Consider the following 72,089-nt stretch of genomic DNA (forward strand, 5'->3'; position numbering starts at 1 on the left):
TAGTTTTTTTCTTTTTTGAGACAGACACTCGCTCTGTCACCCAGATTGGAATGCAATGGCATGATCTCGACTCACTGAAACCTCTGCCTTCTGGGTTCAAGACATTTTTCTGCCTCAGCCTCCCAAGTAGCAGGGATTACAGTTGTGTGCCACCACACCCAGCTCATTTTTATATTTTTAGTACAGACAAGGTTTCACCATGTTGGCCAGGCTGGTCTCAAACTGCTGACCTCAGGTGATCTGTCTGCCTTGGCCTCCCAAATGCTGGGATTAGAGGCATGAGCCACAACGCCTGGCCACGTTTTTTTTTTTTTTTTTTCTCTAAATGAATAGATCTTTTACAGATACAGAGGTTCACACTTAAATTTGATGCTTAAAAAAGTTTCTACTATGTAGAAATAAAGGGGGTGACTCATCACTACTCTGACGTCTGGCATACAATTATGAACAAAAATGACAAATACGTATCTTAAGGGTCTGCGGGTCCTCACAAAATGGAATCCTTCTTCCTAAGGCCAAGAGAAGAGCATTTCCATCAGCAATTGCCATAGTACCAGGAATTTTATGCTCTTCCTCTTATGGGGCCAGCTGAAGAAAGTTCTGACTCTTTGAATAAAGAAGGCATGCAGTAGCTAAATTGCCCAGAAACTTTGATGGTAAACCATCCACTCAGGGGCTTAGCTTCTCAGGAAATAACCAACCAACTCTTTTAATGCATAAAACTAAAAGCCAGTTCTTCGACTTCAATTTAAACATATTACACATCTGAATTCAAGATGCTAATTATAATTGAGTTTCATTGCTCAGCTTTATTTATAAGGGCTAGAGGCTTTCAATTGTTTCAAGAAAAATCTGTTGGACAAAGGAAGAAAAATCTCTCAGAGTGGCATTTGCTTGGGTAGCATCAGCTCCCATAGAGTGGAATTCTATAAAGAGAAGTTTAGTGCATTAAATACACTGATGAAAAACCAGGAGTATTTTTGAATATAGAGCTATATGTATATTGCAATAGGCAAACTCTGTAATTTTCACAGGGAATGAAACGCTTTTATTCATTGGCTATAAGGAACTGTAGCTTCTCATTCAGGAAAGAAGCCCGTGATAACTCTATGAAGTAGAATGAAGTAGAATATCACTCTTGCTAGCAATGCAGCTTTTATAAAAAGAAAAATATCCTAAAACAAAATTTTAAATAAGAATAAACAACCCTTATAAGTTGGATTCCTAGGTATGTCATTCTCTTTGAAGCAATTGTGAATGGGAGTTCATTCCCGATTTGGCTTTTTGTTTGTCTGTTATTGGTGCATAAGAATGCTTGTGATTTTTTGCACAATGATTTTGTATCCTGAGACTTTGCTAAAGTTGCTTATCAGCTTAAGGAGATTTTGGGCTGAGACGATGAGGTTTTCTAAATATACAATCATGTCATCTGCAAACAGGGACAATTTGACTTCTTATTTTCCTAATTGAATACCCTTTATTTCTTTCTCTTGCTTGATTGCCCTGGCCAGAACTTCCAACACTATGTTGAATAGGGTGGTGAGAGAGGGCATCCCTGTCCTGTGCCAGTTTTCAAAGGGAATGCTTCCAGTTTTTGCCCATTCAGTATGACATTGGCTGTGGGTTTGTCATAAATAGTTCTTATTATTTTGAGATACGTTCCATCAATACAGAATTCATTGAGAGTTTTTAGCATGAAGGGCTGTTGAATTTTGTCGGAGGCCTTTTTTGTGAAGGACCTCTTCAAGGAGAACTACAAACCACTGCTCAGTGAAATAAAAGAGGACACAAACAAATGGAAGAACATATCAGGCTCGTGGATAGGAAGAATCAATATTGTGAAAATGCCATACTGCCCAGGGTAATTTATAGATTGAATGTCATCCTCGTTAAGCTACCAATGACTTTCTTTAGAGAATTGGGAAAAACAGCTTTAAAGTTCATATGGAACCAAAAAAGAGCCCGCATTGCCAAGACAATCCTAAGCCAAAAGAACAAAGCTGGAGGCATCACACTAGCTGACTTCAAACTATACTACAAGGCTACAGTAACCAAAACAGCATGGTACTGGTACCAAAACAGAGATATAGACCAATGGAACAGAACAGAGCCCTCAGAAATAATACCGCACATCTGCAGCCATCTGATCTTTGACAAACCTGACAAAAACAAAAAATGGGGAAAGGATTCCCTATTTAATAAATGGTACTTGCAAAACTGGCTAGCCATAAGTAGAAAGCTGAAACCGGACCCTTTCCTTACTCCTTATACGGAAATTAGTTCAAGATGGATTAGAGACTTAAATGTTAGACCTAAAACCATAAAATCCCTAGAAGAAAACCTAGGTAATACCATTCAGGACATAGGCATGGGCAAGGACTTCATGTCTAAAACACCAAAAGCAATGGCAACAAAAGCCAAAATTGACAAATGGGATCTCGTTAAACTAAAGAGCTTCTGCACAGCAAAAGAAACTACCATCAGCGTGAACAGGCAACCTACAGAATGGGAGAAAATTTTTGCAATCTACTCATCTGACAAAGGGCTAATATCCAGAATCTACGAAGAACTCAAACAAATTTACAAGAAAAAAACAACCCCATCAAAAAGTGGGCAAAGGATATGAACAGACACTTCCAAAAGAAGACATTTATACAGCCAACAGACACATAAAAAAATGCTCATCATCACTCTCCATCAGAGAAATGCAAATCAAAGCCACAATGAGATACCATCTCACACCCGTTAGAATGGCAATCATTAAAAAGTCAGGAAACAACAGGTGCTGGAGAGGATGTGGAGAAATAGGAACACTTTTACACTGTTGGTGGGACTGTAAACTAGTTCAACCATTGTGGAAAACAGTGTGGCAACTCCTCAAAGATCTAGAACTAGAAATACCATTTGACTTAGCCATCCCATTACTGGGTATATACCCAAAGGATTATAAATCATGCTGCTATAAAGACACACGGACACATATGTTTATTGCAGCACTATTCACAATAGCAAAGACTTGGAATCAACCCAAATGTCCATCAGTGACAGACTGGATTAAGAAAATGTGGCACATATACACCATGGAATACTATGCAGCCATAAAAAAGGATGAGTTCGTGTCCTTTGTAGGGACATAGATGCAGCTGGAAACCATCCTGCTCAGCAAACTATCGCAAGAACAGAAAACCAAACACCACGTGTTCTCACTTATAGGTGGGAACTGAATAATGAGATCACTTGGACACAGGAAGGGGAACATCACACATCAGGGCCTATTGTGGGGAGGGGGGGAGGGGTAGCATTAGGAGATATACCTAATGTAAATGATGAGTTAATGGGCACAGCACAGCAATATGGCACATGTATACATATGTAACAAACCTGCATGTTGTGCACATGTACCCTAGAACTTAAAGTATAATTAAAAAAAAGAATAAACAACCCTAATTCTATAGCAATACATATGCAATTATGTTGAAAATAATAATACATTTCCCCTTATTATTAAAGAAAGCATGTTTTCTGAGCAAATTTTGCAAAAGGAGAGATCTAGCTAATCATCATACCGTCCACAGAGAACAAGTCAACTCACAATCATCTACTTTCTCTTCCTCCTGTTTTAAATTTTTGTTTATTTACATTTTATCATTTATAAGTGGATATTTATTGTAAGTTGGCAAATCATCTGTGGGTGTATGCATATAAAAGTAAGTAACTGAATTTATAAGTTATCTAAAATCCAAAAGTAATAACTGTAAGGCTTTGATTTACCAAGATTGCTTAATAGTGTTTTTGATTTTTCCCCTGGTAATAAACAATATGAATTACATAATAAAATATCTTTGTTTAATATTTGGGCCAACTTTTTATTATTCACAGTTACTATCCTAGTTTGTCAAATAGCCAACACTTTATCTATTTATTCTTGTTGCCAGGCTGATGGCCATCTCTGTGTGTGTGTTGTAACATCTTCAGTAGATGGCAAAGGAATAAAGCATAAAAACGATTTAGCCCCAACAGCTATTTACCGGAAGTCTGTGCTCAGTGACAATCGAGATGACTGAAGACTTTTAATTATCTTTACAGTCCTGACATTAAAAATAGAGTAAAAGATTCCCAAAAGGAAGGGGATCCTTTTGACTGCCAGATGTGGGAAGGAAAGAATGAGATTAGAGGATATCCTTCTAAACACATACCCTGACATGGTTTTTTGTCCTGCTCGGGAGTCACAAAGACTTAAATGTGGACAGAATTTCTATAAGCTATTGTTATCATCTGTATTTACTCTGGTGGTTGCCTGTATCCCAGGAGACTCATGATAAGCATCAATAATTGTAGTGTCTTATAGACAAAAGGATCAAATCTCTGTTCTCTGATGACTTTTAAGAAATCCAAATATATATTACAATTTTTTTACTTGCTTCTTATGTGCTCTATAAAATGTCTTGTTTTTTGAAATCCTGGTAGCTCCAATATATGTTTAGAAAACATGGCTTTGTAGATATGGTACAAAGAAAAGGAAGAGGACAATAATAACAACAATTAGCAAGAATTTTTAATTTGCCAAGTATAGTACAGCGTGTTTTACATCTGGCTCTGCTTACCTCAAAGTGCTGCTCTTTCACATGAGGTGATTTAAAATAGGGTCAAATGTTGCTTAAGGAGGGGGATACATTTTGAGAAACGCATCATTAGGCAATTTATTCTCTATGTGAACATCATAGAGTGCTTTTATACAAACCTAGATGGTACAGCCTACTACACACCAAGGCTATACAGTATAGCCTACCTATTGCTCCTACGCTACAAAACTGTACAGCATGTTAATACTGAATACCATAAGCAATTATAACACAACAGTAAGTGTTTGTGCATCTAAACATATTTAAACACAGAAAAGGTACAATATAAATATAGTATAAAAGATAAAAATGACACATCTGCATAAGGCACTTAGCATGAATGGAGCCTATAGTACTGGAAGTTGCTCTAGGTGAGAGGTGAGTGAATATAAAGGCCTAGGACATTACACTACTATAGATTTTATAAACACCGCATGCTTAGGCTACAGTAAATGTATATAAAATATTTTTATTTCTTCAATAATAAACTTAGCTTACTATAACTTTTTGATTTTATAAACTTTTAAGTTTTTTAAACTTTTTAGTTTTTGGATTAGCACTGAGCTTAAAACACAAACACATTGTGCAGCTGTACAAAAATTTCCTTTTAAATATCCTTATGCTATACATTTTAAGAATTTTTTGGACATTATTACTATTTTTTTTTACTTTTAAAACTGTTTTGAAAAACTAAGACACAAACACACACAGTAGCCTAGACCAGGGATTCACAACCCCCAGACCCAGACCGGTACTGCTCTAGTACTTGTCTGTGACCTGTTAGGAAGCAGGTTGCACAGCAGGAGGTGAGCAGCAGATGAGTGAGCATTACTGCCTGAGCTCCACCTCCTGTCAGTTCAGCAGCAGCATTAGATTTTCATAGGAGGGCAAACACTACTGTGAACTGCACATGTGAGGAGTCTAGGTGTGTGCTCCTTAAGAGAATTTAATGCCTGATGATCTGTGGTGGAATAGTTTCATCTTGAAACCAACCCACCCTCTCCCATTGCCCTCAGTCTGTGGAAAAATTGTATTCTACAAAACCAGTCCCTGGTGCCAAAAAGGTTGTGGGCTGCTGACCTAGACCTACACAGGGTCAGTATCACCAATATCTTTGTCTTCCACCTCCACATCTTGTCCCACTGGAGTGTCTTCGGGGGCAATAACACACATGCAGCTGTCACTGTCTATGATAACAATGCCTTCCTCTGGAATAACTCCTGAGGGACTTGCTTGAGGCTCTTTTACAGTTTTTTTTTTTTTTTTTTAATAAGCAAGAGTACACCCTAACTTAATAAAAATACAGGATACTATATAAAAAGTGATGGAAAATTTATAACTGCATTATAATCTTATGGGACAATTGGGGTATATGTGGTCCATCACTGAGTGAAACGTCATTATGTGGCACTTAACCGTAATTTTGTCAAATGATTTTTTATTATTTCCTTTGAGCTATCCTTGCCTTATACTTTGTATCAACGATTTCAGAAATTCAACTAATCAGTTATTAGATAACTGACTCAGTCTCCTTTCCATTAAAGTCTTAAGTGACCGCCTTTGCCCCTAAGGTGAAGGATAAAATTTTATCTGTTCTACTTGCTTCTCTAGGCTCAGTATTGATCATGTGTCTTTTGAAAATGACAGGTTTCCTCCTGCCACATCATCTTTGCTCATGGTGTTTTCCCTGCAAGAAATTCCAGCCCTATCCCACTCACTTCTTGCAAACACTCTATTTACTTAACTCCTGTTGGTTCTTCACATCTTAGATCCATCACTTCCTCTACCGTTCTTTCTTCATAATGCTCAAATTATGATAAATACTCTATTATATACTCTATATATACATCAATAAATTTCAGGCCGTGTAGCACATATATCTGATTGAATTTTGGTTAGAATCTGTTTCCTCCTCAAGACTGAAGGCTCCATAAGTACAGACCAAAAAAAATGTTAATTTTCCTTCACTGAGTTGAGTGGCTGGCATAACGCTCAGTAAATCTTAGTAAGACAGGAAGATAAATTAATGACTGAAGAACTTAACATATACTAGTTTTAGATACGTTTTGACTTCTCAATTAACTGCTTGTGATACAAGGAGAAAAGGTTGCTTATAAGGTACAATTTGCCTATATCTGGTCCACAGCATAACATTACTTTGCTTGCTTCACTCAAATCTTTATGTAATTACATATTCGACCACCAACTGGAGAGGAGGTACGGGTAGAGAAAGGCTCCCAAGGGCTATGGCAAACCAGGGGCATCTTTCTGAGCAAAATTGAGAGGCAAAGAGTCAAAATCAGCATCAGAGAGAGAAATTCATAGCTAGGAGGCAAACAGTATGCATCACATCCAATTGATTAGGCAAGCACAGAAATAAAAGAGTAATGATAAGAATATTACAGAGAATTACAAACAGTACAATGTGGGTTGACTTCCTAAATCAAAACGATTTACATGGTGCCATATACATTTCCTCCTTTGCTTCCTCTCTGCTAGAATAGCTGTAATATCTGAGAGGAGAGACATCTGACCCCACTTGGACCAGTCAGGCGCTCAACCCACTAACCGCCTCAACTGGTCTATGTATGGGCATACAACCCAAGTTAGGGCAAACTGAATCCTCCTCTGAGAATGTAAAAACTCAGGATAAGGTAAACGAGCTAAATAATAAAAGGCCAACTAAAATTTCAAGATGCTAATGGTCCTATGCATTCATGGTATTAGAAAAACTAAAATAAACAAAACACCCTTTCTGTGGCAGAAAATAATGAAAGAAGTATTCATAGAGAGTAAGAAGTGGGTGTGTGCATGTGCAAAAATAAAATAAAGGAAGGGAAGGGGAAGGTAGGCGGCAGGGGCAGGAAGGTGGTGGGGAGAAGAGGGCAGGAAGGTGGCAGAGAGAAAGTGTGTCAGTTGGTAGATTTCAACTTCCCTTATTTCTAGCCACCCTTCAGCCAGTTCCACTCCTGGTCTTCCAAAGATTGGATGTATTATCCCAATGGATATTCTTTCTCGTCTAAATTAGTTGTAGTTGGGTTAAGAGAGTACAGAAAGACTGGGTAGAATTCAAACCTTAATTGAGGTAGTGATTTGAAACTCAGATTCTGACACATTTCTGCTTAGGCATTCCTCTACTTGATTCCCCGTGCATGGTCCTGGGAGCTGAGGGCTTTTGGGAGGGTGAAAAATGTTGCATTAATGTGGTTTCACCAGGTTGAACCATGAGAAGGGGTGAAGGTAGAATATTATAACATAAGAGAACAGAGGAACATAGGCTTATAAAAGGCTATCTTGCCATAATATCTCAGAGTACTGACTACTAATAATGTGTTTAGATCATAATGAAACTTGATTCAATTTATGTAAGCAATTGAGGTATTTTTACATGTACATTTTCATTCAATAATTCTTACAAAAATCAATAAAAAGTAATACTTTTATCCACAATAGGGGCAAGTCAACAATCATCTGAATACTTACTGCTGTATATTTATCTGTACATACATCTTTTTTGGTAGAAATATAGAAACACCTATAGAAATACCAAATTTGTATGGAGTATACATATAGGCACTAGAGTGTGGTTTCACTTTTTAGTCAGGTGTCGTTTTCTATCTCTCTCTCCCTTTGTCTTTCTTTCTTTCAAACTCTAAGGAAAAACAAGTGGTTAAAGATTCAGAGTAGGGGAAACAACTGAATATACTATAGTTTTTATTTTTATACTTAATTTATAATTCAATAAAACCATTTACTGTATGGTGGAGAATGGATTTGTGCACATAAAATATAATAAATTCAACTTTAAAACAGTATGCTCACTGCAAGCTCTGCCTCCCAGGTTCATGCCATTCTCCTGCCTCAGCATCCCAAGTAGCTGGGTCTACAGGCGCCCACCACCACACCGGCTAATTTCTTTCTGTATTTTTAGTAGAGACAGGGTTTCACCGTGTTAGCCCAGATGGCCTCAATCTCCTGACCTTGTGATCCGCCTGCCTTGGCCTCCCAAAGTGCTGGATTACAGGCGCGAGCCACCGCACCTGGCCGGTGTTTCTCATATGTAGTGACTGACGTTCTTCTTCTTCCTCAGCAATACGTGGTCATCATTTGGTTGCTGACTTCCCCTTCATATGGAAGTCAAGGATAATAACATTGCTTATGCAAAGGTCCCAAAGGCCTTTGCTCCTATTCTTGACCCTCTAGACTTAAGAAATCCTCGAAATGGGAGTTGCTGCTGTTTTTCACCTTTAGGAAGCCCAAGACAGTTCTTGGCCCAATATAAACCAAGTGGAAAAAGTGTTAATGGTGATTATTTTTTTCCATCAATTAATTCACACATTTTTTCTATAATTTTCCTCTAAACTGTCATCATTTTGGCCTAGTTAACAAAAAGTGGGTATCAACTTTAGTTCCTCATCAAACACTCCTGTTTATTGAATTACATAATAGTCCAGAAGCTCATCTTTTGTAGCACAGGTCCTGATGATCCACCTGGTTCCTGTTAGCTCCCTTTTGCAGATACTCAGCTTGCTTTCCAAAGTCCCAGGCCGAGAATCTACTGTGTGATGTCACACTTTTGAAGATGGCCTCCTACATGAACTCCCTCTGTCATACTGACCCACCAGAGTGGATATGTACAAGCATCAGGCCCATTTTAACCACTCTCCCTTTCACAGTGGAGCTGAGTTCATCTCCTCAGGTTCTGAGACAGTCCACATCACCTTCTGCCTCCGGCTAGGCCTTTGTGGTGGTGGTACCTGCAGGCCTCATTTTGAAGCTCCCCACTACACTAAGATAATCTTAGGATATATTTATACTAAAAAAATTCTGTTTATCTGAAAGCAACATTTATCCAGGTTCCCTGTGTTATTATGTGTTAATTGTGGAAACTGTAAATGTGACTAGACTGTTACTTAGACCTGATATCATCCCCAGGGAAGTCATGTCCAGAATGTGCATCAGTATCAAATACACAGAATCCCTTGGGCAGTTTCAGAACCTTACCTGGCCCAAGAAAACACAGAGATATAATGTCAAATTCCATAGTCCATAGTCCTGTCCTAATTGTATCCTTTTATCAGTAGCTCACACTCAAGTTTTACAGAAGACTTTTGTGTACTCCAGGTCTCAGGGGTTTTTTTGTCAACAGATACAGAGTTTCCCATAGGTAATCTCAAAAGTGTCTTCCAAGTCAATGTTTTATACATTCCAACTAAGATTTATTTCTCCCTCAAACCTCAGCATTTCTCAATAGAAAACCTGGTTTTATCTTGTGATCCTAAATCCTTAGAAACCATATTTCCATGTCCTCAAGAGTTGAGTTCCTTAAGAATGTCTAAATCTGTAGTCATGCAGTAGTGTGGTAGTGAATGTCACTACAGGGTGATACTTATCCTGATGACATGAGAATATTCTACATTCCTCAAGTTTTTAGTGACAGACAAAGAGCATGCAAGCTCCCATTAACATAATTAACAAAAGGGAGATTGTACTAACACTTGTAAATTTCCTTTTAGGGAAGCATTATTCTGCACATGATTACAAGTCGCTACTAATAGCCTTGTTTGTCCCTTGCCAGCAGTTTAGAATAGAAACTGAAAATATAAGCATGATTTTCTTGCTGCTTTTTCTAATTCTTGTATGGTCAAGGGAATTATATTATTTAGGGCATATATATATATATATATATAGTCATTTTTCTCAATAAACTACAAGCCTTTGTTATTTAAATGAAACTAACTTTTAAAGACTGGATCTAAAAGATCAAAACAACTTGGAGAAAACAAAACAAAACAAAACAAAAACCTAGGGGATCACAGAAACTAGACACATGCTATGAATTTTAGAGTTCACGTGACACACGCTTTTTCCAATGGAAAAAAATGAAATGCTCTATGTCATTTGAAATAATATATGAGTTAAGTATAATCACAAAGTAATATCACAATGACTGGCATTGCTAATGTTATGAACATTTGAAATTGAGCTACCCTGGTGAAGTTAAATTGAAATTAGGGCATTAAAATCAGACATAGATTCAGAGAAAGAAAGATATATTATAACTTCGTAATAATAAAACAATGTAATTGCTCAGTAAAATAATGAGAACAAAGTCAAATAATTTTGTGTGTGTGTGTGTGTATATGTGTGTATGTATATATATATAGAGAGAGAGAGAGTTGGCATTTAATTTGATCCAATCTAAGCTTCTAAGAAACACTGTACTAGTATATTTATATAGTCTCCAGAGAAAACAATGATACAGTATAATTTCTAGCATTTAAAAAATCCAAATTAGTTAATCTAAAATAATTATGCTAATAACACGGTTTAACAGAGTAAGAAAGGAATGGAATCATTCCTTGAACTAGCTCTCTTATAAAAAGTGATAATGGCATAAAGTAATACTAAATATATAGGAGCAAGAAAACTGAATTATTTCTATACCAGGTATCAAAGTAGATGGGAAGCCTTAAGGTATACTAGTCTGCTGGGAATAAAGAAACAAGCTCTACCTTCTAGAATACGGTAAATTTGGCAGCCACTCTTAGATTTTTTGGAGGCTAAACATATAGATTTAGGGAATTAATCTATCCAACAAATAATGTCTCCCCTAGAATATGCCCCCATATCAAACAGAGAAGATAATCAAAGGCCAAAGATGCTACTTAATATGACAAGGCCACCTATTATATGCATATTAAACCATTTAATTGACAAATGAGGCTGTGAAGATTAAGACTGAAATTATTTAAAAATCAGTGGTCTAAAAAGGTGAAAATAAAATAAAAATTTTAAATAATTTGTGCTTTTCAAGTAAAGGTGAAAATATTAAAGAATAAACAATATTTTGATACAAAGAAGGGACTGTAAACGATGAAATAGGATAATTACGCTAATGCTATTTACCATTTTTAGCATATATGCTAGTTTGGTACTATCACAATACCTTACAGAGTGCATCTCATTTACTCATCGGGCATGTTTATGAGGTAAGCTCTGTCATCTGTATGTGACAGGGGAGAAATACATTCAGAAGATTTGAGCCATTTGTTTAAAATCGCCTAAGAAATAGTGAAGCCATGATTAAAATTGAGGTCTGAAATCCAAGTTCATGTTGTTAACTACTGTCCTATACCATCCGTGTAGGCTACATAATTGTTCACTGATGATAAGCTCAAGTGTACTGACAAATAGCAAAAGCAGAGACATTGCTACTGCAAAGCAGGAGATTCTGGGTCAAATATAGGCTTAGATGCTGACTAGTTATATGAGCAGGAATAAGTCACTTTACTTCTCTGGGACTCATTTTTCTTATCGGTAAAATTAGGAAGCCAACTATGATAGACTTTTGCAGTGATAGCCCACAGTTTGTTTATGCCTCCCTGTGTCCACACCTTTGCATAGACCCTTTGCACACTGATGCTTGATATGTGATATGGCTTGGCTGTCTCCTCACCAAATCTCATCTTGAATCATAGCTCCCATAATTCCCACATGTTGTGGGAGGAACCTGAGGGGAGATAATTGAATAAAGGGGGCGGTTTCCCAAGTACTGTTCTCGTGGTAGTGAATAAGTCTCAAGAGATCTGATGGTTTTATAAGGGGTTTCTCCTTTCACTTGGCTCTCATGCTCTCTTGCCTGCCACCATGTAAGATGTGTCTTTTACCTTCCACCATGATTGTGAGGCCTCCCCAGCCATGTGAAACTGTGAGTCCACAAAACCTATTTTTCTTTATAAATTACTCAGTCTCAGGTATGTCTTTATCAGCAGCATAGTAACAAACCAATACAGTAAATTGATACCAGTAGAGTGGGGTGCTGCTGTAAAGTTACCAGAAAATGTGGAAGTGACTTTGGAACTGAATAACAGGCAGAGATTGAAACAGTTCAGAAGGTTCAGAAGAAGATAGGAAAATGTGGGAAACTTTGGAACTTCCTAGAGACTTGGAGGGCTCAGAAGACAGGAAGATGTGGCAAAGTTTGGAAATTTCTAGAGACTAGTTGAATGGCTTTGACCAAAATCCTGATAGTAATATGGAAAATGAGGTCCAGGCTGAGGTGGTCTCAGATGGAGATAAGGAACTTGTTGGGAACTGGAGTAAAGGTCACTCTTGCTAGGCAAAAAGACTGGTGACATTTTGTTCCTGCCCTAGAAATCTGTGGAATTTTCAGCTTGACAGAGATGATTTAAGGTATCTGGCGGAAGAAATTTCTAGGCAACAAAGTGTTCAAGAGGAAGCAAAAAAATAAGAGTTTGGAAAATTTACAGCCTGACAATGCAATAGAAAAGCAAAACACATTTTCTGGGAAGAAATTCAAGCCTGCTGTAGAAATGTGCAGAAATAACAAGGAGCCCAATGTTAATCACCAAGACAATGTTGAAAATGACCCGAGGGCATGTCAGAGATTTTGCAGCAGCCCCTCTCATCACAGGCCTGGAGACATAGGAGGAAAAATGGTTTTGTGGGCCAGGCCCAGGACCTTCCTGCTGTTTGATGCCTAGGGACTTAGTGTCCTGCATCTCAGAGGCTCCATCCATGGCTAAATGGGCCAAGGTACAGCTCAGGGCGTGGCTTCAGAGGGGGCAATCCCCAAGGCTTGGCAGCTTCCACAGGGTGCTGAGCCTGCAGGTGCACAGAAGTCAAGAATTGAGGTTTGGGAACTTCCGTCTAGTTTTCAGAGGATGTATGGAAACATCTGGAAGTCCAGGCAGAAGTTTGCTGCAGGAGTGGAGTCCTCATGGAGAACCTCTGCTAGGGCAGTGCAGAGGAGAAATGTGGGGTTGGAACCCCCACACAGAGTCCCCACTGGGGCGCTGCCAAGTGGAGTTGTAAGAAGAGGGCCGTCATCATCCGGAACCCAGAATTGTAGATACACTGACAGCTTGTCCCATGTGCCTGGAAAAGTCACAGACACTCAGTGGCAGTTCATGAAGGCAGCTAGGACAGGGGCTGTGCCCTGCACAGTCACAGGGTTGGAGCTGCCCAAGACCATGGGAATCCACCTCTTGCATCAGTGTTACTTGGATGTGAGATACAGAATCAAAGGAGATCATTTTGGAGCTTTAAGATTTGACCACCCTGCTGGATTTTGGACTTGCATGGGGCCTTTAGCCCCTTTGTTTTGGCCATTTTCTCCCATTTAGAATGGCTATTTACCCATTGCCTGTACCCCCATCATATCTAGGAAGTAGCTAAATTGCTTTTGATTTTACAGCCTCATAGGCAGAAGGGACTTGCCTTGTTTCAGATGAGACGTTGGACTGTGGATTTTTGAGTTAATGCTGAAATGAGTTAAGACTTAGGGGGTCTGTTGGGAAGGCGTGATTGATTTTTGAAATCTGAGGACATGAGATTTGGGAGGGACCAGGGGTGGAATGAAATGGTTTGGCTGTGTTCCCACCCAAGTCTCATCTTGAATTATAGCTCCCATAATTCCCACGTGTTGTGGGAGGGACCCGGGGGAGATAATTGAATAATGGGGGCAGTTTCCCCCATACTGTTCTCATGGTACTGAGTAAGTCTCACGAGATATGATCGTTTTATAAGGGGTTTCCCCTTTCACTTAGCTCTGATTCTCTCATTCTCTCTTGCCTGACACCATGTTTGACATGGCCTTCACTTTCCACCATGATTGTGAGGCCTTCCCAGTTATGTGGAACTGAGTCCATGATGCCTATTTTTCTTTATAAATTACTCAGCCTTGGGTATGTCTTTATCAGTCGCATGAAAACAGACTTATACACTGTGACACTGTGACTCGCTTTAGCCAATGAGAAAATAGCAAATACGATACAATCAAAGGCTTGAAAACTTCCTGCCTCCTGCAGCTTACTCTCCCTTGCTGATTTTGGAAGTCCTACAACAGCATCTATATGAATAAGTCTGGGCTAACCTATACAAAACGTATGACTCAGTCTCCCTGACCAACTGAACTGACAGCCAGCAACAACCATCGGACACGTAAATGAGGCCCTCTATGACCAACAGCCGTGGCCAACCCGCCAGCTGACCGTGGCCACATGAGTGAGTCCAGAAAAAGCCATTACAGAATAACTGCTCTGTTGAGTTGAGTCCTAATTGCTGACAGAATTATGAGCTAACAAATGCTTGTTGTTTTAAGCCAGGGATGCACAAACTTATTCTGTAAAGGGCCTGATAGTAAACATTTTAAGCTTTGTGGGTCATGTGGTCTCTATCACAACTACCCAACTCTGTCATTGTAGCACAATGGCAGCCATAGACAACAAGTAGATACATGAGCAAGGCTGTGTTCCAATAAAATGTCATTTACAGAAACAGGCAGCAAAAAATAAATAAGAAAACAAATAGGCAGCATCTGGACCTGGTCCATAGGCAATAGTTTGCTGACACTTGTTTTGAGTCAATAGGTTCTGGGAGTGTTTGTTATAAACCTAACTGATACTTTGATCAAGATGAGCTTATTAAAATTCTGTCATTAGAAGTTGCATTATAAGTGAAATCAGCATTACAGTAATCCAGTTTATGTCCCACGAAAATATAAAGCTTCCGTCACTACACAGAATAAGAAATGCTTGCTTTTCTCCAAATTTATTTTTAATGCAAGTGATCATGCAAAACTTTGAATATATTACTAAATTTATATTAACTAGAAAAAATATAAATACAACTAAAACTTCACGCAATACCCTTTTCATGGCCCTACGAGACCAACACCGTCACACATGCACACACGTGCTCACGCATGTGGACAGATACACACACACACACACAGACCCAAGTTAGAACAAAATTTTAAAAAGCACTAGTTAAATGTGCCTTAAAATGCATTACAGTTGCTAAGCAAAATTATAAACCAAGCAATCTAAGGAGTGTTACGAATTAAAATAGCCCTTGAAAATGAAACAAAAATTTGCAAGTATCTTAGTATGTGTACTGTATTATTAATACAAATTTTTAAATGTAGTCCTTCATAAGATATGCCAGATGTCAATGTAGTTCTAATATGTAAGAGGGAAGAGAAAGCAATAAGAGAATGGATTAGGCTAAGGAACATGGTAGCTCTAAAGACCTGGATGTCACTGGATGCTGAATGCGAGTAATTTTGATTCAAATATGTCACTTATAATTTATGCAGAATATATCTTGAAAGAAATCTGGTTAATATTATTAATTGATGGCATTATTTTTACTGTGAAAGTGAATTGATAACATCAAGTGTATGTGGGTGGGGTGAGGTATGGAAAGTGGATAGGAGAGAGTGGAAAGAGAGAATACTTGGCAAAGACTACAGTTTGATTTGAGCTTGAGAGGAAACTATACTTTCAGGACAAGCGAGAATAGCACTGCATTGGCAGGTTAATTTTAGAAAGAAAAAAAAAATCTCTAACCTAGATAAGTTACTGTTGCAACCTACCTGGGTTAAAAAATTTAGCATGTAAAGCCCATTAAGAACATTCTGGAAGCTGTCAAACTATTGTCAGAAAACTTCATGAAGAAACCAGGGAATAATTTCTGCCTTTAAAAGTAGTCCAGGACAGGGGAGCGGGGGACGGGCACAGTGGCTCATGCCTGTAATCCCAGCACTTTGGGAGGCCTAGGCAGGTGGATCACGAGGTCAGGAGATCGAGACCATCCTTGCAAACATAGTGAAACCCTGTCTCTACTAAAAATACAAAAAAACAACCCGGGCGTGGTGGTGGGAGTCTGTAGTTCCAGCTAGTTTGGAGGCTGAGGCAGGAGAATGGTGTGAACCCGGGAGGCGGAGCTTGCACTGAGCCGAGATGGCAACACTGCACTCCAGCCTGGGCGACAGAGCCAGACTCCATCTCAAAAACAAAAACAAAAAACAAAAAAAAAGTAGTCAGGTTGGGCATGGTGGCTCACGTATGTAATCCCAGCACTTTGGGAGGCCAAGGCGGGAGAATCACGAGGTCAGGAATTCCAGACCAGCCTGGCTAACATGGTGAAACCCCGTCTCTACTAAAAACGCAAAAAATTAGCTGTGCGTAGTGGCAGTCGCCTGTAATCCAGTTACTCCGGAGGCTGGGGCAGAAGAATCGCTTGAACCCAGAGGGCAGAGGTTGCAGCGAGCGGACATCGCACTACTTCGCTCCAACCCAGGCGACAGAGTAAGACACCATCTCAAAAAAAAGAAAAAAAAAAAAAGTTGGGATGGTGCAGATGGATTTACACCAACACTTTTGGAAGTAGGTTGAATGTCAATAAAAAATAAATATACAAATGATAGGCACTTAGCATCTCAGGAACACTAGCGTCATAACATTAAGTGTTAAGAACAAATTTATATAGGAAGCAACGAAAAAATTGCACGTTAACGTTTTATTAGAGTCGTGGTTTATGAACAAAAAGATGAATTCATAATTTTTTTATGGTTAAGTTTTTCAGTCACAGATAGCAAATGATTGACACCTACTAGCAAGATATAAGAAAGAAAATTCTTGCCCAAGGCATTTCTTGGTTAAGAATTACCTTACATTTTAAGAATAACTAGAGTTTATTTTTGGACTGGAATATAAATTGGTACAATCTTTCTTAAAACATTTTGGCATTTCTTACCAGGAGTCTTAAATGCTTATGCATTTGATCAGACTCTCTTCATAATAGTAAATATAAATGTTATGCACAAAAATGTTCACTAAAGTCTTATTTTTTTAACCGATAACAACAGGAAGGCCAACAATAAGAAAATGCTGTATACATTTAATAAACTATCTGGCCATTAAAAATTTGGAATAGTTTCTGTCCTCTGAGAAACGTATTATTAGGTGAACACAGTAAAATGAAATAAAAATCACACATATCTAATGATCTTGAGTATGTAAAATATTTACTAGTAGAGAAAATTTTGTCAAAAAATATGCTAAAAAAATAGTGATGAATGGCCAGGTGTGGTAGCTCATCCCTATAATCCCAGTACTTTTTGGGATGCTGTGGCAGAATTGTTGGAGGCTAGGAGTTCAAGACAAACCTGAGCAACATAGCAAACCGCCGTCTCTATCTTTTTATTTATTTATTTATTTATTTTAATAATTGGCTGAGTGGTAGAATGCTTGTCTAGTCCTAGCTACTCAGGAGGCTGATGATGGAGAATCACTTGAACCTAGGAGTTGGAGGCTGCAGTGAGCTACGATCATGCCAATGCACATCAGCCTGGGCAGCAGAGTGAGTCTCTGTTGCTATAAATAATAATAATAATAATAATAATAATAAGAAGAAGAAGAAGAAGAAGAAGAAGAAGAAGAATGATAGTGATTACAACAGAGTGGTAGCATTTTCTATTTGTTATTTTTAAATGTTCTAAATTTGTAACTCTGTATTATACTAATAGTTTTCTTAGGGATTTAAAAATATAGTTTCGGAGAATATGATTCTTTCAAACTCAAAAACTCTAAAGTGCTCCTTAGTTTGGCATTCAAGGCTAACAATCTGCTATCAAGTAACTTTTGATCCTGCTCCCACTCTTCCTTTCCACCTAACGCAGATAGATTGCTCTTTCTTTTTTCATCGTAAGTTTGTATTTCGCCAGTCCAGGGCTTTTGCTGAGTTCCATTTGTATAAAACACCTCATCTGTTACTCCCATTGTCTCCTTCCTGTTTTTAAATCTCCTTCCTGGTATTATACCCTCTCATCCCAGAATCCCTATTTAACCATAATATTGAACAACTCTCTTAATGCCTACCATCTGTTTTATGCTACCTTTTCAACTCTAAGTGATAGAAACAAACATAAACTGACCTTTACAAAAAGAGAAAACAAAGAAGGGGTGAAGAGGGTTGGTTAAATATATTTGCCCATCTAGGGCAGGGATTTTCAATCTCGCAACATTGACATTATTTGTTGTCCTGTGCGTTGTAGAATGCCTGGCAGTATCCTTGGCCTGTAGCCATCGAATATCAGTAGCGCCCTCCAGTGTCACAATCAAAAATATCTCCAGCCACTGCCAAATATCCCCTGGGACAAAATCTACTCTAGCTGAGAACCACTGCTTTAAGAGGAAAGTAAATGTTCACATTCTCAAATCTTTTGTTCCTCCATCCAAAAGGTTTTCACTCCACAAGCTGACTGCTGCCAGCCCCATTCCTTGAACATACCAGATTAAACACTCCAGGAAAAAAAAAAAAATACATTGTTCAAAATAGCAATTCTTGTAAGAAGTCTAATGCAATCTCTAATTACCCCAACCATGAATTAATGTATTTGATCCAGGTAAGAGGACAAGGGAGGGCTTGTGTATGTGTATATGTTACAATGGCACTAAATACTTCCATGATAATGAGATAAAAATTTTATTCCTATTGAGTAGTATTTTTGTTTGTATGCATGTATATACATGCATGTGTAAGTTTTAAACCGTAAGAAATGTCAACAAATATACATATTTACCCTGTTCTGAGGGTTGTTTTCATCATCATACAACCACCTGAGGAAAGAAAACCCTTTGATTTCTAAGAAAACACAGGGTGCTCTACCATTACTTACACGTTTTTCTCTGCCTAGTAAGACTGTAAGCTACTTAAAGGCAAGCAATGTGTTTTCAACATCTTTTATTCACCCACCTTCCAGAGTGTTGTCTTGTAGAAAGTTCAAGATGTAGTCCTTTATTAACTGTAACTTTTAAAAGTACAACATAATTTACTGAAACTTTTTAAATCACTGAGAATAAAATGTTCTCATAATTTGTGTTTTACAAAAATATCTTTACAATTCTATAAAAATCTTCTGCAAAAGAAAAATTATGTTCTGTAAAACATAATTCTAAAAAGTAAACTGTTAAAAATCAAAAACTGCTTACTTCTATTATTTTTTTCTTAGTAAATGTTAAATTTGACAGCTAAACCGAAGTATGTATAGTATGACAGAAATTATAAGATCCAAACAAGGAAATATACAATAAAATACTAAATGTAAACTTTTTAAGAGGAGGAAATATATGTTACAATGACGCTAAATACTTAGCAGATAATGAGATAAAAATTTGATTCCTAATGAGTGGTATTTTTTTTGTATGCATGTATATATATGCATTTGTAAGTTTTAAACAGTAAGAAGTGTCAATAGGTGTACATAAACTTAAGGAAATATATTTTTAAATCTTTAAATTTTAAAGTCTTTAATTCATTTTCCTTAATCAAATTATTGAAAAAGATTATTATGTCATAAATGCTTTTAAAAGAATGGTTGCAATAGCTTTTTTGAAAATAAAAGTTTATTATGCTGATACTGCATTCATATTACAACATATTTGTAAAATAGGATGTGATGAGGCAATGCATTTCTAGTTAAAGGCGTTAGTCTCAAGTCAAGAAAATATAATTTCAAGTTGGATTTTAAAGAGTTTGAAAGCAAACTACATGAGCCTTGTTGTATACATTTTTGCTTCCTATAATTTTACAAAGCAATTTTTATCTGCCAGAGAGGGCTGTGCCAGATATTGAGAAAGCCTAATCTGAATAAGATGTAAAATGCAGAACTGCCATACAAAAACCAAAATAAAAACCTGACTTCCATACCAGATTTTTTGATCTTCAACTCCTTGGAAAACATTTCAGGCTCAATAATGACAATTAAATTTAAATGGAAGTTTTCTTCGGCATAAAAAATTGTGGTATTGAATGCATATGGAATGTATATTGACATGAATGTATTTTTTCTTTCAAATATACAACTAGAATATAGGCTATTTTCTGATCCTGTAGGGAAATGATCTGAAATATATATTGTATGGTTTTTCTTGACATTATGTAAATTCTTTGTCATATATTTTATTTTACTTATTTTATTTATTGATGTTTCTTTTGTAGTATGGAGTGCAGTGGTACTATCATAGCTCACTGTAGCCTTGAACTCCTGAGCTCACGTGATCCTCCTACCTCAGCCTCCCAGGACTAGAAGAGTGCTCCACTATGTGAAGCTAACAAAAAAAAAAAAAATGTAGAGATGGGGTCTTGCTATGTTGCCCAGGTTGGCCTTCAACTCCTGGTCTCAAGTGATCTTTTGTTTCGGCCTCCCAAAGTACTGAAATTACAGACCTGAGCCATGGTGCCTGGCCTGGACCTAACATTTTAATAGATAAAACTAAGTGTAGAGATACATGAGCCATATTTTTCCATACTTACATTTAAAATATTTTAATATTTACTATTTTAAATTCCTTAAAATGATATTTTATAATCAATAAGTTTTTGGAACAGAAAACAATGTATGTATATTTGCATTTTTAGGTGTTACAAATACTATTTAACACCAACAGATACATTAAATCTACTGCTTATTTTTGAGTAATTAAAATTTAAAGAGTAACTCACTCAGAGTCTCTTTATGACTTCTTAGAATCTAATGGTTCAAAGAATACTGAACTTCACAAAAATAGCAATGAAAAAATATTCTTAATTATCTCAAGTGCTTTCTTATAAACTAATAAGCATCACTAACCACTACTGAAAAATTCAATTATTTCTTTATTTCTTTTCTTTTTTTTTTTTTTTTTTTTTAGATAGAATCTTGCTCTGTCACCCAGACTGGAGTGCAGTGGCACAATCTTGGCTCACTGCAACCTCTGCCTCCCAGGTTCAAGAATCCTCCTGCCTCAGCCTCCTGAGTAGCTGGCATTACAAGCGCCTGCTGTGATGCCCGGCTAATTTTTGTGTTTTTAGTAGAGATGAGGTTTCACCATGTTGTCCAGGCTGGTCTCAAACTCCTGACCTCAGGTGATCCGCCCACCTCGGCCTCCCAAATTTCTGGGATTACAGGCGTGAGACACTGCATCTGGCCCTCCATTGTTTCTTATACAATTGGAATTCTTCTTTGATTTTTTTTTTATTTTGTCTGTCTCTGTGTGAATTCTCTTCCAGTCTATTTTCTAAGCATTGTTCGATAACAACTTCACGAAGATGAAATTTTTGTACCATATCATTCATCCATTTAAAATATGCAATTCTATATCTTTTGTTATATTCACAGACTTTTGAAATTATAGAACATTTTCATCCCTTAGAAAGAAACCCCATACTCTTTGACAGTCACCCAGCATTTCCCTCAATCCCTTCCCAGCAGTAACCAATCATAAACCTGCTTTCTGTCTATATCTCTCTAGATCTATTAGCCTATTTTGCATATTTCACATAAACGGAATCATATAATGTGTGGTCTCTTTTGTGACTGGCTTCTTTCACTTAACATAATGTTTTCAAGATACATTCATCTTGCAACATGTATCAGCACTTCACTTCTTTTTATTGCCAAAAATATTCCATTTTATAGACAAAATATTTCATTTTTACATTTGTGTGTTGATGGATATTTGAGTTATTTCTACTTTTTGACTACTGGAAATAGTGCATCTGTGAACATTTATGTACAAATTTTAGTGTGGACATATGTGTTCATTTTTCTTGGATATATAACCAGGTATGGACTGCTTTGTTTTTTGAAAACAGAAGAATTCACTGTTCAATATATCGTTTTTGTATCCTATTTTCTTCATGTAATTTTCATTCTCTTAATAGCTGATTTAAAAATCTATATATTTTGTTAAGAGACAGCTCTATGTTTCATGTCTGTGAAATTTGTAAAACATAAATTAATATGACAACTTTCTCTTTCCATTTCACAAATTCCCCTGGTGTTTGAACACACATAAGTAATGGTTTATCCACTATTTGCATTTGAGAACCTGTTTAGAGAGTCAGTAAATTAAGCTGTATTCAACTTGACATTTTTCTATAAACAGAAATATTTGCCTATTTAAAATTCTAATATGTGGTTAAGAGAACTCAGAGAATACCACACATCACGTGTGAATTTTTGAAGACTTTTATCTTAACTTCTAATAAATGTCTTTCTTCTGTGGGATGAGCAATTGAAATGTTGTCCATCAGTATTCTGTCTCAATTCAGTAGAAATGAAAAATGCCTGTTGCCACTGTCAAACATACTCAGAAAGATTTGATGAGCAAACCCACAGGAAAACTTGTCTCTTCCCAGAAATGCTCTGATGATTGGCACAACATGTATGCAGCTGTTTTCCTTTAATTTCCAGTTCTGATATTCAGAGAAGAACTTACCTTTTGCAGATGATGTACCTGTAATGTGACAATACATAATCCCACAAGGGAATATCACTAAGGATTTATGATGCACATGAGAGCTTGGAAATGCCCTTTTAGACCAAATAGAGTTCTGGAATCTGTGTCCCTCTTTGGGTCCTCAGTTTATAGATCTCTGATTTCATATTGCCACACCATGGGGTACATATTCGATTTTAAACATTTATTGAGTAAATAAATGAAGGAATATTGTGAAGAATACATTTTTTCCAAGTCTATAAGAAAATTATTTTAAAACCATAATAGAAATAGGGTATTTTTCAATGGCCAACTACATTAGATATAGTATATTAGAGTTAGATAAAGGTTTAAAGAAAGAAAAAAGTAGACGAGTACCAACCAACGTTTAACCTGACTAAAGTCCAAGCCAAAAATCCTGAGGCAGTAGAAATGCATTTATTTTGTCAAAAATATCTTAGGGTGATTCCTAAGTGTATATCAGAATTTCTCTGAGGACATATGCAATCCACAGTACAGAAATTGATAGAAATACAGAATGACTTCTTTATCCAAAGAACCACTAAGAAGGGAATGGTGCACCAAGTTGTCAGAAAAATGCTTGATTCCTGGTGTGTAGTCAAGTTTGTATAATCAGTATTAAATGTCCTCGTGTAGACTGTTGTTATGAGGTAGTAGCATACCATAAAGGCTAAAACACAATGGCCTTGCTTTTATGTTGATGTACTTTATTGAGATGATAGAGCATTTTGGAGCTACAAATATTTATTTAACAACACACTGTGCTTCTTTTTGAAAACAAAAGTTTTTAGCTGACTCACTGTAACAATAGCTATGTAATGTAATTTTCAAAATTCTTATGCTTGATGTCACAAGATGGATATACTACTTCTGTTTGTATCCCCCTAACAGAATTTCATTCTTGAGAAACTCATTTAATGGCTATGAGTTTTTGTTTCTTCAACTGTAAATGAAAGCGTTGCCCACCAGTTAACCTCTAAAGTTCTGTCCAACTCTGATATTTAATGCTCCAATTACAGGGAAAAACATGGTACAAAATTAGATGGCAGGTAAGCCATATGAAAACTGGATCATTTCAGACAGAAATTCAATTTGAACAGTTTATTAATAACTTTTGTATGTGACATTGGGGAGAAATGAAAACAGATTGACTTGCTAGGAATTCCTTCTGAGGACAAGGGTTATAGCTAGCAAGTGACTGAATTCTTTGGTGGTTGGACTCTAACCAGAAGTGCTATGACAACAGGAGGCTGTCTCTAAACATAGCGCCTCAAAAACGACATTCTCCAAATAGTTTCCTGCAACCATTAGTGTATATAAATTCTTCAAGTTAAAAAAAGGAGAATTGGATTTGAGCTAGTATGATCTAAATTAATATTTAAATTAGAAGACAAGTATGGCTCTGGCCAAAATGTAGACAATTTAAAACAGACACCAAGTATCCTGAAGATTGGGCCCGCGCATTCACTACCTTTCACAAACTTTGCCTTTAGATGTTGTTCATAGTTACAAAAGTCTAGTAGCTTAAGGAATAATGGAACTTAACTTTCTTTTTCATTCCTCCTATTGTATGGTAAGTTTTGAAATAAAGTAAAGCTATTCCATTTAAATATTTTAAAATAACTTAGAAGCTACATTTACATTTTTTCTGTAACTCCATTTATTTTCTGTCACCTCTCCTTCTAAAATCCCTTTTGTCCTTAGGACATTCAGGATGTAGACAGCAACAATGGAAATGTGCCCTCAAGAATAATGATGGTGGAATAGAAGGCACACATGTATTGTAGTGACTAGGGATGGAGCCACAAAGCATTGAACAGTTCTACCTAGAAAATTTACATATATCATGTAACTAGGTATTGCATAGATATTTCTGAGTTTATGGTACAGTTAAGTAGAAGGACTTGGAAATCAGAGGACTGGTTTTCACATTTCGACAGGGCTGCTATGTATGTTTGTGCAAACTCTTGTCTTCACAAGGATAGCACATCTAAGGGGACACTGTATTATAGTCATTATAGATACCCAATTATAGCAAAACCTTCCTGTAGGTGGCAGCAAAGTGTCTTTTTTCTTTTTACAGAAAACTAAATTCTGATAATTTTCTGAAAGATAGAAGTTTCTTAAGTAAAGGAAACTTTTTTTTTTCTTATTTATAAAAAGATACCATATGGGCTAGAGAGGTCCAGCATCTGAGATGTACTATTTTCAAGATCTAAACCTTTAGACAGTTTAACTTCTTTGAAACTTAATTTCAGCCTTGGTCGATAAGTAAATAAATTGAGGGGGCGGAGAGAGAGAAAAAGAGAGAGAGAGAATTAATGTACTTATAAATTTATTTGAAGATTAAATCATATTACCTACACACATTTAGTACTCCATAACTGGTATTATAATCAGGTGTTGATCATAAATAGTGTTGTATTTAGTATCATTTTGGGAAAAAAAATGAAGGGAAGATTCAATTCCATTATTGGGATAGACTACTAAAGAGGGGGCCAATATCCATTCCCTCTCTTTCAAGGTCAAATAGAGGTAGAAATTGCTAGAAACTAGGTTATGTTCACCTGTCCCAGAATTGCAGGAGATAATTCTTAGAAGCATTTAAATAAAGTGCCACTTTGACAAATCAGAGAGATGCAACACAGAGGCAGGAAATGGTAGAACCAGAAGTAAAGCATGCCTTAGAAATACATTTGTGATGCTCCAAGTGGAGAAAAATCCCTGAGGGACATGAAATGAAAGAAGAGAACCTCAAAATCAGTATGACTCAAGGGGTTTGGGAGCCACTGTAATTTGGGATAATTCTGAAGAGTGACTCATTTCTTCTTTCAGATTGTAGTGTTAAATACATTTATAAGCATTTGACAAATTTTCAGGTATCTTGTCCCTTTCAATTGGACCTTAGTGACCCTATACTAATGTTCAGCACAGGATTACTGGAGTCACCTAAATTTCTGAGTAATTTTTACAGCAATGCCATGTGGACAGATAGTAGCCATAAAAAATGAATATTACAAAACAGTCATTTCAAAAAATAATTTCTGTAGAGGATCTCGGGTTAAACATATGAACAGGCCTTAATCCAGCCATTGCTTTCATTTGCATATTTAATTTTGTTTGGGAAATGTCATGCGTTCAGCTGATTAACAAATACATGACACAGCTACACAATCCTGCATTTTCCTTCCTTTCTTTGACGCCCCTGTTATTTGCCCCTAAGGACAATGCAAGAGAAGAATAGTTAATTTGCTGATTAAAAGATAACTTAGTTGAAAATGACTACTTATTTCAGCCATTTGAGAAATGACTGGATCTCAGTATGTGTAGTATCTAGGTAAATCAAGACAAAGCCATTAAAAGTATTGTACAAAATTCATTTGAGCAACAAATCTTCAGACAAATTCATTGCATTAGCCTCTAGGTACTTCTATAATCTAAAATAGAAAGTCATAGTAGATAAAGATATGAGTTTTAAAGCCTATAAAATTCACTCTTGTGTATCACACACCTACCTAATTGATTAAAAGGCACATACATTACGCCTGGCATATGCCTAGAAAGTAAATTATTCTTATGGTTGGCAATGGTAGGACTAATCACGTGAGAACAGAAGGCCAGGTAGTAGAGAAAGTAAAGTACTCTTATTGTTAAAAATTGTAGGTCTAATCCTTTTAGAAGTGAGAAAAAGCCAACCCAAATTAGAGTTGTTGGTCAGATTACCATGACTTTCTCTGCTCTTCTTTGAGTACACAAACTATACAAAGTTTGGTACAATCAGAATCTAGATGTAATGTGAGAATATATCAGTGGGATATGGTAAAGAATAATCCAGTTATTTGGCCCTGGATACCTCCATCATGGCATGTCCAAAGGCCAGGCATAGAAGGAGAGTAAGAGAAAGGAAGTAGCAAAGGGCTACCCCTCCAACCGGTGGCAAAGGCCCCTGATTCATCATGTTTCTAGCCTTGTTATAGCCAATCTGGAGATTCATATCTCATGCAATATCATCTTTAAGTCTTATAAACTTGACCTTTTGGAGTAGTTTATTTAAATCATAAAAAAAAAAACAAAAACAAGCCCTGAGTTGACTTATAAACAAACTGAACAATATATACCATCTGCTGCCTTTATCACAAATCCATGTTTCTTACTTATTTTTCCAAAATAATCTTCTATCGAAATTTGGAATTTTAGAAGAACAAAAACGACAATGATCCAGGGCCAGCCCTGACTCTCTGTGCCACTAGCTTAGTTGTGTAACTTAAAGAAATTTCTTTGCTTCTCTATGTACAAGTTTCCTCATTTGTAGATGGAAATAATCATAGAGCCTAACATATGATGTTGTAAGTTTAAGATAATCATATAAATGGATTAGCTGAGTGTCTGATATAGAATATTCAATAAATACTGGCTAATGTCATGATTATATTTGAGGGTTAACTTTCCTTGTTCTTGTATAACTACTGCTCTCTGAGTTCTATCCCTACAGTAAAGAAATCCTCATGATTCAATTAATATACGCTCTTTTGTGATATTTCTGTACTCTGTGTAGATCTTATCTCCACTTTCAAAGGATCACGTACATAGTGGAGTTACATGAAACTAAATCCTTCCCCAAGGAGATACTGAGGAGATTCTGGCAATTGACCCACAGGCTGAGTGCATTAGGGATACTTTAAAAGGGTGCTCTGATCAACTTGTGACCCCTAGGGACAAATATGAAGAAAGTTATTAGAAAATATGTATGAGAAAATATTTATAACACACTTTTCTTCTTCCAGATTTTGTCTCATAAGTATAGAGTAGACATGATAGTCTATGCTTACCCTTGTTAAGAAAATACAGGCTTCCACAGCTTCCTGGGAGCCTGGTGTACAAATAAAGTGGTTCAGGAGGTCCTGGAGGTGAGTTTGAGGTCAGTAGAGGGAGAGGCTCAGACTTGCTCCACTGCCTTCCTCCAAAATCAGACAACTTCTGGCTTCATTTAATTTGCACATAGTAAAAAGATTCTCACTAAGATTCCACCACAGAACAGGAAAGAAAATACTCGTGTGTGTGTGTGTGTGTGTGTGTGTGTGTGTGTGTGTTGCTGCTCCAAAAAGTTCTATCTCCTCATCTAGGTTTCACATTTTTCTCACTTAGGATATAAACAAAATACCATAAATTTTTGAATCAGATTAAACTTTACTACTGATTCCAAGATATGATTCTTACACCAATCTGTAGGTTTGAATATATATGTTAACTTTTATCTTCATGTATGGTAAAAGGATTTTTTTTTTTTTTTTTTTTTTTTTTTTTTTGCGATGGAGTCTCGCTCTGTCGCCCAGGCTGGAGTGCAGTGGTGCAATCTCGACTCACCGCAAGCTCCTCCTCCCGGGTTCACGCCATTCTCTTGCCTCAGCCTCTCGAGTAGCTGGTACTACAGGTGCCCACCACCACACCCGGTTAATTTTTTGTGTTTTTAGTAGAGATGGGGTTTCACCAGGTTAGCCAGGATGGTCTCGAACTCCTGACTTCATGATCCGCCTGCCTCGGCCTCCCAAAGTGCTGGGATTACAGGCATGAGCCACCACACCCGGCCCCATGTATGGTAAAAGTTTTTAATGGATCTCTGCTTCAATTCTCACTTTTCCTTGGATAATCAATCATAATTCTCACTGTTCTCCAATTCATCCGTCCACTCTTGTCAGTAGTAAGGACATATAACCAAATATAGTTTAAGGGCATATGATCATCCACATATAGCAGACTTTAACTGAAAAAATATTGAATGTAGAAAATGAGGAAAAAATCAGATATCACCTTCATGAAAACACATATGCTTTTTAATTATGTTCGACCTAATAGTTTGGTGATTTAGGAAACAGAACAGAAACGCATGACTGTTTAGGCCCTAGACCTGCCACTAGCTCCTAAGTCTTGGTCAACTCTAACAGTCATTCATCCCTGAGTGATTTCTTGCTCTCTCTTCTTTACCTACTATAATCTTTCTTCCTACTAGATCTGCATGTTCACAGTATCACTTTGATCATTTCACTGATAAAATTTTCAGAATATTATCTAAACTCTTTTGTTAGAGCCTTGTCATTTAAACCTTACTTAAGCTACTTTCAAATGTCTACTCAGTCTTCATGATGTGTTCAAAACTATTTACTGGGTACCTAGGTACTCTATGCTAGACACTGTGCTAGCTGATGAGCATACAGTGCAAAACAGAAAAAAAACAAAAAAAGCCTTTCCTCTGAGCGACAGTTAAAACATCAAGCTTTCAGAACACTATGAGTCATCTCAGTGTCACACTCAGTAAGTGTGGGTAATCTACCACGAGTAGTCCTGAATTGATACTTTCATCATTAATACCAATGCCCTTTGCTAGAAATATTTTTTATCCTCATTTATATAAATTCTTATCTTTTAACTAGTGAGAATTCCACCCTATTCGCAGTCCTCATACTGACATATAGTTCATCCGAAATCTTCAGTTTTTAAAATCCTGGATCTCAACCCCTTATGATACTGTGGTAATAATATGAGAGTGATACTACATTCTGTACTTAATATGATTTTTATTGTTAAATATATGTTTAGTACAATAAACCATTATACATACATAACTGCTGAAAGATTCAAATAAATCAGGAGATCTAGCTTGCAAAGCCTAGATTTGTTTTGTTTGTTTTTGTTTACTATTGTCTCCAATAGAAGTTTCCTTTCAAAATTATCTAAGGAGTTTTAATAATAAAGAGTAATGTAGTTAAATTCACTAGTAATCAATTACCTGAGGTTGAAATTTTTCTAGATTCTCAGAAACATAGTCGATAGGATGAGAAGTAGATGAAGTAGGAGAAAAATATTTAAATACATAAACATACACACACCTATATATGAGACATATATTCTAAGGTGTCTAAAACCATAGACCATCTCCACCAAATTCAGAATGATGAGAGTCATAAAGATGAGTTCAGAATAATTAAACAATATAAATAAATAAGTGAGTGAGTGTGATTCTCAAAGTTTATTGTGTGTAAGAAACACCTGAAGATCTTGTTGCTGTGCTCCACTCCCAGAGTCCCTGATTCAGTAAATCTAGGATAAAACCTCAAATTTGCATATTTTTTTGAGACAAGGTCTCACTCTGTCACATAGGCTGGAGTGCTGTGGCACAATCAGATCATATAGCCTACTGCTGCCCTGACCTCCTTCCAGTGTTCCCCCATCTCAGCCTCCTGAGTAGCTAGGACTACAGGCATGCACCACAACACATGGCAAATGTTTTGATTTTCTGTAGAGATGAGGTTTCACTTTTTTATCCAGGCTGGTCTTGAACTCCTGGACTCAAGCTGTCCTCTCTCCTAGGCCTCCCAAGGTGCTAGGATTACAAGTGTGAGCCACATGTACCAGGCCAAATTTGCATTTTTAAAAAGTTCCCAGGTGTGCTGATGCCAGTGGTTCAGGAATCACATTTGAGAACTAGTGGTCTGGAAAGAAACAAATTATATATGTAAATCAGCACATTCATCTAGCAGTTTTGCTTCATTTATGATACTCTAATTTTCCCAAGCAAATCTGTAAACTCCTTGAAGTCTTCATATCTCCCAGAACAGTAATCTCTCCTTACACTAAGTGAATATTCTAATGAGTGAATAACAAATAAAAAGAAACATCTGAAAATGAGTAAAAACAAGTCACCAATAATGATTAAAGTTTTCCAGGGACTTAAATAAAGATTTGAGTGGGAAATGGTGTTTAGTTCAGATGTTAACTCTAAGCATAATGTAGATACCAAAAATTATTTTTCAGTTGTATCATTTACTACATCTTGAAATCATGATATTTAGAAAAATAAGACTGGCTCTCACCTTTCCCAGTTAATAGATGAGATGAAGTGAAAGGCAGTCAGCATTCTATTCATGCTTTGCTTCATGGAAATTTCCAAATCTCACCTAATATCCAAAAGTTACAGTTGCTCTTGTGAAGCCAGAAAGTGACTGAGAAGAGAACAGAGTCTCAAACTATGGTTCATTTTAGACTAGGCATTTTTTTTTTTTTTTTTTTTTTTTACTTATGGTACTTAAAGAAAAAGTTGGATGTGATCCCAATTGAATTTTAGACTCCATAGATGTGCAAAATTTAGCCTGAGCTAGTAATAGACCATACATATGTAACAAGTCCTGCTATTTTATACTAAAATTGTTGAATCCTTCGTAATACTCTGAAGTAAAAGGACTATCATATGAAAACTCATCCTCATTAAATTTTGAAAAACCTGTTTAACACTTACTAAAGGTCAGGACTACAATTTTAAAAATGACTCAAAAGATTTTTTAAGTGAACATCCTGAAATGTTCTAGAACAAGGATTAGCATTCTATTGCATTTATCATGTAATACAAACTATTTTAGACCTATTTTATCATTTAAAACTCCTGAGCTTATCTTTCATGATTATACAATTCCAAAAATATTGGGGGCATAAGTAATTAAAATAATAAAATAGTGCAAAATAAGCCTTTGATGAAAGCCAGCATGAATCAGCTAATTTTCCAATAGATAATTTTAGGCTTATGAGGAAATACTAGATGAAACCATGAAAGCAGTCATGGAAAGATCATGACTTTCTACTCTGGTACAACTGGGTTTGAATCCAGACTCTGCCACCTTAGTTCCATGATAAAGAGAATTGACTTAATGCCCTTGGCTCTCTAAAATGGAAATTATAACAATTATCTTACAGGATTAGGCAGTAACTTAATTGACATAGCACAGTGTCTGACTCATAATGGATATGGAAATGCTTTTTGAGAATGAATGTTAATTGTTCAATACAGAACTTTGTATGTGGACTATGGCTAAAATAGGTTTACCTGAAAAGAAACAAGGATACTTTTTCACTCCAGATAAGTCACTTAGACAAGATAAGCCTTCAGTCGTCTAATCTATAAAATGTCGAGGTTGAGTTAGATGATTTCCCAGGGCACTTATTTTATTATTCTATTATATTCTAAACTGCTGCTCTAACAAATTTCCAATTTAAATGATATTAAAATTTGGTAGCAGATAAATTACCCTAATGTTAGCTGTGAAATATCTGAAGGCTGTGGCTCTCAACCCTGGCTGTACATTAGAATCAATTGAGCAGCTTTAAAAAATACTCACACCCCCCAAATTACACAGAATATTTAAGAAGTACGGCTTTCATACTGATTTTTTTTTAAGTTGCGTAGAGATTCTGATTGTAGTTAGGGTCTTGAGCCACCAGCTTCAAAGAAAGCCATAAATATGCCAGCTGTAAGAGAAGTTAAGATCAGAAGTAGCAAGATTCTCATTCTGTTTCCCAGGCAAAGCATACCCTGATATACGTGTACCTCAAAGAATCCTTCATTGAAGTCCCTCACCAAAACTCTATTCTCTTATTTCTATATGTCTATGTATCACATAGCACCTTCAAACTCAATTTGTTCATAATCAAATTCATTTTTTCATTAATATCTGTTCTTTTGCATGGTTTTCATTTCTATTAAGAAAATCTCCATTTTCCAATTTTTCAAGATCTAATCTCCAGTTTGAAATTTAAGACTTTCTCTTCCATCATAATTCCTCAGAACTTGCCTGCACACATACACACACACACACACACACACACACACACACATACAACCACTCAACTAATTAATTTATATTTTACATTTGAAATTATTTTTCTGGTAAAGCTTCCTCTGAATTTCCCAAAACTAGGTCACATGTCCTGATATGTGTGCTCATAGCCCCTGGTCCTTTCATCCATAAGAAATATGAGTTCAATGTTAGGTTTATTTCTATGATCTATTGTTTAACATATATCTCCAGAATGAAGTCCATAAAGGCAAAGACAATGTTTTTGCTATTTATCCCTAGAAACAAGACGAAGTCCTCAACACAATAAGAATTCAATAAATATTTGTTAAATAAGTTAACTAAAGAGTAAATTGTCTCTTAGTTATTGTTATTTGGACTTCTTTAGTTATTGGTAAGTCTGAGCATCTTTTATTATGTCTATTGGTGCTGTGCATTTCTTCTGTGAATGAGTTTCACTATGGTATAATCATCCAGAGTTATTCAAGTCCAGTAATCTATTCATCAGTAAACAGAGATCAGGTCTCCATTGATATAGGTGAAATTTTAACTGTCCCTTTGGTAACAAAATGTACAGTTCATCATCGAGAACTGCCATATAGGATAAAAACTTCCATCTGATTGACTTAATATCTTTAGCTTTGTGTTTTTTCTGAAGTAAAGTCCTTTCAATCCTTGTGCTTTGCAAGATTACGGAATTTCATGTGTGCAGATCTTTGAGTTATCTGCCATTCTGAAACTGGTTAGGGACAGTTTGACTTGAATTCACAAGTTCTATATGTTGAATCATGAGGAAATTGGGTCTAGTTCTAGGGCAGAGGATGGACTCTTATGCCAGTTCCTTCTCTCACGGTTTGTGTGATGCTGGTAAGCTCTTAGTCTTTTTTCTGCTCTTATTTCTTAATTGAAAAAGAAATCATTAGAGTAGATGCACTCTCTGCTTGGCTTATCTCTGACATTCTACGATTATTAGAATTACTCACATTTTATTGTTGAGATTGGATTTTTCCTACAAATTCTGTGGAGTCAGGTGTCCTAGTCTTGCATGTACATGTGCACATATTTGGCACTCCAGCCTGTGTGACAGAGTTAGACCCCGTCTCAAAATAAAAACATTAAAAAAGTAAAAATTAAGAAAATATAAATCTCTGATGCCAATGGTTCTTAGCCTTACATATGCAGGAAAGGGTGCATAAGATTAAACACTATTGAAGGCAATAGTCTTCATATACTCAAACTACTATAAAAGTTTGTTTTTAATGTTAGGGTCAACCTATAAACAAAAACTGATGTCTCAAGCATGGTAGAAAAACCATGTATGTGCATATGATAGAAAATTATCAAAGTTGGAAAATGCTTCTATTTGGGAAACATTCTACCATTTTTCTCTAAGAGATCATATATTTGTTTTCTATTGCTGTAGAAAATCACTACAACTTAGCATCTTAAAATACTATTTTATTATCTCATAGTTCTTGTGGGTCAGAAATATAGGCATGGCTTAGTTGGTTTCTTTGTTCAGGTTCTCAAAAGGCTTCAACCAAGTGTTGGCTAGTCTTAGTCTCTTATGAGGCTCAGGGTCTTCCAAGCTCATTTGGTTGTTACCAGGATTCATTGCCTTGCAGCTGTACAACTCATGAAAGTTTGTTTCTGCAAGGCCAGGAGGAGAGAGAGAGAGCATCTGCTTCTTCTAGTCTCTTATCTTTGGAATTCTTTTAAGGATTCACCCTGATAAGATCACTTAAGGAGAGAGGGAATGTACAAGGGTGTAAGGAATTGAGATCCATCTTAGAATTCTGCATACCACATTCACACATAGTCTATAACATAATCTGAATGAGTTTTATATATCAGTACTTCATTTTGGACACTATACCAAATGATATGAATGTTTAATTTTAACTGCTATTTTGAACATTTTATGAAAGTTATTAATATTTAATTTTCACTGCTTCCTGGAACTAAAATTTTACTTTTAATTGGTCTAATAACTGTAATAGATATTTTTAACAGTTATTAACTCTAAGAATCTCTTGAAACTTAGGGTCTTAAGTTAAAATGTAAAATAACCTAGTCCTCCAATATACCTGCTTTTATCACTTGCATATGATACGGTAAGAATACATACAACTTTTGTAAAACTTAGCAGAGAGACTACTTGTTCTCACGTGAGAAAATAAATAAAAGTGCAGAAAGAATATCTACAAAATGACTGCATTTTTATTTATTTTTCTTTTATATTATAAACTTTAAAAAGCATTTTATTGGAGTTCAGAACATCAAAATGTTGTATATTCCCACTTCCGATTTCATTCTTCGTGGCAAAACACCCGTAAGTAATATTTTAACTTGTGTCTAAAGTTACTCTTACAGAAACAATACATGATTTTTAAAAAGCACACAGAGCCTTTGAAGCAAGGCTGCTTGGGTTGAACCCCAGCGCCATCACTAACCAACCAGTTATATGACACTGTACATGTTACATGTTATTTTGGGATCTCATCTTTCTTAGCAATAAAATAAGCCTATAATATGTGCCAGACTCATTATGTAGAAGATTAACTTTTTAGTTATATGTGTTTCTACATACTGAGAAAGAGCCTAATAACATTCATATGGGTATATATGTGTATGTGTATGCATGTGTGTTTGTGTTAAGTATATATTTATGTATTTTTAATCCATACATATAATTATGCCTTTCAATTCTAGACATGTGCTTGTGTATGTATGTACCAAATAAGAAAATCAGTAAACAGCTATTAAAGCACAAAGACAAAAACAATAGCAATATTGCTTTAAAAAATATCTGATGTCCCAGCCTGTACAACATAGCAAAACTCCGTCTCTACAAAAATTAGCCAGGCATGGTGGTATGTGCCTGCAGTGACAGCTACTCAGGAAGTTGAGGCAGGAGGATCACTTGAGCCCAGAAGGCAGAGACTGCAGTGAGCCTTAATCGTGTCATGGCACTCCAGCCTGTGTGACAGAATGAGACCCCCATTACAAAAGAAATACATTTAAAAAACTAAAAATTAAAAAAAAAATTAAATCTCTGATACAAAAGCTTCTTAGCCTTAAATCTGCAGGAAAGGGTACATAAGATTAAACACGATCAAAGCCAACAGTGTTCATATACTCAAACTACTATAAGTGTTTGTTTGTTTGTTTGTTTTTGAGAGAGTATTGCACTCTTACCCAGGCTGAGTGCAGTGGCACGATCTTGGCTCACTGCAACCTCTGCCTCCCAGGTTCAAGGGATTCTTCTTGCCTCAGCCTCCCAAGTAGCTGGTATTACAGGTGCCCATCACCACGCCCAACTAATTTTTTTGTATTTTTAGTAGAGACGGGGTTTCACTATGTTGGCCAAACTGGTCTTGAACTCCTGACCTCGTGATCCACCTGCCTTAGCCTCCCAAAGTGCTGGGATTACAGACGTAAGCCACCATGCACACCCTACATGTTTATTTTTAACGCTGGTATCAACCTATGCACAAAAACTGATGTCTCAAGTATGGTAGAGAAACCAGAATGTAAGGTTAACAAACTTGAAAATGCAAAAGTAAAATCAGAGCTTGTAGGAAACAGCACAGCAAATAAGAAAGAGAAGATAGAAAACATTGCCAATAAAAAAAGATGTTTTACTCAGGCCACTAACCTACTGCTGAGCCAAGGAGCTCATTCATTATACAACAAAGATGGTTTCTATAGTTTAGACTATCAAAATTCCACTTTGGGGCCAAAGGTAAAAATTGACAAGGGTAGGGTCACAATTAGGACGTGGAGCGTTTATGCTAATTGTGATACTTTTAGATAAAGATTTCTCAAGATCTAGGCAAACAGAGGCCTAGACCCTGTAGCTTGGTGAGTAGGGCCAAACTGGCTCAAAAAAACCACTAGCGCATGCAACAGGATGCCTCTACATAGCAAAAACCTGTACACTCATAGCAAAAGAGATGTCTTATAGCATGTCTTATTCTTCCTGCATTCAGCCCCCAGCCATGGTGACTGTTTCTGGTTAAATGACCCCTTGCACCCTAAGAATCTGAGTGCCATGGAAAGTATCTACATAATGATGCCACCACTACTACTGCATGTATCCTAAAACCAGACCTCTCCCCTGGGAGAGCATCAAGGTGTCAGGTGGTGCCATGAGAAATGCAAACACAAGCTCAACCAGGAAGCCTCATCGTGCCAGGTGGAGTCTGTTCTCTCTTCTGTTGGGCAGGATTTTGTTGCTTATCCTTTCTGTTTAGGCTTCAAGTTCTGCCATATTGTTGTGCACTCTCTCTCTCCCATCTTTGATATCCTTTCCTTTATTCTTTAACATATTAACTAGCAACTATCCCAATTTAGAAGCATTCCTTTGGCAGGAAAGAAATTATTGTCAAATCGTTTGAGAGCGATTCTCCAGCCAAAATGATAAACATCGTGTTTTGCCAAACAGAGGGGGTTTTCTCTCTTAAAAGGCATTCTGACTCCAACCCCTAATTTTTATTTCTCCTATACATATGTTGTATGATTTATGTTTTAAGAAGCTTAGATAACTTAGAAAGCCTCAAATTCAATAATGCCTAGAGCAATCGTAGTCTTAAAGTTGGGAGATGAATATGAATCAATTAAGAATTCACTATTCACAATAGCAAAGACTTGGAATCAACCCAAATGTCCATCTGTGACAGATTGGATTCAGAAAATGTGGCACATATACACCATGGAATACTATGCAGCCATAAAAAAGGATGAGTTTGCGTCCTTTGTAGGGACATGGATGCAGCTGGAAACCATCATTCTTAGCAAACTATCACAAGAACAGAAAACCAAACACCGCATGTTCTCACTCATAGGTGGGAACTGAACAATGAGATCACTTGGACTCGGGAAGGGGAACATCACACACTGGGGCCTATCATGGGGAGGGGGGAGGGGAGAGGGATTGCATTGGGAGTTATACATGATATAAATGATGAATTGATGGGTGCTGATGAGTTGATGGGTGCAGCACACCAACATGGCACAAGTATACATATGTAACAAACCTGCACGTTATGCACATGTACCCTAGAACTTAAAGTATAATAAAAAAAAAAAAAGAAAAAAAAATAATTCAAAATTTTTTTCTAAAATATTTTTAAAACTTTGACCACATACCTTTGTTGGAAGACTTGAAAACACAAAATCAACTGCAGAAAAAATGTGGGGGGATGGGGTGGGAATGGTGGTTAATTTTGTCTTCATTTCCTTAAGAATGGAAAAACTTTAAAAAATTAACTTAAAGCTTCCATAACCACCAAGAAAAGCAAAACTTGTTTGTATTATCTAGTTAAAAAGATCTTAGATTTTTTAAAAATTCCATTTGTTGTCATAATTATTTGATCATCAGCTGGATCATTAGTTTAAAAACAATTATAACATTGCCCATTCTCAAATATGTTACAAGATGATAAACATCCGTTTATTAACTTAATGACCCAAGTAAAGAAACAATACAGCTTGGCTTTTGTTTTCAGAAATACATAAGTAGAACTTACTTAAAGGTCAAGTACAGCATGAAAGAACAAAAATCTGCAATATCTAAAAGTCCACTACAAATAAAATATGATGCATGCAAATTCAAGATCCTCTAGAGGCCAGGAAAGAACAGCAGGAGAATTTGCTTAAGACATGCAGTTCTTATCCTATCTAATTAAAGAATTAGAAGAAAAATGAAGCACCACAGTAATGACATGCTTTTGGTATTTAAAAGCATCTCTGGCATGAAAGCTTTATCTCTGCCTCATTTACTTTACAAATTCTAAAATACAGGCATGGCAACAGCCCAGATTAGAATTGGAAAATTAAAAACTTTTTTCTCCTTTTTGAAGGGTTTATTTCAGAGATGCTAAAATTGGATTATATGAAAATATACCATAAAGTAGAGAGGAATCTAACCTTGCTATGATCTGTACTTAAAAAAAAAAAACTGACTATATAATATGACATCAATAAGGCACTCAACTGGGAACATAAGATATAGAATAAGCAAGACAAAGCTCCCTAACTTACTCCGAATCAAGATGGATATTTTATTTTTATTTTTTTTTTTGTTTCTCTTATATATTCTCTGGAAAACCAAAGGGCAATTTCAAATTTAATGAAAAGGCTGCAAGGATGGGATGAGTATAAGAGACTATGCCATAAAGTTGAAAGGCTCTAGAAATGAGGTAGGTTATGCAAAGTTTGGGTAGAGTTATTCACAACCTTCTTATTTATGGACTTATTTATATACTATGTATTATTTTATGTGTTTATTAACAGGATCTATGTGTCATATCCTCCAGTTTAAGAAAGCAAGGCAGCAACTTTTACATTTTTGTTTCTTATGTGTTTTTCAATGAACATCTACTGAGTGTAAACTACAGAGCAAGCTCCAACTGAGGTGTTGGAGATGTGCCAGGGAGCACAGAGGAGAACCCTGCTTAGGTTGATGCGACTGCCTAACATCAAAGACAATACTGAGGCAAAGGAGGTTCCCCAAACATCTACAGTCACTATGAGAGAAATGTACTTGTCTTGAAATCTGAAAGATGAGTGAAAATAACCTGGTAGGCTGCTTCCCCTCCCCCTCCATTTGTGCTAATATTTCAACTGGTTTTTAATTAGGCAAAAGAAGAGAAAAAGAAAAAGAAAATGACTTATAATATTGGAAGGTTCTTTATTTATCACAGCACTCTAGGACATTATAAACATAGGGCTGAATAGGAAATCTTGCAGTATAATTTGGCACTAAACATTTATTCAATATGTATTTTAAAGAACTTGTTATGCATATGAGATTTAAAATATAGTAAGGTACATAGGATATGCACACAAGAAATTGTAATGAAGAATAAAATACAATGGATGGAAAGAGAGACACATAGAATCTTAAGGTGCATTCAGAGAAAAACAGATCCCTGATGTGCAGCTGTTGAGGAGTGGTAGAGTAAAAAGGGTTATAGTTAAATTTTCATATACTCATTTGTTTCAGTGAAATTTAAAAGTTGGCATTTTGGTCAATTTGGATTTTTCCTAAATGCTTATCATGAATTGAAATAACAAAGAAAATCTGATAGGATGACCAAAATACATTACTGAAATTTTAATACTCAAATCATTATCCAGGAACCTCCCTAAAGGTGTATAAAAATAACTACATTAAATGGTGATTGCCAGTGGGTGGTTGCTGCTATCCACAAATTGCATATCAGAAGGTACCCAAAATACTGTTCATTTATTCAATAGTAGTCAATATCTTTCTTCCCTCAGTACTCTTCTATCTTGTTCCCTTTGTATGACAGGCTGGTTATTATTTTCCAGAAATGTTGACAAAGACAACCTTAAGCTGCTTCTTTTACTGTTTTTCATAGTGCAATGATCTAAAGGAGGTATTGATGCACATGTAAACCCATAAATCAGTTTCTCACTGAAGAAAAAGAATGTCAGACACTTGCTTTCAGGATTACAGTACTACATGAGAAAGCTGTAGTTGTATCACAGTGCAGCTTAATTTTGGAAAGTTCCTCTTTTACTTTCTTCTGTTTAACAGATTCCAATGATATATATTATAATATATACATGGAGTAAGAAATTAAAGAATTATATTATTGACTCCTGCAACAGGTTAATTTTTCTTATACTATTTTTATTTTTGGTTTTAATTAAGGAGACCAAAGGAGATGTGTTATTTAAAAATGCATTTATAGCTGGCATGCATTATGTTTAGGAGACCAAAAAAAAAAAAAAGAGCATTCTCCAGATAATAAAGTATAATAAATAAGTGTCAAGATCATGAAGTATCATTGCTATTTGGGAGGAATTATTGTTAATTGGCATCATAATTAAATAAAAAATATTTCAACAAAGGAAGTACACATGCAAAATCCTACAGATACTGTAGAATATAAAATAAACCCTCTTATCTAGAAATGCTAGGCTAAAGCTAGAGAAATGTTTGTTGTTTAGCTAATATTGACCTATCTAACAGTCTGACCTTCCTTTTTTTAAAACGAATTCCATTGTTTAGAGAATCTACCCTTTCTTTTTTTTTCTCCTTACTGGTAATTTCTTTAAGAATGAGCATATAGTGAGATTCCTCTTGAGATATGAAGGAAACTTCCTAAGGGGCTTCTAAGAAAGGTTTCTTCACTGATAAATAGAGACTCATAGACAGATTGGGCCTTTTCTCTTCCACGGAATACTAGAGTCTCCCTGGGTTTCCTAAAAAGAGCAGCCATCATGCAGTCACCAGGAGTGGCAGCTGAGGAGTGGCAGCTGAGGACAAAGTCAACCAGCTGCAGGAGGCAAAGGAGAAAGAATATGTGGTAGATGGAATGATGGTCCCAAAACCTGGTCAACATCCTAACCTTTGAAAGCTTGAATGCTGCCTTATAGGGCAAAATAAACTTTTCAGAGATGATTAAGTCAAGATGTTGAGATGGGAAGATGAACCAGAATTATTTGGGTGGACCCTACATATAATCACAAGTGTCTTTAATAAAGAGTGGGGCAAAGGTAGATTTTTACCGTAGAGAGGAGAATATAATGCGATAGAAGCAGAGAGAGATTTGAAGATGCTACACTGCTGGCTTTGAAAATGGAGGAAGAGGCCCTAAGCCAAGGAATACAGGTCTAGAATCTGGGAACAGAAAGGAACCAAAATCTCCTCTACAGTCTCAGAAGGGAAAGCAGCCCTGAATATACCTTCATTTCACACACTGAAACTTATTTCAGACTTCTGGCCTCCGGGACTGTAGATAATTAATTTTGTGCTGTTTTAAGGCATTAGGTTTGTGGAAATTTGTTGCAGAAGCCATAAGAAACTAATGGAGATGGAAAGAAAATTGGAAAGAGTCACTGAATTAATGCACCTTGGAGCCACTCAATTGTAGTACTAATAGGTGCACCAGGGAATTATCTGAGTGGCATTGATGACTGTTTTCTACAGTAAAGATCTGGTTAATGGGTTTACATTTTTGCTGAAGTTACTAGACCTTCTAAATTTCCATGCACTAAGTAGCCTTAGAGTAAGCTCCCCATTACTTTAAGTAATTTTGATTCCTACATTATGAAAGGTTCTAAGGCATTAATCATAACCCAGGAAAAAATTTAAATCATTCATTGCAGTTTTATTATAATTGATCCTGAAAGCTATCCTCACAAAAGACAGCACCAAATTTTCAATTGCCCAAGTGAAAGATACTGAGGAGATATCTTGAATCTATTTTTCTCTCACATTTCACCTATCATCTGTCAGCACATCCTTCAGCTCTGCCTTCAATGTCTCTGAAATCAGACTACTTGTCTTTCCCCATTTTTAATGCCACCATCCTATTCCAAACCACCTTATAGTGTTAGTCTTCAGCTGCTCTTCCTGACATCACTCTTATAAAAAAAATACACAATGGATCATGTTATTCCACTCAAAACCTTCCAATGCCTTCTCATCTCTCTTGGAATTAAAAGCAAAAGTCTCAAAAATTGTCTACAAAGCTCACATGATCTGTACAGCCTAGATATCAGAGTGAAGAAGACACAAGCTAAGTTCAGAACTAAGACTGACCCAAAATAGCCCACAGAAAATGTGTAACATAAGAGAGGAACCAACTGTTATTTTCAGGCAATCTTAGGGTTGGTTGCTACCCAGCAAAATCTAGTGAAATCAAATGAAATATGTCAAAAAGATCCCTTTTTTGTTCTTTTTTTTTTAACCACCTGAATCATACACTAATTAATTTATTTAACTTTTTGGCTCTCTCCTGATGAATGACTGAGGATTTTTCTGTTTCTTTCCCATGATTTTATTAAGTCTCCAACACATAAAATGCAGTTTCTCCCATTTAATGTTACTGAATGAGGAACACTCAATGAGTGTTATAATGTATGTATATAAATTGATGTTACATTAGTTACTAAGTTACACAAAAGAATAACTCACTACAAATAATGGTCAATACTACCCGTTTTTGTATTCTAGATGATCTTGTTTACATTAAAATGTTCATTCAATATTTGTTGAGTGAATGAATAATTTCTCATAAACTGGACAAATAAAGCAAAGAATAGGAACCCTGTGAAGAAAGTTTTATTGGTGTCATTTTAAGTGTTATACTGTCAGTAGTATAACCAGAATCACGCAGATAATGGCTGATACAGAATTTCATTCTTGAAATCTCTGGACCTGAATTCTTTGTTTACTGCTTCCACATCAAAATTAAGTACACAACGAGAAAGTGCAACAAAATCTTGGGACTTCCCTGAAAGAGGAATAGAAAAGAAAACTGGAAAACTCTTACTTCATTATCTTGTAAATACTGATTATTTTTCCTTAGACTAATATGTAGTTTTTTCTCTATATATAAATTTAAAAATAGACACACACATTAGAAATGTACATTGTTTCAAGTTATACAGAATTAACAATGTTTTGGAGGAGAAGACCTAGCATTTGATATGATTTAGTGTAGATTCTTCAGAAACAAACAAACAAACAAAAAAGCTTAAAAAGTAAAGCACACAGGATATTAAATCATGTTAGAAAAACTTTATTCATTCTTGCTCCATCATTAAGTTTAGGGCACTCCTTGAGAGTTTATAGAGTCTAACAGTAAGATAAAAGGAAGTATTCCATTATAAAGTGGGCAGTAACTTTATGAACGGCCTTTCTCCCAATGATGGCAAAAGCTGAAATTATACATTCATTTTCTAAAGTTTGGGAAAATTCCAAACTTTTTTTGATAAGTTATGCTCCTTGGGGATATTTTGAGATATAACTCTAGACTTCATTGGTGGAAAGAACAGTCACTTGTCTCCAGGGTGACTGCTGATGACTGTTGCAAAGACACCAAGGTGAGACACTGAGTTAGATAGATCTCACTACTGATTTGCTGAAATGTTCTTAAGAACAGCATGGAATAAATATCATCGGCAGGCTGGGCGCGGTGGCTCATGCCTGTAATCCCAGCACTTTGGGAGGCTGAGGCGGGCAGATCACGAGGTCAGGAGATGGAGACTATACTGGCTGACACGGTGAAACCCCGTCTCTACTAAAAATACAAAAAATTAGCCAGGCGTGTGGTAGGCGCCTGTAATCCCAGCTGCTCAGGAGGCTGAGGCTGGAGAATGGCCTGAACCCAGGAGGCGGAGCTTGCAGTGAGCTGAGATCGCACCACAGCACTCCAGCCTGGGCGACAGAGTGACTCCATCTCAAAAGAAAAAAAAAAAAAAGAATATATATATATATATATATCTCGTGGGCAAAGTGTTTTCTTCCCTTCTTAGGGTGGTTGCTCAGTAATATGCCTTCTGCAAACCCACAATTTAAATGTGTGACAGATTTTCACTGATTTTCCATTACTTATGGCATATTCTGTAATGAACATTGAGCATGACAAGTGTCCAGGAATCTACAAAGTTCTCTCGACATTATCGCAAAATATATGAAACATATGGCTAGAACTGGTGTCTTGATAGGAAATTGGCCATATCTCATTTTTATATTGAGTGTTTCAGTAAACACTGCCCAAACAACCTTTTCCCCCAATTTCCCAAGTTTACGGATAGAGAGTAAGAGAGATACCAGCCAGGCTAAACCTCAAATGAGTTGATAATGTTCAGTGGTTCTAAATACAATGAGATGTTCATCTATTGAAAATACAGGAAGAAAAAAATTCCATTAAGATAAAATGTCTAATTTGAAAAAGGCAAAAAGATAGGGAAAATAGCCACATTATTGGGTGGTTAGAAGCTAACGCATAAAATCCATTAAAAACAATTACTTTTGGGGTGCTTTCAACAATTTGGACAATGACTGTAAATCAAGTCAACTCAAAAGCCTTATTTTTTTTCCCAGAAAACATTTGCATTTTTAACCGAAAACAGTCAAACTCCTAAAAAATGATTGATGTATCCATTTGTTTTAATTTTATGCATACATTTCTCTGGACATTTTCTTATGTCATTAGAAAATTCTAAATATTTATAGTTGGAAAGGACCTCAGAGACTGTTTAATCTAACCTCTGTAGAGATAAGCAAATAGGCTCAGAATGTCTAAGAGGTAAATTAGGTAGCTAGAATGTATCAGAAATCAGGTGGATTGTAATTTCTATCTTTTCATTTAAGGCCAGTGCTATTTTCTCTTCACTTTACCAACTATCCTTGATATCTGTAACCAAAATAACAAATTAAACGTTTACTAATACTAAATGAAGTAGCAATAATGGAAAATAGGTTTTGGAACACCACGTTTGTTTATTGTATAGTTTGACATCCATTTATTCTCCTTAAGGATAAATATATTGGTCAGGCGCGGTGGCTCACGCCTGTAATCCCAGCACTTTGGGAGGCCGAGGCGGGCGGATCACGAGGTCAGGAGATGGACACCATCCTGGCTAAAACAGTGAAACCCCGTCTCTACTAAAAATACAAAAAAATTAGCCGGGCATGATGGCGGGCACCTGTAGTCCTAGCCACTTGAGACGCTGAGGCAGGAGAATGGCGTGAACCCGGGAGGCGGAGCTTGCAGTGAGCCGAAGCGCCTCTGCACTCCAGCCTGGGCAACAGAACAAGACTCTGTCTCAAAATAAATAAATTAATTAAATAAATAAATACATAAATAAATGTATGTATGTAATATCAATTTACGGTAGTAAGTTCTTCTAGTCAGATGGATTTTTCTCAATACATTTATGGTGATTTAATACAACATACTGATAAAAGAGGAAAACTTAATTGTTGAACCTCTTTACAAAAACAGTGTCAAAAGTCTTTAATCATTGTTGAAAAACTCTAAAGGATATTGTATAAATGTATTGCCTTAATGCCTATTTATGTTTTACTTTAGCATGTGTGTGTCTGTATACATGTATACACTTTAGCATGTATGTATACACAGACACACACACACACATACACACACCTTTTAATGTTTTGTGCCTTGTGCTCCTTTTTCCTAAAAACAAAGACAATCAAACAATTTTGGATATTTTAAGATTTCAGTTAACACCAATTAAAGACATTAGTTTCATTGCTAAAAGAGCATGAGCCATAACACCTAAGCTTCAGTTTCACCCAAACTGTAGGTGATTTTCAAATTTATTAAAACCTGAGGTGACTGCTTTTAGCACACTGAGAAATTACTAAGAATATCAATTAACATCATTGTTAGAGAAGTAGTTGTTCAAGTATTTGTGATAAGCCAAAAACAACAAAACTAAATCAGTGCCAGCTCCATTAGTTTGAGTAAGACCCGCTTTCTCTTAGGTTCTCTGATTACTCCCTTATCTGTGATTACACAGCATTCACATACTTTTATTAAGTATCTTATTTGTTTACATCATTCTCTTTTTCCTTAGTATGGTAGGCAGAATGGCCCTTCAATATATCCATTTTCTATTTTCTGGATCTTGCAAATATGCTACTTTACATGGCAAAAAGAATTCTTCAGATGTAATTAAAGTATGAACTTTATGATATTGACATCATCCTATGTTACCCTTACCTGGGTGGGCCCAATCTGTTCACATGAGCCTTGCAAGCAGAGAACTTTCCCTGGCTGGAGCAGAAGAGATACAGCAGAAGAAGTCAAATTTGAATTGTGTGGGGAGCTTTTATGTACCTCTGCTGTTTTGAAGATGGAAGGGAGAGCAATCAACTGCTTCCTCAGATCTCAGACTAACTGTCCACATTGACCAAGAGAATAATCTGCATTTCCTCAGTGTTAAGACTCCTTATAGACAGTGATTCTAAAGGACAGGCAGAACCACATGGCAACATAATTACACAAGTACACAACTATTTATCACCACTAAACGTGAACCACAGATGGGAGAAAGCACAAGTTCACGCCCATAAAGATGATTCAAAGTTTACACAATCAGCTGATTTAATATTAAAGTATTTTCTATTCAATTGCATTTTTGTTCTGTGTAAAAATCACTTATAGATTCTTTAAATTTCTGTTCACTTCATTAAGTAATATTGAAGCCAACCCCATAGTCACATAAGTAGTTCTTTTGGATAAAAATAGAGATTGACTCTTCTGGTATCAAAGCTTGAAACTTGTCTTTATTTTATCTGAGTTCCTTCTTCAGGAAAGGACCCCCTCACCCAGCCATGCCTCTCAAAAAGCATCCAAGAACTGAGACTCACCAGATTACTCATTTAAACAATGAGAAGCCAGACATCTCATTTTGCTTCCTTACCCCAACCTAATTCATATTTCTATCACATGGTTAACTTTCTTCCCTGCTATGTAAACACCTAATTCAAGTCAGTTAGGGAGATGGAGTTGAGACTGATCTCCCATATCCTTGGCTGCAGCACCCAATTAAAGCCTTCTTTCTTGGCAATACTCTACTCCTTGCCTCAGTCATTGGCTTTCTGTGTAATGAGCTGCAAGACCTAGATTGAACCACTAATGTTTCAATAACAATGTCCTGGCCGGGCGCGGTGGCTCAAGCCTGTAATCCCAGCACTTTGGGAGGCCGAGGCGGGTGGATCACGAGGTCAGCAGATCGAGACCCTTCTGGCTAACACGGTGAAACCCCGTCTCTACTAAAAATACAAAAAACTAGCCGGGCACAGTGGCAGGCGCCTGTAGTCCCAGCTACTCGGAGGCTGAGGCGGGAGAATGGCGGGAACCCGGGAGGCGGAGCTTGCAGTGAGCCGAGATCCCGTCAATGCACTTCAGCCTGGGCGACACAGCGAGACTCCGTCTCAAAATAAATAAATAAATAAATAAATAAATAAATAAACAAACAAACAAACAATGTCCTTGGCACAGGAAGGGACACCTCAGGTATTTGGGAGTGAGATGTAAGTAGCTCAGCCTCTGCACAATCCTCAGTTTACTGTAGTCAAATTCAAGGCATGGTTTTCACTGACATTGCTTCTGAGGCAGCAAAAATAAATGTAGTGACGATTGACCTGTTTTAGATTGTTTCTGTCTTCTTATGGTTTTGTTGACCACTTCAGGTTCTCCTGAATTCACTACATTTATCGATTTTATTTCTGTAATTAAGGCTGCAGTATTTCCCATTCTTCATTAGAAAAGAAGAGTTGGACAATGCCCATCCACTTCAAACAGTACTACTCATACTTTTTGACTGATAAGCCCCTAATATAGAGTACAGTGAATTTGAGTTTCCAGAGAACATAGAGCACAACTGGAGAAAGTCTGCATGAGAAAATTGAATTTTATTTTTAATTGAATTCATGGCACCATCTATAACATTATTTTCTTAAATATTTGAATCATATAAATAAAAATAAATTACAAGAAGCTATACCATTTTGTCCTTCAATTTCATATATCCCCTTGCACACCAAGTGTGGGAGGCATAGACTTAGACTATCTTCTTTCACTTGCCTTGTGATTCTAAGAAAAAGTAGAAGTTAGGCAAACATACTCTGTTTGGCCTGGGTTTTTCTTCCAGCAAGCATTTGTTCCAGTAGGGAAAGTGAATTCCCAGGGTGAGCCTGAGTAACAGTGATGCTTAGAGTTTAGAGATGGCACGCCTTTGTAACAAATTGTGTTTTTTCCCCTTAAAATTATATAAGTTGCTGATGTACACTCTAGGATAAAATAACGTGTGAATACATAAATGAATCAATAATCACTCAATTTACAAATTATATTCATATGGAGTAGTGTGACTAATTCTTTGCTGCATACTAAAAGTAAAACTATGAGTTTCAACTCTAGCTCTTTAATTACAGCTACCGGAAAATGACAGGAATTTTGGTACAGTATCTGCTTGAATGTTTACTTTTTATTATGTCAGCTCTAGTCTAACCACTTGGAAACATTTCAGACATAGAAATGTGGCATTTCCAAGACACCCTTCATATTAAAAAGCTCTGCTACTATGGTGGCTATTTCCTATGGCATTTCTAAAGCAAACAGGTCTAAGGAATATATACATTTCTACATGTAATGATCCAAAGTATCAGACAGAAAAAGATCATTCCCAAGAGTAACAAAATATATGCACAACATAGAAATTGGCACTCCAAGGTTATCCTTTAATTTGGAAGCACTTGCATCAAAGAGAAAAAAATAAAATAATAAAAACATATCTCATGAATTTTCTTTTTCATCACTACTAAATCAAACAACAATCTTCTTTATTTTCTGCAATAGTTCTTAATAGATTTTTACCCTGGCAGGGAACGTAACTGCTTGTGCTCTAAAATAGAAACCAGGTTGCCTCTCCTGAAAAGTTAAAATTAAGAATGCATTACAGGTTCCAATACTAATATATTGTAAAAGATCCATTACTCAACAAAGAAGGCTATTTGCCAAATTAGAGTTCCATTGGTTCCAATTATAGTACAGATATGATCCTTGCCAAGCCATGCATTCAATTTCTAATAACAATAAAAGAATATGTTAGAGTTAAGTTCAAAGAGAATTTTTGCAGACTGAATTTTAAAATGCACCTTTTCATTCTGCTGATGCACACTCATTTGTTTTATACTTTTCACTTAATTGCCATCATTCTCAGACAAAAATATTTAGTTTGTGTTATCACACAATAAATAAAATGTGAGGATGTAGACAAAATACAAGGTAGACCTATTTCCCATGATTGTGATGTCTTCTTTCAAACAAAGAAATGAAAATGTATGTGTATATATATATATATATATACACACAGCCATGTATATATTTAGCACAGTGTGAAACACATACCATATCTAACAAATATAATAATGTGCTGTAATATTATTGTCACTGAAAGGCATTCTCTACTATTTCCATGACATTTAATTTCTAACTTGCATTATAAGACTTTGTATATTTAAGCTCTGAAAATAGAGATCAGCTGTTTCTTGAAGGCAACAAGATATTTTAATTATCTTTTGCCCATCCAGTTCATTAATTAGAAAGTACCTAGAAACTTTCTCAATGATTAGTTTCTTCATCTGTAAACTAAGCTGAAATAGAAGCTACCTCACTATGACTACATTATTAAGCTAATTAATGAATACATGCATTGGCATTATAGGGTGCCCAGTAATTTAGTAAATGTTCAATTAAATGTTGGTCACTAACTTTTTTGGGCTTACTATTTTACATTTGTAAATGTAATATACATTTATAATTTTTTATTATTCACAGTTTATAATCTATTTTTAAATAGTAATTTCACAATAAATATTGGGTAGAACTCTTATCATCATCAACAATAGATAATCATTGAGAACTTATTAACTGCAGAATATTTTGGACTATTGTCTATTTTGCTAACTTATGAGTTATATTTGTCAGAAATCTGTAATGTGTGTGCTTTAAATGCCAGAATGAATATGACAAATAACTTTCCTGGAAGGCAAGGCACTGAGATGTTAATTTCAGCTATTCCTATAAACTAGCTGCATGATTATGAAAAAAATGGTAACATCTGTAGAATTTATAATCCTTAGAGGTAAAAGGAGACCTTGAATGTGCAGATATTTCTAGAAATGTGTGTAGGGGGCTTTTGTGGGGTCAAGGTCCTTGTAAGGGAAGAATACTGACTTCCTGAAGGTAAATTTTACATTGTAATTGCTAAGCAGACCTCACAATGGCCAAGGCAGTGCTCTCTCACCCTGTAGACCATCAACTCCATTAGGCAATTCATCAGAAGATTGTTTGACAGGCCTGGAGTCACTACGTGTCATGAGAGCTGGTTTTAATAGCTGGAAGTAGATACGTTTAGAACTGGTAATACAGTCAAGCAAACTAAATATTTGCATATGAATGGTAAGGCAAATACTCTGCTGGAAATAATTTGTTATCTTTACATTGTTATAATTTATCTCTTTCACTGATGCTTTTTCCCAGTAAATGTATTAATGCATAAAGTAACTCACAATCAAATATTGCCAGCCCAGAGTCAATTCTCTCCCATCTAGAAAACTTGGTGTACTAATCTGACTCATTATGTGTTCATTTTACAATGTATCTCTGAAAGGCCAATCTTATATTCATTGCACTTACAAATCCTATACATTGCTAAAAATCTCTAAAATAACTCCCATTTTAAAAGTTTACAATTCTAGAATGCGGGGGGCGGAGCAAGATGGCCGAATAGGAACAGCTCCAGTCTCCAACTCCCAGCGCGACTGACACAGAAGACCGGTGATTTCTGCATTTTCAACTGAGGTACTGGGGTCATCTCTCTAGGGAGTGCCGGACAATGGGTACTGGTCAGCTGCTGCAGCCTGACCAGCGTGAGCTGAAGCAGGGCGAGGCATCGCCTCACCTGGAAGCACAAGAGGGAAGGAAATCCGTTTTCCTAGCCAGGGGAACTGAGACACACAACACCTGGAAAATCGGGTAACTCCCACCCCAATACTGTGCTTTAAGGAAACAGGCACACCAGGAGAATATATCCCACACCTGGCCGGGAGGGTCCCATGCCCACGGAGCCTCCCTCACTGCTAACACAGCAGTATGCCGCGATCGATCCGCAAGGCAGCAGCGAGGCTGGGGGAGGGGCGCCCGCCATTGCCTAGGCTTAAGTAGGTAAACAAAGCAGCTGGGAAGCTCGAACTGGGTGGAGCTCACAGCAGCTCAAGGAAGCCTGCCTGTCTCTGTAGACTCCACCTCTGGGGACAGCCCACAGCTGAGGTCCAATAGGGAAAGCAGCGGGGGCCGGTGCAGAGGCGAACGACTCTGTCTGACAGCTTTGGGGAGAGCCATGGATCTCCCAACTCAGAGGTTGAGATCCGAGAACGGACAGACTGCCTGCTCAGGTGGGTCCCTGACCCCTGAGTAGCCTAGCTGGGAGACATCCCCCACTAGGGGCAGTCTGATACCCCACACCTCACAGGGTGGAGTCATCCCTGAGAGGAAACTTCCAAAGGAAGAATCAGACAGGTACACTCGCTGTTCAGCAATATTCTATCTTCGGCAACCTCTGCTGCTGATACCCAGGCAAACGGTCTGGAGTGGACCTCAAGCAATCTCCAACAGATCAACAGACAGTCCTTCTGACTGTCAGACGGAAAACTATCAAACAGGAAGGACACACTACACCAAAACCCCATCAGTACGTCACCATCATCAAAGACCAGAGACAGATAAAACCACAAAGATGGGGAAGAAGCAGGGCAGAAAAGCTGGAAATTCAAAAAATAAGAGCGCATCTCCCCCTGCAAAGGAGTGCAGCCCATCGCCAGCAACGGATCAAAGCTGGTTAGAGAATGACTTTGACGAGATGAGAGAAGAAGGCTTCAGCCCATCAAACTTCTCAGAGCTAAAGGAGGAATTACGTACCCAGTGCAAAGAAACTAAAAATCTTGAAAAAAGTGGAAGAATTGACAGCTAGACTAATTAATGCAGAGAAGATCATAAACGAAATGACAGAGATGAAAACCATGACACGAGAAATACGTGACAAATGCACAAGCTTCAGTAACCGACTCGATCAACTGGAAGAAAGAGTATCAGCGATTGAGGATCAAATGAATGAAAAGCAGAAGAGAAACCAAAAGAAAAAGAAGAAAAAAAATGAACAAAGTCTGCAAGAAGTATGGGATTATGTAAAAAGACCAAATCTACGTCTGATTGGGGTGCCTGAAAGTGAGGGGAAAATGGAACCAACTTGGAAAACACTCTTCAGGATATCATCCAGGAGAACTTCCCCAACCTAGTAGGGCAGGCCAACATTCAAATTCAGGAAATACAGAGAACGCCACAAAGATACTCCTCCAGAAGAGCAACTCCAAGACACATAATTGCCAGATTCACCAAAGTTGAAATGAAGGAAAAAATCTTAAGGGCAGCCAGAGAGAAAGGTCGGGTTACCCACAAAGGGAAGCCCATCAGACTAACAGCAGATCTCTCGGCAGAAACTCTACAAGCCAGAAGAGAGTGGGGGCCAATATTCAACGTTCTTAAAGAAAAGAATTTTCAACCGAGAATTTCATATCCAGCCAAACTAAGTTTCATCAGTGAAGGAGAAATAAAATCCTTTACAGATAAGCAAATGCTTAGAGATTTTGTCACCACCAGCCTGCCTTACAAGAGACCCTGAAGGAAGCCCTAAACATGGAAAGGAACAACCGGTACCAGCCATTGCAAAAACATGCCAAATGTAAAGACCATCGAGGCTAGGAAGAAACTGCATCAACTAACGAGCAAAATAACCAGTTAATATCATAATGACAGGATCAAGTTCACACATAACAATATTAACCTTAAATGTTAATGGACTAAATGCTCCAATTAAAAGACACAGACTGGCAAACTGGATGAAGAGTCAAGACCCATCAGTCTGCTGTATTCAGGAGACCCATCTCACATGCAGAGACATACATAGGCTCAAAATAAAGGGATGGAGGAAGATCTACCAAGCAAATGGAGAACAAAAAAAAGCAGGGGTTGCAATCCTAGTCTCTGATAAAACAGACTTTAAACCATCAAAGATCAAAAGAGACAAAGAAGGCCATTACATAATGGTAAAGGGATCAATTCAACAGGAAGAGCTAACTCTCCTAAATATATATGCACCCAATACAGGAGCACCCAGATTCATAAAGCAAGTCCTTAGAGACCTACAAAGAGACTTAGACTCCCATACAATAATAATGGAGATTTCAACACTCCACTGTCAACATTAGACAGATCAACGAGACAGAAAGTTAACAAGGATATCCAGGAATTGAACTCATCTCTGCACCAAGCGGACCTAATAGACATCTATAGAACTCTCCACCCCAAATCAACAGAATATACATTCTTCTCAGCACCACATCGCACTTATTCCAAAATTGACCACATAATTGGAAGTAAAGCGCTCCTCAGCAAATGTACAAGAACAGAAATCATAACAAACTGTCTCTCAGACCACAGTGCAATCAAACTAGAACTCAGGACTAAGAAACTCAATCAAAACCGCTCAACTACATGGAACTGAACAACCTGCTCCTGAATGACTACTGGGTACATAACGAAATGAAAGCAGAAATAAAGATGTTCTTTGAAACCAATGAGAACAAAGATACAACATACCAGAATCTCTGGGACACATTTAAAGCAGTGTGTAGAGGGAATTTATAGCACTAAATGCCCACAAGAGAAAGCAGGACAGATCTAAAATTGACACTTTAACATCACAATTAAAAGAACTAGAGAGGCAAGAGCAAACACATTCAAAAGCTAGCAGAAGGCAAGAAATAACTAAGATCAGAGCAGATCTGAAGGATAGAGTCACAAAAAACCCTCCAAAAATCAATGAATCCAGGAGTTGGTTTTTTGGAAAGATCAACAAAATTGACAGACCGCTAGCAAGACTAATAAAGAAAAAAGAGAGGAATCAAATAGACGCAATAAAAAATGATAAAGGGGATATCACCACCGACCCCAAAGAAATACAAACAACCATCAGAGAATACTATAAATGCCTCTACGCAAATCAACTAGAAAATCTAGAAGAAATGGATAATTTCCTGGACACTTACACTCTCCCAAGACTGAACCAGGAAGAAGTTGAATCCCTGAATAGACCAATAACAGGCTCTGAAATTGAGGCAACAATTAATAGCCTACCCACGAAAAAAAGTCCAGGACCAGATGGATTCACAGCTGAATTCTACCAGAGGTACAAGGAGGAGCTGGTACCATTCCTTCTGAAACTATTCCAATCAATAGAAAAGAGGGAATCCTCCCTAACTCATTTTATGAGGCCAACATCATCCTGATACCAAAGCCTGGCAGAGACACAACAAAAAAAGAGAATTTTAGACCAATATCCCTGATGAACATCAATGCAAAAATCCTCAGTAAAATACTGGCAAACCGGATTCAGCAGCACATCAAAAAGCTTATCCACCATGATCAAGTGGGCTTCATCCCTGGGATGCAAGGCTGGTTCAACATTCGCAAATCAATAAACGTAATCCAGCATATCAACAGAACCAAAGACAAGAACCACATGATTATCTCAATAGATGCAGAAAAGGCTTTTGACAAAATTCAACAGCCCTTCATGCTAAAAACGCTCAATAAATTCGGTATTGATGGAACGTACCTCAAAATAATAAGAGCTATTTACGACAAACCCACAGCTAATATCATACTGAATGGGCAAAAACTGGAAAAATTCCCTTTGAAAACTGACACAAGACAGGGATGCCCTCTCTCACCACTCCTATTCAACATAGTCTTGGAAGTTCTGGCTAGGGCAATCAGGCAAGAGAAAGAAATCAAGGGTATCCAGTTAGGAAAAGAAGAAGTCAAATTGTCCCTGTTTGCAGATGACATGATTGTATATTTAGAAAACCCCATGTCTCAGCCCAAAATCTCCTTAAGCTGATAAGCAACTTCAGCAAAGTCTCAGGATACAAAATTAATGTGCAAAAATCACAAGCATTCTTATACACCAGTAACAGACAAGCAGAGAGCCAAATCAGGAATGAACTTCCATTCACAATTGCTTCAAAGAGAATAAATACCTAGGAATCCAGCTTACAAGAGATGTAAAGGACCTCTTCAAGGAGAACTACAAACCTGCTCAGTGAAATCAAAGAGGACCCAAACAAATGGAAGAACATACCATGCTCATGGATAGGAAGAATCAATATCGTGAAAATGGCCATAGTGCCCAAGTTATTTATAGATTCAATGCCATCCCCATCAAGCTACCAATGACTTTCTTCACAGAATTGGAAAAAACTGCTTTAAAGTTCATATGGAACCAGAAAAGAGCCCGCATTGCCAAGACAATCCTAGGTCAAAAGGACAAAGCTGGAGGCGTCACGCTACCTGACTTCAAACTATACTACAAGGCTACAGTAACCAAAACAGCATGGTACTGGTACCACAACAGAGAATAGACCAATGGAACAGAACAGAGTCCTCAGAAATAATACCACACATCTACAGCCATCTGATCTTTGACAAACCTGACAAAAACAAGAAATGGGGAAAGGATTCCCTATTTAATAAATGGTGCTGGGAAAATTGGCTAGCCATAAGTAGAAAGCTGAAACTGGATCCTTTCCTTACTCCTTAAATGAAAATTAATTCAAGATGGATTAGAGACTTAAATGTTAGACCTAATACCATAAAAACCCTAGAAGAAAATCTAGGTAGTACCATTCAGGACATAGGCATGGGCAAGGACTTCATGTCTAAAACACCAAAAGCAACGGCAGCAAAAGCCAAAATTGACAAATGGGATCTAATTAAACTAAAGAGCTTTTGCACAGCAAAAGAAACTACCATCAGAGTGAACAGGCAACCTACAGAATGGGAGAAAATTTTTGCAACCTACTCATCTGACAAAAGGCTAATATCCAGAATCTACAAAGAACTCAAACAAATATACAAGAAAAAACAAACAACCCATCAAAAAGTGGGAAAGGATATGAACAGACTTTTCTCAAAAGAAGACATCCATACAGCGAACAGACACATGAAAAAATGCTCGTCATCACTCGCCATCAGAGAAATGCAAATCAAAACCACAATGAGATACCATCTCACACAGTTAGAATGACAATCATTAAGAAGTCAGGAAACAATAGATGTTGGAGAGGATGTGGAGAAATAGGAACACTTTTACACTGTTGGTGGGATTGTAAACTAGTTCAACCATTATGGAAAACAGTATGGCGATTCCTCAAGGATCTAGAACTAGATGTACCATATGACCCAGCCATCCCACTACTGGGTATATACCCAAAGGATTATAAATTACTCTACTACAAAGACACATGCACACGTATGTTTATTGCGGCACTATCCACAATAGCAAAGACTTGGAATCAACCCAAATGTCCATCTGTGACAGACTGGATTAAGAAAATGTGGCACATATACACCATAGAATACTACGCAGCCATAAAAAAGGATGAGTTTGCATCCTTTGTAGGGACATGGATGCAGCTGGAAACCATCATTCTTAGCAAACTATCACAAGAAGAGAAAACCAAACACCGCATGTTCTCACTCATAGGTGGGAACTGAACAATGAGATCACTTGGACTCGGGAAGGGGAACATCACACACTGGGGCCTATCATGGGGAGGGGGGAGGAGGGAGGGATTGCATTGGGGAGTTATACATGATATAAACATTATGCACATGTACCCTAGAACTTAAAGTATAATAAAAAATAAAAAATAAAAAAAAAATAAATAAATAAAAAAATAAAAAAAAAATAAAATAAAAGTTTACAATTCTAAATGTTCCCATTCCATCCTGATAGTCTGTATCAACAACTGATTGTTTGATAAACGTAAGTAGTGAGAACAACAAAAAAGTAAAATTCACATAGTGTAGTTAAAATTCTAATGGGAAGACTTGCTGGCAAGATGGCTGAATATGGACAGCTCTAGTCTTCACATCCCACAGACCAGGAGATTCCCTCTGATGCCTACGCCACCAGGGCTCCGGGTTTCAAGCACAAAACTGGGAAGCCATTTGGGCAGACACTGAGCTAGCTGCAGGAGTTTATTTTTCATATCCCAGTGGCACCTGGAATGCCAGTTAGATAGAACCATTCCCTTCCCTGGAAAGGGGGCTGAAGCCAGGAACACAAGTGGTCTGACTCGGCAGGTCCCACCCCCATGGAGCCCAGCAAGCTATGATCCACTGGCTTGAAATTCTCGGTGCCAGCACATAAGTCTGAGGTTGACCTGGGACACTCGAGCTTGGTGACGGGAGGGGCGTCTGCTATTGCTGAGGCTTGAGTAGGTGGTTTTTACCCTCACAGTATAAAAACAAAGCCACCAAAAAGTTCAACTGGACTAAGCCCACCATAGCTCAGCAAGGCTGCTGTAGCCAGACAGTCTCTCTAGATCCCTCCTCTCTGGGCAGGGCATGTCTGAAACAAAGGCTGCAGCCCAGGTCAGGGACTTATAGATAAGACCCCCCAACTCCCTGAGACAGACCACCAGGGGGAAGCGGCGGCTGTGGGTGCAGCTTCAGCAGACTTAAACATTCCTGTCTGAGTGCTCTGAAGAGAGCCCTGGCTCTCCCAGCACATCGTTCGAGCTCTGATAAGGGTCAGACTGCCTCCTGAAGTGGGTCCCTGATCCCCGTGTATCCTGACTGGGAGACATCTCCCAGTAGGGGCCGACAGACACCTCATACAGGAAAGCTCTGGCTGGCGTCTGGCAGTTGCCCCTCTGGGATGAAGCTTCCAGAGGAAGGAAGGCAGCTATCTTTACTGTTCAGTAGCCTCTGCTGGTGATACCCAGGAAAAGAGGGTCTGGAGTGGACCTCCAGCAAACTCCAGCAGACCTACAGCAGAGTGGGGTGACTGTTAGAAGGAAAACTAACAAACAGAAAGGAAGAGCATCAACATCAACAAAAAGGACATCCACTCAGAGACCCCTCCAAAGGTCACCAACATCAAAGACCAAAGGCAGATAAATCCACAAAGATGGGGAGAAACCAGCGCAAAAAGGCTGAAAATTCCAAAAACCAGAACTCTCTTCTCCTCCAAGAGATTACAACTCCTCACCAGCAAGGGAACAAAACTGGATGGAGAATGAGTTTGATGAATTGACAGAAGTAGGCCTCAGAAGGTGGGTAATAACAAACTCCTCTGAGCTAAAGAAGCATGTTCTAACCCATCACAAGGAAGCTAAGAACCTTGACAAAAGGTTAGACAAATTGCTAACTAGAATAACCAGTGTAGAGAAGAACATGAATCAACTGATAGAGCTGAAAAACACAGCACAAGAACTTTGTGAAGCATACACAAGTATCAATAGTCTAATTGATCAAGCAGATAAAAGGATATCAGAGATTGAAGATCAACTTAATGAAATAAAGTGAGAAGACAAGATTAGAGAAAAAAGAATGAAAAGAAACAAACAAAGACTCCAAGAAATATAGGACTATGTGAAAAGATCAAATCTACATTTGATTGGTGTACCTGAAAGTGATGGGGAGAATGGAAACAAGTTGGAAAACACACTTCAGGATATTATCCAGGACAACTTCCCCAACCTAGCAAGACAGGCCAACATTCAAATTCAAGAAATACAGAGAACACCACAAAGATACTCCTTGAGAAAAGCAATCTCAAGACACATAATCATCAGATTCACCAAGGTCGAGATGAAGGAAAAAATGTTAAGGGCAGTGAGAGAGAAAGTTTAGGTTACCCACAAAGGGAAGCCCATCAAACTAACAGCAGATCTCTCAGCAGAAATCCTACAAGCCAGAAGAAAGTGAGGGCTAATATTCAATATTCTTAAAGAAGAGAATTTTCAACCCAGAATTTCTTATCCAGCCAAACAAAGCTTCATAAGTGAAGGAGAAACAAAATTTTTTATAGACAAGCAAATGCTGAGAGATTTTGTCACCACCAGGCCTGCCTTACAAGATCTCCTGAAGGAATCCCTAAACATGGAAAGGAACAACTGGTACGAGTCACTGCAAAAACATACCAAATTGTAAAGATCATTCACACTATGAAGGAACTACATCAACGAATGGGCAAAATAACCAGCTAGAAACATAAAGACAGGATCAAATTCATACATAACAATACTAACCTTAAATGTAAATGGGCTATGCCTCAATTTAAAGACAGACTGGCAAACTGGATAAAGAGTCAACTCCCATTGGTGTGCTGTATTTTGGAGACCCATCTCGTGTGCAAAGACACACATATGCTCAAAATAAAGGGATGGAGAAATACTTACTAAGCAAATAGAAAGCAAAAATAACAGGGGTTGCAATCCTAGTCTCTGATAAAACAGACTTTAAACCAACAAAGGTCAAAAGAGACAAAGAGGGGCATTACATAATGGTAAAGGGATCAATGCAACAAGAAGAGCTAACTATCCTAAATATATATGCACCCAATACAGGAGCATCCAGATTTATGAAACAATTTCTTAGATACCTACAACGAGACTTAGACTCACACACAATAATAGTGAGAAACTGTAACACCTCATTGTCAATATTAGACAGATTAACAAGACAGAAAATTAACAAGGATATTCAAAACTTAAACTCAGCTCTGAACAAAGTGGACATAATAGACATCTATAAAACTCTCCACCCCAAAATCAACAGAATATACATTCTTCTCAGCACCACATCACACTTATTCTAAAATTAACCACATAATTGGAAGTAAAACACTCCTCAGGGAATGCAAAACAATGGAAATCATAACAAACAGTCTCTCAGACTACAGTGCAATCAAGTTAGAACTCAGTATTAATAAACTCACTCAAAACCACACAACTACATGGAAACTGAACAATGTGCTCCTGAATGACTACTGGGTAAATAATGAAATTAAGGCAGAAATAAATATGTTCTTTGAAACCAATGAGAACAAAGCCACAATGTACCAGAATCTCTAGGACACACATAAAGCAGTGTTTAAAGGGAAATTTATAGCACTAAATGCCCACAGAAGAAAGCAGAAATGATCTAAATTTGATACCCTAACATCATAATTAAAAGAACTAGAGAAGCAAGAGTAAACAAATTCAAAAGCTAGCAGAAGACAAGAAATAACTAAGATCAGAGCAGAACTGAAGGAGATGGAAACACAAAAAATCCTTCAAAAAATAAATTAATCCAAGAGTTGTTGTTGTTGTTGTTTTTTGTTTGTTTTTTATAAAAGATCAGCAAAATAGATAGACCATTAGCCAGACTAATAAAGGAGAAAAGAGAGAAGGGTCAAATAGATGCAATAAAAAATGATGAAGGGGATATCACCACTGATCCCACAGTAATACAAACTACCATCAGAGAATACTATAAACATCTCTAGGCAAATAAACTAGAAAATCTAGAAGAAATGGATAAATACCTGGAAACATACACCCTCCCAAGACTAAACCAAGAAGAAGTCCAATCCCTGAATAAGCCATAAAAGGTTCTGAAATTGAGGCAGTAATAAATAGTCTACCAACCAAAAAAATAGTCCAGGACCAGATGGATTCACAGCCAAATTCTACCAGAGGTTCAAAGAGGAGCTGGTATCTTTCTTTCTAAAACTATTCCAAAGAAAAAAAAGATGGTATCCTCTCTAACTTATTTTATGAGGCCAACATCATCCTGATACCAAAACCTGGAAGAGACACAACAACAAAAAAAGAAAATTTCAGGCCAATATCCCTGTTGAACATTGATGCAAAAATCCTCAATAAAATACTGGCAAATTGAATCCAGCAGCACATCAAACAGCTCATCCACCACAATCAAGTTGGCTTCATCCCTGGGATCCAAGGCTGGTTCAACATATGCAGATCAATACATGTAATCCATCACATAAACAGAATCAATGACAAAAAACACATGATTATCTCAATAGATTCAGAAAAAGGTTCTGACAAAATTCAACAGCCCTTCATGCAAAAACTCTCAATATGCTAGGTATTGATGGAATGTATCTCAAAATAATAAGAGCTATTTATGACAAACCCACAGTCAATATCATACTGAATGGGCAAAAACTGGAAGCAGTCCCTTTGAAAACCAGCACAAGACAAGGATGCCCTCTCTCTCTACTCCTATTCAACATAGTATTGTAAGTTTTGGCCAGTGGAATCAGGCAGGAGAAAGAAATAAAGGGTATTCAAATGGGAAGAGAAAAAGTCAAATTGTCTCTCTTTGCAGATGACATGATTGCGTATTTAGGAAACCCCAGCGTCTCAGCCCCATAGCTCCTTAAGCTGATAAGCAACTTCAACAAAGTCTCAGGATACAAAATCAGGGTGCAAAACTCACAAGGATTCCTATACACAAATAATAGACAAACACAGATCCAAATCACGAGTGAACTCTCATTCACAATTACTACAAAGAGGATAAAATACCTAGGAATCTAACTTACAAGAGATGTGAAAAACCTCTTCAAGGGGACCTACGAACCACTGCTCAAGCAAATAAGAGAGGACACAAACAATTGGAAAAACTTTCCATGCTTATAGATAGGAAGAATCAATTCGTGAAAATGGCCATACTGCCCAAGGTGATTTATAAATTCAATGCTACTTCCATCAAGCTACCACTGACTTTCTTCACAGTATTGGAATAAACTACTTTACATTTCATATAAAACCAAAAAAGAGCCCTGATAGCCAAGATAATCCTAAGCAAAGAGAACAAAGCTGGAGGCATCACGCTGCCTGACTTCAAACAAGGCTACAGTACCAAAACGGCATGGTACTGGTACCAAAACACACATATACACCAATGGAACAGAACAGAGACATCAGTAATAACACCACACATCTACAACCATCTGATCTTTGACAAACCTGACAAAAACAAGAAATAGGGAAATGATTCCCTATTTAATAAATGGTGTTGGGAAAACTGAATAGCCATATGCAGAAAACTGAAAGTGGATCCCTTCCTTACACTTTATAGAAAAATTAACTCAAGATGGATTACAGACTTAAACATAAGACTTAAAACCATAAAAACCCTAGAAGAAATCCTAGACAATACCATTCAGGACATAGGCGTGGGAAAAGACTTCATGACTAAAACACAAAAAGCAATGGAAAAAAAAAAAAAAAAAAGAAGCGAGCCAAAATAGACAAATGGGATCTGATTAAACTAAGGAGCTTCTGCACTGCAAAATAAACTATCATCAGAGTGAACAGGCAACCTACAGAATGGGAGAAAATTTTTGCAATCTATCCATCTGACAAAGGGCTCATATCCAGAATCTACAAGGAGCTTACAAATTTAAAAGAAAAAAATTTTCTTTTTCCTTGTTTACAAATTTAAAAGAAAAAATTAACAACCCCATCAAAAAGTAAGTGAAGGATATGAACAGACACTTCTGAAAAGAAGACATTTATGCATTAACAAACATGAAAAAAGCTCATCATCACTGGTCATTAGAGAAATACAAATCAAAACCACAATGAGATACCTTCTCACTTCAGTTAGAATGGTGATCATTAAAAAGTCAGGAAACAACAGATGCTGGAGAAGATGTGGAGAAATAGGAACGCTTTTACACTGTTGCTGGGAATTTAAATTAGTTCAATCATTGGGAAAGACAGTGTGGCGATTCCTCAGGGATCTAGAACCAGAAATACCATTTGACCCAGCAATACCATTACTGGGTATATACCCAAAGGGTTATAAATCATTCTACTATAAAGACACATACACACATATGTTTATTGTGATGCTGTTCCTAGTAGTACAGACTTGGAATCAACCCAAATGCCCAACAGTGATAGACTGGATAAAGAAAATGTGGCACATATACACCAGGGAATCCTATGCATCCACAAAAAAGGATGAGTTCATGTCCTTTGCAGGGACATGGATGCAGCTGGAAACAATCATTCTCAGCAAACTAACACAAAAACAGAAAACCAAACACCACATGTCCCCACTCATAAGTGGGAGTTGAGCAATGAGAACACATGGACATAGGGAGGGGAACATCACATGCTGGGGCCTGTCATGGGGTGGGGAACTACGGGAGGGATAGCATTAGGATAAATACCTAATGTAGATGATGGGTTGATGGGTGTTGCAAACCACCATGGCATGTGTATACCTATGTAACAAACCTGCATGTTCTGCACATGTACCCCAAAACTTAAAGTATAATAATAATAACAATAATAAAATTCTAGTGGGAAAACATGGTTTGTAACTTTTCTAATTAGTTCTCATTAGTTTTCCTGTCATCATTCAGAGTAAAGTTTTTCAAATATGTGATACAATGTATAGAAACTAAGGTAATAGTGAGACTTTAACCTAATCACTCGAATTTAAGTTCCCCAACCATTTTTTTCTCAATAAAAATTAGTAATAATTAAAATTAAGAGCCTTTAATTGCCCAGTTTTCCATAAGTATATGTGTTGGTTTTTATATCCAACCAGAGTCTGAAAAATTCTACCTATTGCCTTGAATTCACTTGCTTCAAGTAACAATAGCTCCTCATTGAGCGAATTTGTGATACAGTGTATGTATTCTAAAATGAACTCAGCTGTACTGTTTCTGCAAGTTCTAGTATTATCTCATTGGCATCCTAATTATAAATCTGCTGTTATTCATTTTCTCTTATCAAACTATTTTTAGTTTTTAGTTTTCTTGTTCATATCATTTGCCCTGTTTTTATTGGGATTATTTGATTTTTTGTTGTTGAATTGTTTGAGTTCCTTGTATTCTGGATGTTAGTGCCTTACGGGATGAATAGTTTGCAAATAGGTTTTCTTTCTCATTCAACAGATTATCTCTTCACTTTCTTGATTTTTTTTTTTCCTTTGCTGTGCAGAGCTTTTTAGTTTAATATTGTTTTATTTGTCTATTTTTGTTTATATTGCTTGTTCTTTTCATGTGTTAGCCATAAAATCTTTACCTATATCAATATCCTGAAGTGCTTTTCCTGCTTTGTTACAGAGGTTTTGTAATTTCAGGTCTTGCATTTAAGACCTTAATCTATTTTGAGTTGGTTTTTGTATATGGTGAGAGATAGCATCTGGCTTCATTATTCTACATATGGATATCCAGTTTTCCCAGCATCATTTATTAAAGAGAATGTGGTTTTCCTCATATATATTCTTGGTATCTTTGTTAAAAATATTTGGCTATAAATACATAAATTTAATTCTTGGTTATATTTTCTGTTCCATTAGTCTATGTGTCTGTTTTTATATCAATACTATGCTGTCTTGGTTACTGTAGCTTTGTAGTATATTTTGAAGTTAGACAGTGTGATATCGCCAGCTTTGTTCTTTGTGCTCAAGATTGCTTTGGCTATTTAGGGTCTTTTGTGGTTTCATAAAAATGTAAAGATTTTATTATATTTCTGTGAATAATACCATTAGTATTTTGATACAGTTTGCATTGAATATTTGCATTACTTTGGGAGGTATAGTCATGTTAACAATATTACATTGTATGATTCATTGTCACGGGATGTCTTTTCATTTGTTTGTATCCTTTTCAATTTCTTTGATTACCGATATGTAGTTTTCCTTGCAGAGGTTTTTACCTCTTCAGTCAGCTCATTTCTATCATTCTTTTTAATAGCTGCATTATATTACACTGCACAGAAATGTCGGAATTGTGTTAACCGGTTTTGTCTGTCAATGGGCAGTTAGACTGCTTCCAACTGTTTACTATTATAAAAATGTTGCAATAAATACCCTTATGGTGAAAATTATTACATACTTTTGTGAACATATTATGGGGAAAAATCCTAAAAGTGCAATTGTTGGGTCTAAGAAATATATTTTACTTTGATATATAAAGCCAAATTTTTCTCAATGTATTTTATCACCTCACTCTCCTACCAAGAGTATATATGGATACTAGTTTTAACAAATTCTAAGCAACTTAGCATCCTTTTCAAATGTACCCAGAGATGATGGATTTCACCTCCACACTGATCCTTCAAACTTCTAAACAATTGAAGAGAACTAGGGATGAAAAATACATCCTTGTAATTTTTGCACTTATTTCCTTTCTCCTTTTTTTTCTTATTTTCTTCTTCACTTAAAAAAAAGCTTAATAATTTCATAAATATTATGCCTTTGAAACCCAACTAATTTCTTTCTTCCTTTTTTTGTTTTGTTTTCCTTTGTTTTGTTTTTTGAAGACACAGTCTCATTCTGTTGCCTAGGCTGGAGTGTAGTGGTGCGATCTCAACTCACTGCAACCTCCCCTTCCCAGGTTCAAACGATTCTCCTGCCTCAGCCTCCCAAGTAGCTGAGACTACAGGCATTCACCACCACATCCAGATATATATATATATATATATATTGGATTTTTAGTAGAGACAGGGTTTCACCATGTTGTTCAGGCTGGTCTCAAACTCCTGACCTCAAATGATCTGCCCACCTTGGCCTACCAAAGTGCTAGGATTAAAGACATGAGTCACCACACCTGGCACCACCTAATTTCTTTCTGACAACACTTTCTTCATCTTTATCACAATCAACACTATCCTCTCTTTCTATTTTATAAATATAGATATACACATATACATCTGCTATGATAAATTCAACGTTAATTTAAACATAAAAAATTAGACATATTTTTAAAAGAAGAAACATTAAGAATGGCACAATTTTGCAGGCTACTGTAGTATATGACAACAATTTTGGACAACATTTGTGTTAGCACCTTATCACTCGGTATCACTGATTCTGTCACTTTTCTTTTGTTCCAAAATGTGCAGCATGTCATACAACTTTTAATGAAATATTATGTTCAGAGTTGACTACTTTTTGAGGTAACTGGAGATCCCCTGAAGTATCACACAACCAAGCTGGGGACTCTTCTTCACAATTGGTAAAATGGTGTTTTATTAACCAATTACTCTCTTTTTGGACACATGAACAAGAAGTCTTTATGGAGACTTAAAATCAAGTAAGAATAGTGTAAAGCCATAAAATCCATGTCCAATTCTAATTTGTTTCAGGGACACACTGAAGATTCTAAAAATGGTATGAGGAGAAATGTATGTAGCATTTAAGAGAAAAGCCAGTAAAAGAAAAAAATTGTTCATTAATGCATATAGCAAAAGAAATGTCAAGGCATACATATACCTTCTCTTGCCCCCGCCAACTGATACAAAAATAGAAAACATGATTTTAGAAGTACAGAGCCTTATCAAAAGAAAAAACTTGTTCAACTTTATCATTATCAGCCATGCCTATTTTAATAAAGAAGTACAAAATCTAGTCAAATTCAATATAAACATTATGCAAACAACTGAAAGGTTTAGGAAACAGGTTGATGAAGAATGTGCTGCTTCTGTGACAAAAGAAAGGGAAGAAACATATTCACTGAAAGTTAGAAAAAAAATGTAATTTTAAAGGGAAAGAAATAATGGAAGTTTGGATCTTTCCCAGGTTCTTGGGGAAAGTGTTTACACAAATCCCAATGGACGTTAAAGCTTTTGGCTGAAACTCCATTGTCTCCTTTTGTCTATAAGCCTTTGGTATATTTATGCATTCCTGAATAGACATACTTGTAGCACTGTCTTCTAATAACAGACAGCTATAGTGAAATTTTGACAATTCTGAATAATTATTAAACACAAAAGCCTGCAAAGATGATTTTTCCGTTAATATGTTGCTGCTCTGGGCAGAGGACAGCTGAGTCCAAAAGAACTTTGAGAACAAGCTGCTTGTTCCAATCACCTGCTGTACCTATGCTTTCAAACTTTCTTTGTCATAGAAGAAGCATGTGTGGTAAATGGGAACCAATTTGATTACAAATTTCATTCGGCCAGTTTCCTATAAATGTGGATGCAAGATCCAACTTTGCATCTTCAAATTGAGAATATTTATATACTGATAAATATTCTTTTTACTTTTTATTTTACTTATGCTTTATATTTGGTATGCAATCTGCAGTCTTCCCTTCCTTTTTCCCTAGTACTAGGGAAAAAACTTAAGGGGAAATTTTTCTCCCTTAAGTTTAAGAAACTAGGGAAAGTACTAGGGACAAAGTCTTAACTTTGAACTTCTTAATATTGCTAACTCATAGGAGAAAAATTTAGTCTTCACAATGCCTTTTTCCAAACTTTAAAAGTTAACTTTCATACTGATCAAGAAGAGAACTAAGGAAGCTTATAAGTACTCGAATGACTAAAAAATGGTGGAAATCTAAACAAAAATGCAGTATCTTCTAAGAATCTAAAACCTAAGTGTTAGTTTGGGCTTTGCTACTCATTTTGCCAAATAATCTTAAAAAAATCCTCATCTTATTCTGAAATTCAGTTTTCTCATCTACAAAATCAAGATAAATATAATAGAACTCCCTACTTCATTGGGATATTTGTATGCTCATTCTGTCCTTCATTTACACATTTATTTAGCAACTATTTATTGTGTACTTCCTATGTGCTGGGCACCAAGCTGTTGTGAGAATCAAATGAGAATTAAAGCACATAAAACTACCTTTGAAATGGAAAAGTTATGCATATTTTTCAGGTTATCGATAGTAGTGGCATTGTATTATTTCTTGTATAATCAGATTCATCTCTAGGAAGTAGAAGATCAGTTTATAATATAAAGATAACTAGGTTAACCATAATGTGCTTTCCATCCTCACTGTTAACCACTCAAGGTAATTCTGATGACATAAAATGCTTTTTCAGGTGAGCTTCATGTGAGACAGAACTGTCAGGACCGCCCATTGGGAGATATGTCATAGAGTTTTATTGACCACTTTTTTCTCTCTCTCTGTTTCCGTGCCTCCAACATTCACAGACACAACTGGTTCTGACAGTTAATCACTTGGGTTTCACACACAGTGACCAATAAGAAGGTCTCATCTCACCTCGCTGTTGTTATTCACCTTTGAGAGTTGTGGCTACTTAATAACAATAAAAATAACCAGAGTCTAGTGAGATGGAATATAGTCCATAGTCAGACACGATTTTTTACTGTCATTTGATGAGAGAATCTTGGAATGCCTATTATTAGATTTTATGTTATAATTGATTTTTCATTACATACTCCCGTGCCAACATTGGAATAAAAAGGCAAAGTCAATTGTTTCTGCATATTTGGGCTATCCACTCTTCCTCATCCATTTGAGGCTATTTTGTAAAGAACATTGATTTCTTAAAATATTGATTTTGTTTTTGATAAAGTAAGCACATATACAATTAAATAGTATTTTAGTATTGTAGGATTATGGAAGTATTGATTACTACTAACAGGAAGTAGAATATATAGCTGCCTTTCAGTTTTGTTGGATTAGAAATGAATTTTCAAGGGGAAAACTCTAATAAGGTATTTTATAAAAACCATGGCCGGGCTCGGTGGCTCAAGCCTGTAATCCCAGCACTTTGGGAGGCCGAGACGGGCGGATCACGAGGTCAGGCGATCGAAACCATCCTGGCTAACACGGCGAAACCCCGTCTCTACTAAAAAATACAAAAAACTAGCCGGGAGAGGTGGCGGGTGCCTGTAGTCCCAGCTACTCCGGAGGCTGAGGCAGGAGAATGGCGTTAACCCGGGAGGGGGAGCTTGCAGTGAGCTGAGATCCGGCCACTGCACTCCAGCCCGGGCGACAGAGCAAGACTCTGTCTCAAAAAAAATAAAATAAAATAAAATAAAATAAAAATAAATAAATAAAAATAAAAACCTAGCGTAAGAAGTTTTAAAATTTATAAATTCGTGCTTAAAGAAAAGATTTGCCTGCATCCTTTACCCGATATGAAAATGAATGACTGGTAACATTCTTATTGTCTATGTGAGTGTAACTGAATAGCATATATTACTTATCTCTAAAACATAAGAGCTTTATATATAAAAGCATGACTAACATATAAATAGAAAAGAGAGTAAGGCAATAAAAATGATGCTAAAGTAGCAAGTTACCCAAAAAACAATCTAAGGAAATTCAAAGGTACAATTTCACTGACCTTGGAAAGATAAATTTTGCTGCATTTGTGTTAAAGTTCAGGAACAAATGTGAAAGGTTTGAAATGCAATTTTATGAAATAAAAAATTTCTTGTCATCTATATTACTTTTTGTGAAGAATGAACACTTTCTTCATAACTATAATTATATACAGAGTAAAACAAACCCATTCTTTAGTCTGTCAATGGTCCTGACACTACGAAAACATAGTGGTTGAAGATAAACAGACACAATCTTGATTATCAATAATGATTGGATATATGTCCTGTCCATTCTCCCTCTCTCCACAGGCTTTACTGTTAGCAATCTCCATCGGCTAAACCTTTCTAAACACCAGATTGGAACAGAAATTTGAAAAGAAATGTAGAACGGAGCCTACATAAGAGCAGGACTTCCACCATTTGACAATTCAGTCCAGGAAACCATCCTGATAATTACACACAGCTTGACAGTCTTAACGTGGACTCTTTCTCTCATGCACTATTCATATAGGTTGCTGTAGCTCATAATTATATATTTGAAGAAAAGAGAGAGTACACAAACCCAAAAATATACAACATGTACAGAGACAGCAGATGTGGCCAGAGACATGTACAGATTACACACACACACACACACACACACACACACACACACACAACCAAATTTTTAAAAAGTCCCTAATACTCCTTAGTTTGCTCATTTTCACTTCACAGTGCTACTAGAATAGTTTTCACAGGACAAAACTATCAATTATAATAGGATTTCAAAATTTAAAATCCTGCAAATAGCTCTTAATCAACTAGAAGATAAAGTAGCTATTTCTCAGCAAGGGATGTAAAGCCATCTATGTGTAGCTCCTAGGGTAGGAATCTGGCATAAACTCCAACTAAATCTACATACATAGCCATTAAGTCTACTGCCAGTTCCCAGAACAAGCCGCTTGAATGCATTTGCAACTGCTTCCAATGTGTTTTTACTGAATTTCACTGTGTGTTGAATTCAGTCACCATTCAAAATTTAGCTAAACTAACACTGCCTGTTAGAGGCCTTCCATAATAGTTTCCCCTTACTAAGGAGAGAGATATATAAATGATGCAAGGGCCGTTATGGTAGGTGCCATAAGAGAGGTATAGGGAAAGAGGTAAGGAAAGTCTCACGGTTCAGACTAGACAGATCATTTATCACTCTAGTGCTTTCTGTTCAACTTCATGGAGGTAGTGGTCTGTAAGCAGTGGAGATTTAATAAATGGACATGATGATACAGGAGTGGTAACAGAAGCTTAGAAGTGAGAGATAGTTTAAAATAATTTTTTCATTAGTCTAAGAAATTTGAATTTTAATCTTTAGGTAGAGAAGATATTCAGAATGTTATGAAGCAGTAAAGAAACAGTTATTCTGTAGAAATATTAATATGTTAGATATACACAAAATGTATTTGTATGGGAAAGGATATTCTGAAAGTGTGAAGAACAGATTGAAAATTATTATGATAGGACAGGAGAAAAAGCTTCCAACCAAGACAAAGTTGGAATAAAAAAGGTAAAATTTCCAAATATTTTAGAAACAGAATCAAAGGTTTTGTCACTTTTTTATAGGAGAAGGATGAGATTTAAGAAGTGAGAAGATGACTTTGGGATTTTGAATCTTGATGAAAAGAAATACAGCAGGAACAAGTAAACAAATAAGAATCAGGAACTCCTGAGTAGACGGTGGATGATGAGTTTAGATTTGTCATAGAAAATTTGAGTTTATGTTGGCACATGATATTAGAAGGGACTGTGAGGCAATTGGAAATGCATTCCTGAAGTTTGGGAGAGAGCTCAAGGATGAAATACATATTTGATAGTAGTTTTCATTGTGTCAGTGAGAAATTATAAATAGGTTATAGATTAGACACATAGATAGATAATAGATGATACAGATAAATAAATAACCATGAGTATGTAGCATGACACAAGCCAAGGGGGGAAACTTTCAAGAGAAAAACAGTAATCAACACTATCCACTAGCCACTATTGATAAACTATTTTGAATGAATGATTGAGGCAGGATTAGAAGTTATGTCTTCTAATTCCAAGTTTTTCCTTTTGACATTATTACACAGCCACGTATCACACTCAACCTTCCAGAATTGCAGGTTTTCTCTGGTATTTGAGTGCTTGGTCATAAATTTCCTCCGGGCTCCGGGACAAGATAATATAGATTTGTACCTCCTAACTCTACTTCCTTGCCATTTAAATGCATCTGGAAATGATGTGAGAGGTAGTGGACAGAAAAGAGTTACAAATATATGTAAAGAAAAGAAAGACAAATAGCAAGTTGACATTAAAATGTATGCATATGTAGTTCATTTTCATGATTAGAAAATATATAATTATGATTCATTTTTTATATGAGATATCTAGAATGAATGGCTTCATTATTATGCTTGTGTCACTTTTATCATTTGAGATTTCAGTTTCATCTCAAAAATGTTTGTCTTTAAAATAAAGTCAATCACAGATTGCATGATTTGGGAAGCCAGCTGTATGGTATGCATCCTTATAAAATATGAGATAAATCTAAACCACCAGCAGAAGAAATTTATTTTATTTTGTAAACTTCAGTACCTAATATCATAAATGTCTCGACTTTATTATATCTATCAATATACTTACCTCTTCTGAAATTAGAATGGCTATATGAAACTATAGGTTTCATATATGAAACAAACAATTAGATTATGAATTGGGGGTTACTTTTTAACTTATTATATGTAATATGACAGTAACTCAAAACGAAATTTCTGGAACTTTTGAACAATGTATTTGCATTGCATTTCTATGCATGTTTTAGAGTGTCTCAATTTTACTATCATAAATGTTTAACATTAATTTCTCCTTAAAATGTCTCCTAAGATACAACAAATAATTTGTGTGGGTTAAAGTAAAACATACCTTGCTCCATTAGCCCCTTACAGTTCCGCAGGGCACAGCAATAGGCCCCATGGAATTACTGAGAAGAATTAACCTTCCTTTGGCAGCCTCTACCAATTTTGCACTCAAGCTGGTTGATCCCCAGAGAGTGGCTCATCTGTTAGCTGGTGGCTTATGCCATTTATAGTAGTATATTTTAAGAGATGAGTCTTTCTCATGAAAGTTTCATGCTGCATCAATTTTATAATGTTTTTCTCTAGGTTTATCATAAAACTTGGAATTGCTCTTGGATCCAGATTAGCCACTGTGGAATTGATAAGAAAATAAGAGATAGTTTAAGACACAAAGTGAGCTGAACATAGTATTCTGGGTTTTAAATTTACAATGGTGTTGTAATATATATATGATGCTAAGGTAATTTATGTGTATGTGTCTATATATACATATATATGTGCACACACACATATATGTGTTTATGTATATACATATGTATAGACACAC

The sequence above is a fragment of the Trachypithecus francoisi genome, unplaced genomic scaffold (genome assembly GCF_009764315.1).
Source record: "Trachypithecus francoisi isolate TF-2019V2 unplaced genomic scaffold, Tfra_2.0 Lachesis_group16, whole genome shotgun sequence".
Classification (NCBI taxonomy): Eukaryota; Metazoa; Chordata; class Mammalia; order Primates; family Cercopithecidae; genus Trachypithecus; species Trachypithecus francoisi.